General features: G+C 45.7%; 1 protein-coding gene across 1 annotated transcript; it reads left to right on the top strand.

The window, feature by feature from the left end:
* Positions 1 to 34474: 34474 nt before the first annotated feature.
* On the top strand, positions 34475 to 65462 carry SHH (sonic hedgehog signaling molecule). Its single transcript, XM_063303379.1, has 3 exons — positions 34475 to 34948; positions 42283 to 42544; positions 64634 to 65462. The coding sequence occupies exons 1-3, from the start codon at positions 34646 to 34648 to the stop codon at positions 65353 to 65355; spliced, it is 1287 nt and encodes a 428-aa protein (XP_063159449.1). The 5' UTR covers positions 34475 to 34645; the 3' UTR covers positions 65356 to 65462.
* Positions 65463 to 71894: the final 6432 nt, after the last annotated feature.

The following is a 71894-nucleotide window of genomic DNA, read 5'->3' as shown; positions in this document are numbered from 1 at the left end:
AATGAATGGATCTGCCCATTCAGGCAGCATCTTTCACTTGCAACCCTCTTATTTTCCTAGTGCCTGGTCTGTGTTGTTGTTGTTATTGTTTGTTTGTTTGTTTTTCTTTGTGTAAAAAAAAACATGGTGGAGGGGAATGATAGGATAGCTATGCAAAGTCTTCAGACTGGGTATACTAAAAGCCTTCCGTACTTGATCTCAAACTCAGTACAAATGTGTAGCCAGTTCTGGGTGAATTTATTTCATTTTTTAAAAAAAATTCCATACATACAAACCATGCAAAGGGTGAAAAGGAAGGAAAGAAAGAGGAAAACAAATGAAAAAGGAAGGAAGGTTTATCATATACACGCACAAATAACAAGCAACACGACTGTAATAACATAACAAAGAGGTATTAGTGTATGTTTGTGTCCTAACTGCCAGGAAACACGCTGAGACAAGGAACTGGTCTCTAATGTTTTATTGCTTGTACATAACAGGAATCCTAACAAACTGAAGAAGCGTGGGAAAAACCCAGCTATATAAACCCCAAAGGTTAAGGCGGTTCCGATCTGTGTCTCTTTGAATGGCTACCTAATTCCTCAGTGCTACGCATGCGCTTAACAGTCTGGATGGGAGCCCCCTGCTCGCCATCCTTACTCATGACAGTTTGTGCTCATAATCCCGGCAATGTCTGACGCAGGCTTCAGTATAGGGAAACCTGCCTACTTCAGTGACCCAAAGATCTTATGTGGTTTAGCCACCATGACGATTGGTTGGACTCGTATCTGCTAACCATTTTCTATAAACTGTTTTATTTTAATCGTATGGCATAGCAGTTCACTGTTCATGCTGCTTTTCTTGCTGGGAAATCCTTGTGAGGTCCAGCAGCCAGATGTGTAGACTATTTAGCCGTGACAAGCCACATTGCCTGGGGTGCACCATGAGGAGGCTAGTCTACATTGCACCAAGTTGGGCTGAGAGAGAGTGACTGGCCCAAGGTCACCCAGCCGGCTTTCGTGCCTAAGGCGGGACTAGAACTCTCCTACCACGCCTGATTGGCTCTTGGGCTGAGAGAGTGGGACTGGCCCAAGGTCACCCAGCCGGCTTTCGTGCCTAAGGCGGGACTAGAACTCTCCTACCACGCCTGATTGGCTCTTGGGCTGAGAGAGTGGGACTGGCCCAAGGTCACCCAGCCGGCTTTCATGCCTAAAATGGGACTAGGACTCACAGGCTCCTGGTTTCTAGTCCAGAACCTTAACCACTAGACAAACTGGCTCTCATAAATTCCATTCCACAATTGCCACTCAGGGTCAATTCAACTTTGTGTGAATGTTTTATTAGACAGGCACTTTAAGCAACTCACATGTTTGTGAATGTGTGTGTGGGGCATCTTATAGGGGTACGGGGGCATCTTATATCTCCATACAGGCTTGCCCAACTATCCAGAAATGGCTCTGCTGGCTTGGAACGCTGGGAATTCTAGGCCCAATGCATGAAGAGGGCATCAGGTTGGGAAGTATGTTTTTAGACAGGCTACCGTATCTGGGATGCAAAAAGTCTGCCCACTACTAGATGGTATCAAAGGTTTAAGAGTTTTCTGTTTCTTATCACTGCCATCTGAGGAAATCCAGATTTTTGGAGTCCTGATCTTGTAGTCCTTGTTTAAGAACGTATGAATATCCATAAGTCAGTAAAATTTTAAGGACAAACAAATCCGTATGACAGCATTATGCAAGAAAGGGAACTACCAAAGACATTATATTATTATAATATATGCTAATAAAGGCAGGATAAAAATTAAAATAAATAATAAATATGTGAGCATTCAGTTGTAATCCTTCTATATCACCATACTGCAGAAAGAGGGAAGGTCTAGGACCATCTCATGAATTAATCATGGCAGAAGTAATAGATTTCAAGAAGGATTCCAAGCCTTCTCAACTTCATGCAGTCAAATGCTTTGCACAGAAATTGGTAAAATCTCTTCAGATCAAGCTTGACTCTTAAGGGCTACATGGAAGCATCTTTACTGTTTACTAGGCAACAATGTGGAAGTGCTATGTTTACTACCAAATTCCACTGACATCAGTGGGGGTTATGTGACATTTCAGTCCTAATCAGCTCTGGATAGTGGCTGACAGCAAATGGATCTTTGTCTTCCAAGGTGCCTTTGTATATTTGAGTCTACTTCTCCATTCCTGTCTGTAATGGAAGAGACTGACCATATCTTTTTACCTGCATCAAAATCCCATTCCTTTGAAAGTGTGTTGATTACAAATCCATTAAGAGTATCTCTTTTGTCAGAATTCCAAGTGCTTTATATTTTGTGGTTTTGCTCTGAGATAAAAATCAATTTTGCCTTGTTTTTCATCTTGCTAGATGGTACTCTTCTACACACAATACAATTATTTCTTAACTTCTTTGTTTCTGACACTGCAAGGAGCTGTTTAAATGCCACAGGACTATGAGCTTTGCAAGCAGACCTCCCATTTTTGGACAGAAATAAAACAGCAGGCTCTATTTCTGTCCAGTTATCCAGATCAGTAAGAGTTGGGAAACCCAGGGGATCAAATAATGGTACCTTGATACCTGAGCAGGGCCAGCCCTACCATTAAGTAGAGTGAGACAACAGCTCAGGGGGCAGATATGGGCACAAAACAGCCATCTCTTGATTGCTTCTCTGGGGCAACTTAGGCATCCTATGATGATGCAGGGTGTTGTCCCATGGCTAACACTGAATGGAGAATTTACTGCCTGCTCAAACCCTAATAATGAAAGTCCAAGAGCACAATGAAAAAATGGGACTAAAATTAAATATAAAGAAGACCAAACTAAGGACAACACAAAGAACAACCAGCCTTAGAATTGGGAATGAAGATATCGAAGCGGTGGGGAGCTTCTGCCTTTTAGGATCGACCATCAACAGTAAAGGGACAAGCAGTCAAGAAATATGCCACACACTAGCACTTGGTAGAGCAGCCACGAAGACCTTGGAAAAGATATTCAGATGCCGTGATGTGTCTATAGCTGCAAAGATCAGAATCGTGCAAGCCGTGGTCTTCTCCATGCCACTCCATCGCAGCGAAAGTTGGACTATAAAGAAGCAGGATAGGAAGAGTATTAATGCTTTTGAATTGTGGTGCTGGAAAAGACTCCTGAGAATATTTTGGGCTAAGCTCAACCAAAAGCGAAGAGCCACAAGGAGAAGCTCGAGATGATCCATTGGTTGGTAGCCTTTCATGTGTGGTCCTTGCCATTGGCAAGGAGCATTGTGGGAAACTATTTTCTGAAAATTGAGAAACATGAGCCTGTCTTGAGAGAAGGAAGTGTCCTCTCTTGTTAATTACATACTGCAGCAGAAGAAAGTGGAAGGAAAAGCTTGGGAAAAGACAACAGAGAAATCTAGAACCAGCTTCCATCTTCAGAACTTGCCTCTTCCTTGGCCCGCTTCCAATCTTAGCTGGTGCTGCTGCTTTGTAGAAGTACAGAGAAAGCACAGTGGCAGTTATGGGTGCCATAAATAGCTTCCTGCGGATTTAAGGTTCATGATGTAGCTATCTAATACCTTTATTTAAATAAGATACAAACTGCAGTGGGTTGATGCTTGGCCCTCCCCAGAAAACACAGTGTTCTCTTGCACAGCCTTATCAGTGGTGAGTCTCATTTTCATAATTATAAAACTTCAGTTCCCCAGCAAGCTGAGCAAGGACAAAAGAAAATATTCTATCCCATCATCCACAGCTATGCGGGCTTACTATAACAAGACGCACTGGGGCAACTAGTTTTGAGAGCTATACAGGCACTATTGGTCCCTGACTGGAATCAGATTATCATTGTACTTCATTACTTGCCATCAAGTTTTCTTTAAAAAGATCCAGATTATTCATATATTGTCCAAGGGCAGAAGTAGGGATACATTACCATTTAAACTACATGTGAAAGAACCCAGCAGTGAGTTTTATAACAGGATCAGAAATTATCTTTCTACCAAAACAGTAAACTATTGAAAGAAGGAAGCTATGCTGTAACCTTAGAGAGAGAGGATAAATATAAATGGACTTGTAACAGCTGTTAAGAAGACCGGAAGCCACTTCTTTATAACCTTTCCTTTCCTTTCCTTTCCTTTCCTTTCCTTTCCTTTCCTTTCCTTTCCTTTCCTTTCCTTTCCTTTCCTTTCCTTCTTCCTCTTTTCTATTTCTTTTCTTGCACTTTTTCACTTACTTACTAGTTTTCTTTACTTTCTTTACTTTTTTCTTCCAAAATTTGTATTGTTTTAAAAATTTATTTAATAAAAATTACACACACACATATATAATCTCTCTATCTACTACAGTGACGTCCCTTTAATTAAATATGCATCTGAACTCTTTTTAACATAATCTAAGAATTTGCTCTCTAGCTCCCTCTGGTGAATAGCCACAACATTCTGCTAATTACAGCCACAGGATAATTGTAAGTAGCTAGCCACAAAATTCAAAACCAGTGTTTCTCAACCTTGGCAACTTTAAGATGGGTGAACTTCAACTTCCAGAATTCCCCAGCCAGCTAATTCCCCAGCCAGCTAATGATGGCTGGGGAATTCTGGGAGTTGAAGTCCACCCATCTTAAAGTTGCCAAGGTTGAGAAACACTGTTCTAAACCATCCAGAGTGGCCATGATGTGGTATTAGAATTTCAAGAATTTGAGATTTAATACCAGGTAGCTAGTCCTCACTGTAGCACAGAAAGCTTCAAAATATGAAAGCTGGCTGAAATAAAGGTTTCAGAATAAGCTGAATAAAGCATTATTCAGATCATTCTACTATTATCAAGAAGTATAAATACTCTGTGGATGTCCATTTTCTTCACCCCAATCCACCAAATTAGTTACTTTTAATTCAAGGTTTTGTTCAATTATTAAATTCCAACCTGATGATCAGAGGTTTTCTCAGCTATAAAATTGGACTACAAGATGCTCCAATAATAGCCAGTAATATTTTTGTTTATGATTAAAACCTCAAAGCAAAGGTTTTAATTCCTATTTTTCTTATAACAAAGTTGCAAGATCAGTCTCAGAAATGTGTTGAAATGAATCAGATGGAGAACTCAGGTTCAAGTTCATGAAGTTCAGGCAGCCTCTTAGCTTCAGGCAAGTCAGTTATCGCTCAACCTAACAAGATAGAAAGGATAAAAACCGTATTTAAAAAGTGCCGCGCTTAGCAATCTGGAAAAAAATGTGATAATTTTAATTAATTTAAGATTGCCAGGATGGAAGCAACTGGAAAAGTCTGAAAAACCACTGCAAAGCTTCTCACTCAAAAAAAAAAAAAAAAATCAAGAATCTGTTTTCTTTTTTCAGGCAGGGCAGGATCATGGCAGTTTGTGGAAAGAAAGAAAGAAAGAAAGAAAGAAGGAAGGAAGGAAGGAAGGAAGGAAGGAAGGAAGGAAGGAAGGAAGGAATTGAATGGAAAAATAAAAGAAAAAGAAGCTCCATAGTTCAGCTCAAGATATTGTGAAGACTTAAAATTCCATTACTCCAAGTAGGAATGCTGGAAAAACTTTAAGCTGTCTTAAAGGGCCCTTATATATAGCAGTATATATAAGGTGGAGAAAAGTCCATTATCTGACATGAGGACCATTTCAGACAGGCCCATAAGCTTCCTTCCCACAGCCTGGCTGATCAACCAGGCAGGCCCATATCCAGGAGATACAGAAGCCTAAGGGAGCAAGAATTCATTGAAGGGAAGCCAGAAAATAAACATAATAGGTTTTGCGTTATTTAACTGAATCATGTCTTCATGAGCAATTGGTCTGAATACAGCCCGATGCTTTTGCCTTGCATCTAAACAGGGTAGAGTTTGGTTTGGTTTTTCAATGAAATTCAGAGCCCCCCCCCCCAAACATCTGGCTACTGTTCTCTTAGAATTAGACAACCTTGCTAGAGAACGGCTGCCTTCAATAATTCTTCATTTGTCCTTGCTTGATTCAAATCTTCCAGCGTATGAATGTAATTTTGCCAAGCCATTTCTGTTAAGAAATCAGAGATTCCACCAGCATGCTTATCGAGCCCATCAAAAAGGAATCAAAAGACTTCTGAAGGCCTCCATTTGTTCTGCTGCATTCACAGGAGAGCAAGAGAAGGGTGCCCACATATTTCTGGCTTTGTATTTGTACTGTTTTCTTAAGAAGGAAGTAAGGGGAGAGGGAAAGGTTTCGAAATTATACTTTTTCCGATTGGCCAGGAAGGTATTTGGAACATTAATCAGGAGGAGAGCGGGGAACACCTAGAAAGTTATTGTTTAACCCAGATAGTCAACAAGACTTCAGCACAATCATGCCTGGACATATCAGACTCCTTAACTTTTGGGTACAGCCTCACAAAAGAATAGCCTGTCAGTCATAAGCCTTGTAAATGTGGAGGTGAAGCCATTTTCTGGGAACCCAAGCCAGGGTCATTCCTAACAGGTGGAATAATATGGCCAGAAGAGACATGGGGCTTACCACGAGCAAAGGCCATCCGGTTTTCCAGCCATCTCTTTTCTGCTGCATCCCCCAAGATCTCTCTGTTGAAATGAGATGGCAAATCAATCACAAATCAGTCATGCAACTCAACTTCTTGGGATAAACTAAAAAAAGTGTCCCCCAGAAGGAGTAGACCACCCCCAGAGGGACTGCCCACTACAGGTAGTCCTTGCTTAACGACCACAACTGTGACTGTAATTTCAGTTACTAAGCAAAGTGGTCATTAAGCAAATCCGACCTGATTTTATGACCTTTTTTGTGCTGGTCATTAAGTGAATCACCCCAGGCATTAAGAGAACCACATGGTTGTTAAGTGAGTCATGTGGTTCCCCATTGATTTAGCTTGCCAGAAGCCAGCTGGGAAGGTTGAAAATGGTGATCATGTGACCATGGGACGCTGTGACAGTCATAAATGCGAACCAGTTGCCAAGCGCCCAAATTGTGATCATGTGACTGCAGGGACACTGCAATAGTCGTAAGTGTGAAGACCAGTCACAAGTCGTTTTTCCAGCACTGTCATAAGTCTGAACTGTCACTAAATGAATGGTTGTTAAGCGAGGACTACCTGTAGGTCACTCCCTCCATTCCATTTATATGTTTGTTTATTTATTAGCATGTTTACGTCCTGCTTATTGTTTTATACATGGCACATTTCCTGGGTGTTCCTATTTCCTGTGTTCAGGTATGTGAGCATAGCTCATGGAATCCAAGTACCTCCGTTCATGCATCGTTGCGATGGAATCAGGGCAAGGCAAACATTTGCAGAAGTGTAGGGACAGCTTTAGGGAAAAACCTGTATAGAAGACGTACACACACACATGCACACAAGCTGAGTGTGGGTTTGGGCAGTTCGGTGAGCGGGGAAGTTGTGCGGACTCTCCGGAAGGAAGAGGAAGTAGCTGGCTGGTTGGCAGAGTGAAGAGGAACACTTTAATTTGCATCAGGCTGTTGGAGGACTCATTTCTGTAGTGGTCTAATCTTGGGATCGTGATGCAACATCAGTCATGACACACTGGTGGCTAAGGCTGAATAAATTAGTGCAACTTACTGGAAGTAAGAAGCCAGAATACTGAATGCAGAGCAGTTTGTTTTTGAGTCAGCATGCGTAAGAGCAGACTTTGAAAAAGACATTTTGAACAGGTAGGCTTTCATTTCGGCTTCATCTCAGGTTGACCTCACTGGGTGAGCTCAGTCCAAAACTTACTGGAGAAATGTTAGCCTTCTGTTTACAACCTGCATTGCAAGCCTGCTGCTTTTGAGATGAATTTTAAAACTTCAAAAAGTTCTTTCTCCAGAGGGTCTATGGGGTATTTTTCTTTTAATCTGTTCAATCGTGTCTGATCCTCAGAGACTGCCTGGACAAGTCCCTGCAGTTTTCTTGGCAAGGTTTTTCAGGAGTGGTTTGCCATTGCCTCCTTCCTAGGGCTGATGGGGAATGACTGGCCCAAGGTCACCCAGCTGGCTTTCATGTCTCAGGCGGGACTAGAACTCACGTTCTCCTGGTTTCTAGCCCGGTGCCTTAACCTCTACACCGAACTGGGTCTCCTATGGCTATGGGATTTATGGATCAGCTAAAAATTCACTTCCTTCAATAGTGCTGCACTTGGGGGGAGGTTTGCGGGGGGAAGCCATGTTCCAGTCAGCTGCTTTTTCCCCGTGACTTTTTATTTATTTATTTATTTTAAAAAACTAGCTGAACTAACAATAACACACTAATCAGTGTTAAGGGACAGAAAGCCTTCTTGGTCATCTTGTGTTATAGATCAGTGTTTCTCAACCTTGGCAATGTTAAGATGTGTGGACTTCAATTCCCAGAATTCCCCAGCCAGCATGACTGACTGGGGAATTCTGGGAACTGAAGTCCACACATGCTGGCTGGGAGATTTTGGGGGCTGAAGTCTACACATGCTGGCTGGAGAATTCTGGGAGTTGAAGTCCACACATGCTGGCTGGGAGATTTTGAGGGCTGAAGTCTACACATGCTGGCTAGGGGATTCTGGGAACTGAAGTCCACACATGCTGGCTGGGAGATTTTGGGGGCTGAAGTCTACACATGCTGGCTGGGGGATTCTGGGAGCTGAAGTCCACACATGCTGGCTGGGAGATTTTGGGGGCTGAAGTCTACACATGCTGACTGGGGGATTCTGGGAGTTGAAGTCCACACATGCTGGCTGGGGGATTCTGGGAGCTGAAGTCCACACATCTTAACGTTGCCAAGGTTGAAAAACACTAATCTATGGTAACATAACTTGAATTCCCTTACACTCTCACATAAATTTATTGTGGCTAGTGTTCGTACCACCATGGTTCTGCTGGAGGCCCAATTCCCTACCACCAGGATCCATCATGCAATTCCTTCCAAACCTACCCAGCATACCATGAATCCTTCTCCTCCTAATTTCAACTTTCTGCAAAACAATTGTCTCCCTCCCAAGCAGGGGTGTCCGCAGGATATGGTCAAAAACATCAAGACACAGCCATGGTAGGGTGATGCACTTAAAAAATAGACAGATCTTCCATTGCACCCTTGGAGCCACCATCTTGACTGTTTTGACCCCTCCCACTCCCAAATGACAGAATGCCTGGAAAGTCCTTTGACTCAAAAGGTCCTGGCCTCCTCCTGCTGGTGCCACTTCCTTAGTTCCACTTCCATTAGTTTTCTTGTGCATCACGGCATGAACCCTGCCTTACAAACTCCAGCAGCTTAAAGATTTTGAAAAAGGTGGATCTATCTGGGCAAACAGCTGTAAATGAACTTTATCAAAGGCTCAAGCCTTCAGGTAAATAGGAGCCTTTGCCAAGTGGAAATCCCAGCCCTTTGTATATTTAGTAATGAGTGAAGATAAGATTTCATTTTTTGACAGCATGACGGATACAGTCATAAAAGCAGGCCCACTGTTACAGCAGCCCATAGACACAAAGGGAGAACGGGCACGTTACAGCTTTGTGCCTGAAACATGGCTTACCTTTCATTTAAGCACATGAAAGCCATTTCTTTCTGGCATGTGGAGTTTTTAGAGATTACAGGGTCTTTTTTTTTTTTTAAGAAGAAAAGTTATGCACAGAAGACAGGTCCAACATCAGATGTAAAAAAGGGATGCCCATTCAGCAGTCATGAAAGATGTTATTCTTAGAGTCACTGGGAGTCAGATGGCATATAAAATTAATAAATTCCTCCTTCTCCCCCTCCCCCTCCCCCTCTTCCTCCTCTCTTTCTCCTTCTCCTTCTCCTTCTCCCAGCAATCAGGTGCCAATGAACTGCTGGTTCTTGGAAGGTTAAAACGTCATCTGCTGTGATCATTATTTTGTAAAAATGCAATTTAAACCAGAAACACGAGACAAAAATATTAGTCAAAACAACTAAGGCCCGCTCAAGGAGGCTCAAGAAGAGGTTTAATCCAAAAGCGTGCTTTTTGGCAGGAGGCATTTCTGCACAGTCAGGATGCACACAGCCCTTTCCACAGTTCCAGGGTACGGATATACTGCCGGGTATGATCCAAAAAGTCAAGATGGCAGCCACAGTGGTGCAGCTGGAGACCTATCCGTTTTTTATGCGTGTCACAAGGTAGACCAGACGAGGAAGCCAATGCCATGTAGGTCAGGACCATTTTTAGCTACACTTACAGAATCTTGCAAGTCTGAATGTGCTTCCCCCTCCCTCCCTTTATCTCCATGTTGAAATAGGGAGGGGTGTGTCTGACATGTTGACTCACCTTACTGTCTTGGCCTGAGCTCAGGCCCCTCTTATCTGACGGTTGCCTTGGTAGCGGCTCTTCCTTGGTCCTTCAAGGCCATTCCCTCTGCCCTCTACACACATAATGTAGACATCACTACACAGTTCAGAAATGCCCTGTCCATCTTTCTTTCTTAATTCACTTCTTCTCTTCCTGATTGACACCATACAGCAGAATCAGATTGGCTACACGTTGTGTTGATGTCATCCCTATTTATTGGGTGTATGCCAATTAGCTAGGATCACATGTTATTAATCCTGGAAATTTGATGTCAGCCTGATGGTCTAAGTCATCCTCCCCAAATTTACATTCTGCCAAGGATGCAGCTGTTGAGAGAAAGTTGCTGAAATCATTCAATGTCTTTTTCTTCTGTCACTTTCTCTCTCACACGTTTTATTTTGCTCTGTCACTCTGGCATCGTTTGTTGTTTTCTTAAAAAAAAAAAAAAAAAGCTCAAATATTACTCCCCATCCATACCTTCCTAGGGTGGAAAACGATTTATAGTCAGGCCAAAGATATATGCAAAAATTTCCTCAAAATATGCTGGAAGAAATTCAGCAGCCAGGCATCTGAATGCAAACCTGATCAGTCTTCAAAATCCTTCGTTGTTTGGGAGCTCCACACATTTTAAGAGAAAACTTTCTTGCACTACAAGTCCCTTGCCCATTTTGATCTTTACTGATCTTCTGATAGAAATGTGAAGCCCATCTATTGATAAGGGACAGGATGGACAAACAGATTGGACTTTGAGTCTTTGGTCTTATTTTCTGTGATGTACCCTTTTCCTGTTTTTAGCTGCATGGTTTTCTGCTATGAAAATATTCCTCCATTTATTAGTACAGTAACTGTACTTGTTGTATATAAGCTATTTCTCCATTTCCAATTAATTCACCATAGCTTATTATACTGGTATTTATTTTAATTATTCTTTAGGCCATCATCTGCCAATCATCCTAATTCTCTAGAGCAGTGTTTTTCAAATTTGGCAACTTTAAGATGTGTGGACTTCAGCTCCCAGAATTCCCCAGCCAGCTTTTGTGTACTGGGGAATTCTGGGAGCTGAAGTCCACATGTCTTAATGTTGCCAAGTTTGAAAAACACTGCTCTAGAGAAATATAAAGACTTTTTTGAATCAAAGTTGACTTTTGATAACTACATCCACACATCCACAGTTTTCTTGGCAACAGCATGGAACCGGTTTGTGCCAGTCCCAGTCTGTCACTGTCATCTTCTAGGATATCTTTTGATCTTCCAAACCAGCCTACAGCCCTGGTGGTCTCCCATCCAAGTACTAACTGGATGTGACCCAGCATGGTTTTTAGATCAGCCAAGTTCAACTAGGTAATGTACAAACAAATAAAAATCCCCTAATATAAACAATACAAAATATAACCAAGCACCATATGACTTAAAGCGATCAAAGCATTTGTGGAAAATCATAGCACCCTTCTGAGTAAAATAATCGTCAAATGATACCCAAACCTATCTGGATGTAACAGTTTAATCCAAGTAATTGGCCTTTTCACAAAAAATACAACAGACATTTAAAGATATTCAATCCTGTTCAAAGGTCTTTAGATCTTGGTGAATCAGAAGAAGTTGGCCTGCATTCAACAAAACGTTTGGGAGTAGAGGACACCCCAAGCAAAGTAACCTTCTCTCTTTTGTTGTCACCACTAAATTCTCTCTTTAGTCCAATCTTCTTGGGCTTTTTATGACTTTATGAAGAGGAGAATTAGTACATGGTTATACTGAGACATGTTCTCATGTCCAATTTCTCCACAGGGCTTCCCTTAGGTAAAGGTCTCTCTAATGACCTGGAGCTGAGGCTCATCTCCTACTTGAGGCTTAGATGGGAACTTTGTCCTGGCTTCTAACCTGCTGTGGATTTCTGGCTTTATGCAATCCTGACCTGACTATCAGCTTCTTCAGCTAAACCCTACACCAGGGTTTCTCAACCCAGGTTCCGTGGCACCCCAGGCTTCCGCGAGAGGTCCCTAGGGGTTCACTGGGAAATTGTGATCGATTTAAAAAATTATTTCAACTTTGGGCAACTTCACCTTAAAGAAGTAAGTTTCATTCTTTATTTTTAGTTTAAGAACACTGTTAATACATACTGTATATACAGGCCTACCCATGAAACAAATATAATAATTTTGTAACTTCTGGCCTATATTTGAGCCTGTGTGTGCAAGGTTCCCTGAGGCCTGAAAAAAATGTAAGGGTTCCTCCAGGGTCAAAAGGTTCAGAAAGGCTGCCCTAGACAGAGTATTAGTAGTCATTTTTCCTTGCCACACGTGTTTTATATATCTTTATCATCCCTTTCTCTTCACAGTTTTAAAAAGTCCAGTAAAGGTCTCCAGCCTAGAGCTATCATACCTGGGCTGCAAGAATCCAGACAACTGCTAAAAGGCAACAAAGAATTAGGTTTTTCTGCATCTCTCTGCAGCCATCTAAGAGTCATCCAGATTTTGCGTAACTTTCTTCCAGCAGTGAGTTATTTTCAAGACCTCTGAGATCTCTGCATCAAGGAAAGGTACAAGCAGATTGGATGATCTTTGATCTACCTTTGACATGAGAAAGCAGCATCATGGCTTTAATGGTAAATATTGTGTTAGCTTTCCCCAACTTGGTGCCCAACAGTTGAGTGGGGTGCAGCTGACGTAAGTCCTAGCCAGTATGGTTTTTGATCATGCTGGCTGGGAAATGTGAGAATTTTGGTCCAATATGTCTCAGGACACTGTGTTGGAGGAGTCTTTATGACACTAAAGGAAACTGATGCTCTCGTATCGTTGAGGAAAATAGCATGAGAGGAACTTGGGAGACTGACTAGTTAGACTTTATCATTTCCTTTTGCAAATATACTGTGAAGCAGATATTTGTTAAGATAGACTGTATGAATGTGCCAAGTTTAGAGCATCACTCTTCATAATTACAGGAATGAGACGTTAAAGATGACTTGATTACAACAATGAATTAGCTAAATGCACATTGTCAGTATACACACACACAAAAATATCTCATAGCTGAGACTGTTTTTACAGCTGTAAACAAAAGACACATCCTGCAAGCAAGCAACATCACAGAGCTTGGAAAATAAGAGCCAGATTTTTTTCTAGATTTCTCCTCAACTCTATTCCAAAGGTTCGAGCTGGGTTATGATAAACACAAGCAGCTCTCCTGGATCAGAGCGAATGTTGGTTTAATTTAGCATTTGTCTCTCCAGATATAAATGAAGCCATTGAATTTAGAGTTCCCATAGAGTCATTAATTAATTAACTAATTAATTAATTAATTAGCTCATGCCCATTGATAGATCTGTCTTCCATAGATTTGTCTGAACTCTGATTTCTTTTAATTAAACCAACAAAAATCTTGGATAATGGCATGGGCAGAAATTATACTTTGCCAAACACATGAAAGTGATGAGCTAGTGACTTGGGTTTCCTAGACCAAAAATGAAAATTCCAGTAGATAGTAGGGTAAATTAAATGGTGGAACAGAGAATAATGCCAAAATATTGGAGGATAAAGCTGTATATGTCATAGTGCTTATGTAGTGCCCTGTAAGCTACCTCATTTAGTAGATGACACTATCCAGGACTCATCCTGAAATTCAGCTCTCAGCCTAATTGGCCTATCTACATAATAGGCTTTTTCAGCCTAGGTGACTCCAGATTTGTGAACTTCCACTCTCAAAATTCTTAGCAATATCCATATTAGTTGAGGAATTCTGGAAGTTGAAGTCCACATTGTGGAGAATGTCCAATTTGGGAAAAGCACTTGGACAAGAATAGTCCAAGACATCTTAAAGTTGCCAAGATTGAAAAACACTGGAATAGATTGCTACCCATTCAGACTGAACATCCAGACTACACCTTACTCTTTTTAGCAAAGGAATTCTAAGCCTTTGTGCCAAGATAATGTCACTCTAGACAAGAAGCACCAACAATGAGTACTAACACTACTTTTATTGTAAGGTTACAATAACAGAATCTTGCAAGTCTGAAAGTATATCTTTCTCCCCTTGCCTTTACAGTCCAAGAAAGTAGGGAGGGTCCCTTCTGAGATGTTTGCCACGCCCCCATTCCTGCTGTGGGCTCAGCTGCCTCGACCATTGCCTAGCCTGCGACTCTTCCTCTTGTCTCCCAAGGTCATTCCCACAGACCATTACAGATAGTTGCATATTACCTGCTCAGGTAGAGTTCACAGATTTAAGGATACATATAAAGAACCCTGCAGAAAGGATGGCTTGAGAGAGAGAGCATCTTGGCCTCTTGGTTATATAGTGTTTGGAAAGGTTCAGTCAGAGGAAAAAGCTCACAGTTGTATAGGAATCCAAGATAAATTACATTCATCCCCTTAAAAGAGATTATTATTTTGTCCAAAACACACAACACTCCATTTCTGATGTCAGAGAATGCGCTATTAATTTAGCAACTACATTCACCTTCTTAACAAATGAAGGTCAGTTCTAACTGAGTACCCCATTGTTCCAATTTTCAGTATATCAATATATATTGGGGAAGAAAGTTATGATGTGGCTGGCTTAGGCATCCTGGAATGGGGCCAATTTATTGCACACTCTAGGGGGCATTGTTGTGCTATAACAGAAGGGGTGGCTTAGTCACCTGTTGGCTGAGCAAAAGAAGCGTTGCATACTAGATATGCTGTATTAATACTTAATAAAAGTGCCAGAAAAGATCAGGCATGTACACTTTATTATAAGACTTGACATTCTCCCCACCTTCCACAACACAATATATTGCTTTAAATGATACTTTGTCTCATCACTTTCATAAAGAACTGGTGTTTTGATCCTCTTAGGCATATCTATGACATGTTTTTTCATCAAGGTAATGAACTATAATCAAGTTCTTACTGCAGATATACACCTGACAGGAAATAAAAAATGTGAAATGAAAGGAATCAGGAATTCTTGTTTTTGAACTTGAGGTGGGAAGGGATTGGTCTTGCACATATTATTGACTTAGAGAATTCTTCCTGGAAAAACATGGAGATTTCTACTATACTAAAAAAAAAAAAGTGTATTAGTAGCAGGCTTCTCTCTCTTTTTTGTTTCATATAATTTTATTAAGAAATCTAAAAAGAAGATAAAAAACTAACAAGAACTAATATAAAGGAAAGAAAAGAAGGGAAAAAAGAAAACAGAGGAAAAAGCCAAAAATGCAAAAAGAAAGAATGAAAAGAAATAGAAAGAAGAAGCTTCCGAATTTCTTGACACCAATTATAAGCAATTATATACAAAATTACCTCTTACTATATGGTTACAAAGACAAAAAACCCTCTCTTTTTTCTATTATCTCTTTTTTCTAATTGTCAAAAGTAGCAGGCTTCTCAAAGCAGCTGTAAGAATCATTTAAGGAACAAAAACTGAGAAGTATGGCCCATTTTACTAAAACGTCTCCCAACCAGTTGCCATCGTTTTTGCTTGCCTCTGGATACCCATGTCTTCATCCATAGCAGGCATTGGGAGGCACAGATAACAGTGATCCTTGGCTTGTCAAAAGATGAGCCTGCTGGGGTCTACTGAGCACACTGCTTTGCAGAGGACAAGTGTAGGTGAGGGCACTTTTTTTTTTTCTCTGCCCCACCGCACAGTTCACATACAGAATCAGAGAAGTGCTCATATGGCACTGGGCTGAAAAGTGTGATTAATGTTTTCTAAAACAAATATAAGTGGGGCTAAAGCCACTATTGTACTATTAATATCCTTATATTTAAATGGGAGCAAAATAAGGCTTAGGATCACCCAATGCAGATTAGAGCTCTACATGGAAAGGAAAATGGAGGTGTTCAAGCTGGCTTGAGGAGACGCTGAGGAGCAACAGGCATTATCGTTGATGCATGCTGGATAATTGGGAAAGCCAACGAATACTAAAAAGTAGTCAATATATGCTTCATTGATAATAGAAAGGATTGGATTGTGACTACCATGTCAAGCTTGGAATGTCCTTAGGAAAATGGGTATCCCAGAATACCTCTCTGTGTGATCACTAGGGTGAGGATTTCTGTGTCCGAAAAATGTTAGAAATATGCAGGCATTGATGACCTTAAAACCATTTAAATATGACCAATTAAATCAAAAATATGACTTTTAAAGCAAAAATATGACTTTGCAATTTTTCTGCAATTAGCACCCCATTTTTAAAAATCTGTGCTTACACACACACACACACAAATTAAAAGGTTTATTCTTCTTCACTTCCAGTGCAGAAGTGCTAGTACTGAAGGAATCAGATGAACATTTGATTATAAATTCAGAAAAAGGTTCCAGAAAAAATATGACATGTCATAGAAATCCTCACCCTAGTGATCACTAAGCTTCAGCGCCAACTTGATGCCTCATAATCAATCAATCAGTCAATCAGATTAAGTCTGCATATACAATCGAACATTTTTTAAGAGAATGTGTTTTTAAAAGTCTTTTCTTGTGCAATTATAAAATTAAACAAAAATAGAAAGAAAGTCAAAGAAAGAAAAGTATTGTTCCTCCTTCCTTTTCTCCTTGTTGAAGGGCACCTTACAAGAGCATGGGTCAAGGCAGTCGCTCTGCCTTTGTATTTCCTGGAAATACAGGTAAGATCACCCTTCCATCACAACGGGCAGGTCCCATCATTGGCTTTTGCAGATTAAGAGCTGCTTAGCTTTGAAGCAATTAAGATTCCCGTACAGTTTGAGAAGAGGAAAAAGACAATGGCAAAGACTGCCTTTCCTGAGGCTATGAATTGTTTATGATTGCCTGGCTTACATATTCTCCTTTGGGTAGTTCTTGTAATGAAAAGTGGCAAACAAATCTTACAAATAAGTAATTAATGTAGAAATATATTAAAAAATTGGGGCAGGGGGCACATATAGGATGGGAAATCCTGGCTTGATCTCAGAAACTGGCGACAGCTCACAGAATTCTTCCATTATTTATGCATTGCTGGGTATGGGGTTTTGGATACAAACAAGACCCCTTTTGCAGTGTTGGGAGTTGTTTTAAAAATGGGGAAGCATCAACGGCAATTTGTTATATTGTAGGAGGGCAGAGGGGAGAGTGCTGTTCAAAGAGAAAAAAACTCTGTGTGTGTGTGTGTGTATGAGAATCTCTGGGCATATCTAAGGTGGCTTCAGCTATTGTGTAGCATCAGTATGCAAACGAAGCAAATGGAAACGTACCAGCCCAGCAAGGGAGAACAGCACCGGGAGAGAAACTTCAGATTTCCTTTCCGGATCAGGAGTCAGACATGCAGATTAGATGCAAATATGCATTTGCATCCATTTCATTAGATTGTGACCCACAGTTAGATGGAGAGCATCCTGAGGGACCTTTTTTCTGCAGTGCTATGGATGGCAAAGGGATTTCTTCAACTCAGCCCTGCAGTGGGGATTTGCCACCAGCCATGCTTTCTTGGGCAACCAAATATGCACTTCACGTATTCATGTGTAACATAAAGAGTGGCATGCAATTAAGACTCACAGACTAGGATTAAGGCTGGTGGAAATCACAGTTTGACAATGAGAGGTGTATTTGCCCCTCTTCCATGGGTAAAATAATGCGAGAGCTGAGGAATGTAAAATTTCTGTGTGCATATGCAGTTGCTTGGTGAGTTGGTGGCCATATAAAATGAATGAATGAATGAATGAATGTGCATGCATACACTGGAGCTCATAACTATTCCATTAAAAAAAAAAGTGGAATCAGGTATATAAACCATTCAATCTTGCATGAGTGGATTTTTTTTTAATCTATTCAATTGTGTCCGATTCTTGGAGACTGCCTGGACAAGTCCCTGCCATTTTCTTGGCAAGGTCCAAGGTCCAAGGTTCAGAAGTGGTCGTCATTGCCTCCTTCCTAGGGCTGAAAGAAAGTTACTGGCCCAAGGTCACCCAGCTGGCTTTGTGCCTAAGGTGGGACTAGAACTCAGTCTCCCAGTTTCTAGCCTGGTGCCTTAAGCATGACACCAAACTGGCTCTTTATGAGTGGAATAGATCTATGTATAAACGGTTCTAATGTTCCATTAGGAATAAGGACATTTTCCTCTCCCTGTTATCATATAAACCAGGTCTTAGTCCAACTGCAAATAGAGAAAAAAATCCAGTAAAAAAATGTTCAGCTAGACAAATACCTATCTATCATCTATCTTATCTATCTATCTATCTATCTATCTATCTATTTCTATATCTATCATCTACTGTATATCTGTCTCTATCTAATCTCAAATCAAAGCATGCTTTCAGCAATATCCATCCGAATGGTTGGATGGTTGGAATTTGCTCACACATGGAAACATCCTTCTTAAGTTCTTTCCATTCAATATATATGTCTGCGTATGTATGTATGTATGTATGTATGTATGCGTGTGTGTGTGTGTGTGTATATATATATATATCTTCAGCAAAGGATCGTTACCTTGTCGTGGTGCTGGAGCTTGAGCACCTCAGTGATGCCATGAGCTAAACCATGAAGGGCCACCCAAGACGGGAAGGTCATGACAGAGAGGTCAGACTAAATGTGATCCCTGGGGAAGGTAATGGCAACTCACCCCAGTATTCTTGCCATGAAAACTAAATGGATCAGTACAACCAGAGATATGTCGGTATACCGTTGGAAGATGAGACCCCCAGGTCGGAAGATGGTCAAAATGCTACTGGGGAGGAACAGAGGATGAGTTCAACTAGCCCCAGACGTGATGACGCAGCTAGCTCAAAGATGAAAGGACGGCTAGCAGCCGACGGTGCTGGTGGTGAACGGCGAATCTGATGTTCTAAGGATCAACACACCATTGGAACCTGGAATGTAAGATCTATGAGCCAGGGCAAATTGGATGTGGTTATTGGTGAGATGTCAAGATTAAAGATAGACATTCTGGGCGTCAGTGAACTGAAATGGACTGGAATGGGCCACTTCACATCAAATGACCACCAGATCTACTACTGTGGACAAGAGGACCACAGAAGAAATGGAGTAGCCTTCATAATTAATAGTAAAGTGGCTAAAGCAGTGCTTGGATACAATCCAAAAAACGACAGAATGATCTCAATTCGAATTCAGGGCAAGCCATCTAACATCACAGTGATCCAAATATACGCCCCAACCACAAATGCTGAAGAAGCTGAAGTAGAGCAGTTCTATGAGGATCTGCAGCACCTACTGGACAACACACCTAAAAGTGATGTTATTTTCATCACAGGAGACTGGAATGCTAAGGTGGGCAGTCAAATGACACCTGGAATTACAGGTAAGTATGGCCTGGGAAAACAAAACGAAGCAGGACATAGGCTGATAGAATTTTGCCAAGACAACTCACTCTGCATAACAAACACTCTCTTCCAACAACCTAAGAGACGGCTTTATACATGGACTTCCCCAGATGGACAACACCGAAATCAGATTGACTACATCCTTTGCAGCCAAAGGTGGCAGACATCTGTACAGTCGGTAAAAACAAGACCTGGAGCTGACTGTAGTTCAGATCACGAACTTCTTCTTGCACAATTTAGGATCAGACTAAAGAGATTAGGGAAGACCCACAGATCAGCTAGATATGAGCTCACTAATATTCCTAAGGAATATGCAGTGGAGGTGAAGAATAGATTTAAGGGACTGGACTTAGTAGATAGGGTACCGGAAGAACTCTGGACAGAAGTTGGCAGCATTGTTCAGGAGGCGGCAACAAAATACATCCCAAAGAAAGAGAAAACCAAGAAGGCAAAATGGCTGTCTGCTGAGACACTAGAAGTAGCCCAAGAAAGAAGGAAAGCAAAAGGCAACAGTGATAGGGGGAGATATGCCCAATTAAATGCAAAATTCCAGAGGTTAGCCAGAAGAGATAAGGAATTATTTTTAAACAAGCAATGTGCAGAAGTGGAAGAAGACAAGAGAATGGGAAGGACAAGAGACCTCTTCCAGAAAATTAGAACCATCGGAGGTAAATTCCAGGCAAAAATGGGTATGATCAAAAACAAAGATGGCAAGGACCTAACAGAAGAAGAAGAGATCAAGAAAAGGTGGCAAGAATATACAGAAGACCTGTATAGGAAGGATAACAATATCGGGGATAGCTGTGACGGTGTGGTCAGTGAGCTAGAGCCAGACATCCTGAAGAGTGAGGTTGAGTGGGCCTTAAGAAGCATTGCTAATAAGAAGGCAGCAGGAGATGATGGCATCCCAGCTGAACTGTTCAAAATCTTACAAGATGATGCTGTCAAGGTAATGCATGCTATATGCCAGCAAATTTGGAAAACACAAGAATGGCCATCAGATTGGAAAAAATCAACTTATATCCCCATACCAAAAAAGGGAAACACTAAAGAATGTTCAAACTATCGAACAGTGGCACTCATTTCACATGCCAGTAAGGTAATGCTCAAGATCCTGCAAGGTAGACTTCAGCAGTTCATGGAGCGAGAATTGCCAGATGTACAAGCTGGGTTTAGAAAAGGCAGAGGAACTAGAGACCAAATTGCCAATATCCACTGGATAATGGAAAAAGCCAGGGAGTTTCAGAAAAACATCTATTTCTGTTTTATTGACTATTCTAAAGCCTTTGACTGTGTGGACCATAACAAATTGTGGCAAGTTCTTAGTGGTATGGGGATACCAAGTCATCTTGTCTGCCTCCTGAAGAATCTGTATAACGACCAAGTAGCAACAGTAAGAACAGACCATGGAACAACGGACTGGTTTAAGGTTGGGAAAGGAGTACGGCAGGGCTGTATACTCTCACCCTACCTATTCAACTTGTATGCAGAACACACCATGCGACAAGCTGGGCTTGAGGAATCCAAGGCTGGAGTTAAAATCTCTGGAAGAAACATTAACAATCTCAGATATGCAGATGATACCACTTTGATGGCTGAAAGTGAAGAGGAACTGAGGAGCCTTATGATGAAGGTGAAAGAAGAAAGTGCAAAAGCTGGCTTGCAGCTAAACCTCAAAAAAACCAAGATTATGGCAACCAGCTTGATTGATAACTGGCAAATAGAGGGAGAAAATGTAGAAGCAGTGAAAGACTTTGTATTCCTAGGTGCAAAGATTACTGCAGATGCTGACTGCAGTCAGGAAATCAGAAGACGCTTAATCCTTGGGAGAAGAGCAATGACAAATCTCGATAAAATAGTTAAGAGCAGAGACATTACACTGACAACAAAGGCCCGCATAGTTAAAGCAATGGTGTTCCCCATAGTAACATATGGCTGCGAGAGCTGGACCATAAGGAAGGCTGAGAGAAGGAAGATAGATGCTTTTGAACTGTGGTGTTGGAGGAAAATTCTGAGAGTGCCTTGGACTGCAAGAAGATCGAACCAGTCCATCCTCCAGGAAATAAAGCCAGACTGCTCACTTGAGGGAATGATATTAAAGGCCAAACTGAAATACTTTGGCCACATAATGAGAAGACAGGACACCCTGGAGAAGATGCTGATGCTAGGGAGAGTGGAGGGCAAAAGGAAGAGGGGCCGACCAAGGGCAAGGTGGATGGATGATATTCTAGAGGTGACGGACTCGTCCCTGAGGGAGCCGGGGGTGTTGACGACCAACAGGAAGCTCTGGCGTGGGCTGGTCCATGAAGTCACGAAGAGTCGGAAGCGACTAAACGAATAAACAACAACATATATATATACATACATACATACATACAGAGAGAGAGAGAGAGAAAGAAAGAAAGAAAGGCAGGGAGGGAGAATATGCAAGCAGGTTGCTAACCTCGCAAATGACTTCAGCAAAGTATCTTGAAATGCAGGGATGTAAATATGTCAAGAGGTGAAAGAAAACATGGAAAGGACCAGATTCAGAAATGGTCTGCAAAAGTCAAGGAACAAGACAATCCTAAGACAGTGTTCCACATACCTCGCCTGCTACCATGGACCACTTAATATGGTGGTTACCATGGCTGGCTTGTGGACTGCCGCAGGCAGGCTTTGTTCCTCCTCTCTACCCAAACAGTGATTCTTGATCCCATCGGTATGTTTGTGTACTTTAGACAAGCCAACTTCATCCTGTTAGAACTAAGGGATATTGTTTCTGTCTGAACATAAGTCATGCTTTCAGGTTTCTCTTTAGAGTGATTGTGTGCGAAAGACATGGTAATAGGTCATCTCTTCAAAAATCCAAAATGGGGTCCTGAACACATTTTGTTCAGTAAAATGCAGTGGGAACTCATTTTTGCTTTCCTTACTTAAAAGCAAGAAATTGAGATTTTGGTCATCAAGAATAGATTGCTGGCAGTGTTTTACTGTCCAACACATACAAGGATGATGGATTTTGGAACAAGCTTGTCTTGTTCGCTACCAAAATACCTTCACTTAGAACATCCCTGTCGGAAATAGAATTGTCTAATTATACACTATCTTAGATAGGAGCAATGCCTTTGGAAGTCTTTGGAATAAAACTTGTGGGCCTCTTTCAACACACAAAGCCATCCTGGCTCTCTGTTTTCCTCCACTTCTCAGCTACCCGTTCTTGTCCATTTATAACTCGCCTTGTGCATTTAGATCAGTGTTTCCCAAACTTGACAACTTTAAGACGTGTGGACTTCAACATTAGGGAGTTGAAGTCCACTTGTCTTAAAGTTGCCAACTTGAGAAACACTGTTTTAGATAAACGGTACAATACCGCAGATGCATGTCACAGCTGCTCTGCTGTCTTTATTCTGCCCTATCAAATTATTTCTTTGATGCCTACCTTGGTAACTAACCTCAAGTTTTCTCCACCCTATAATGTTGCATTTCCTCTTGGTTACACCTCTTGACCTATTCTGCAGAGGCCCATAATTTCCCCCTCTTTCCAGTGGATCCTGCACTTATTCAGGAGAAGAAAAGATTCTTAGGTTCAGAATACCAAGATGTTTATTGTTTTGAAACTTCTCAGCCCATCCTCGGGCCCCTTGAGCCTTTTGCCCACCTAACCTCCCCGACCTCCCACAACCAGTTATGATTCCCATCAAACACTTGCTTTTTTGAACCTGCTGTAGAGGTGGAGCCATCCCTCATGCTACTTTGAGGTTTGGTTTAGCGATTATCTGTTGAGTAATGATTTATGAGTTTACACTTCAAAAATCAGGAGTTCCCACTTCATGCTAAGCTAAAATCAAGCAAATAATATTATAGGTGAAGTGAACACTCCCAACTTCCAATAGAAGAGACTGACTGTAGCTCAGGGTTGAACTGTAGACTTCTTCACGCGCCCTAAAAAGCAATCTAATGGTTATAGGCATCATGCTTTGGAGCAGGGGTTAAATATAAATTGGCGAAATGTAGTGTTTTCTCTTCTCGGTTCAGAATCTACTGCTGGACAATTTCATCATGGAAATTTGTATCCCCATTTTTTAAAGTAGGAGGGAAATAAACCAATGCAGAGAAATGCTGCTGCTGTTAGAATGCTCTGAAGCCAGCTGCCCCCAAGGTGACACCTCCCAAAGGTTTGCTGGCAAAGTTGTTTATGGGATAGGGGTCAACAAAGTCAAGATGGCAGCCAAGACCTTACAGTCAAGGCCCTGCCTCCTTTTTATGCGCACTGCAACACATGTTGTTGTCTCTGTATATAAGCCCAACTCAGGTACTGCTTTACCCTAACATGCAAATCATTGCACTTAACTTAAAGTGTGATTTAAGACAAATCAAAATTACAGTCCAATTCAGAAATGCAATACTTGAGCCTCACTGAGTTCAATGGAAAAGATAGCCAACAGATTAAGACTTCAGTTTACTAAATGCACATTTGCCAGGGGCAACAACCCACTGAATGCATCTGCCCATTTCTGAGCAAGCTTCCCTCTACTCAAGCTGCATAAATATGACACAGACTAACGGCTGGGAAGATCCAACTAATTGTCGATCTACAGACTTTATTGGAGCAAATGAATTTTGCTCACACAGTTCTCCTGGCCCTTTCACTTAGAGCGGGAGGAAGAAGAGAGGAGGTATTTGTGTGTGATCTTGCACAAGTCTCATTCATTGTCAGTAGGGACATGAAGGAGGAGTGCTCATACATTTCTACCCATGTCAAGATGCTGCTCTCACAGTGAAGAAAATAAACGACTGGCCCACTTTTCCTTGATAAATATCACAGGTCCTTAAAAGGTTCCAAAAATCCAGTTTTAACACCCACTAAAGTGATAATTATTATCTAAAGGAGTGAGTGCAAAAAGTGTGCTTGTTAGAAGCATAATTATACTACCGTTTGAAAACTACATAAGTATAACATCTGGGGTTTTCCCCTCCCTGTGCCAAGGAATGTGTTGCCACTGCATTCATAAAAGCAAATTACACCCAGGCATTGAAACTTGGAAAATGTTAAAGCAAATGCTTAACCAGCCCCACTTTGGAGAAGATGCTCTTGAACTTTGAATAATGCAGAATGATGGGCTGCATGTTCAGTTATATTTAGCATAAGAAAAGATAAAAATAGATTAGAGCTCTTGTCTCTTATATTACTGACTCATGATGTGGAATAATGAAGGCAACACAGAACTGCTGAGGTCTCTCAGGTTTGGGCTTACCTTGCAGTGAGGTGAGATGAAGGAGGTAGGGAATCTTGCAGTAACATTGACAGGCTGGTTGCAGAACTTCACTGGGATAATAGATACTATTATGATTTGGTGCGACCATTGGCACCCAGGAAAGCTGCCAGCTTTAAGACAAAACCTTTTATGGTTCTGTTCACCCAACATACAGAATCACATTGTGCTTAGCCATGGTCTATTGAACAAATCACAATTAGCTGGCATTGCATAATGCCTTAAGCCACAAACCATGGTTGACTAACTACACTGGCTGGGTTCACATAATGCAGTAAAGCATAAACAAGCATGTGGTGTGATCCCAGCCTGTGCAGTATGGCTACTTTAAATCATCTCAAGGCAGAAGGAAAGGCTGAAAAAGGCAACAGTAATTTTTCTGAAGGTACTGCATTGCAAAGACTTTTTCCATTTCTTTCAGAGGACATATGTGTGTTCCTTGGTACACTGTAAATGTAGAAGGTATCTTTGGTCGACCTCAGTTGGGTTCGCAAGTTGAAGAACTTCAGTGAGAACTTTTGCTTTGTTCTTCTTTCACACCCTGAAAGACTTCGGACCATTCTAACCTATCAGGGATCCTATACAGCAGTTGTTGTTTTTTCAAACTTGTCAACTTTAAGATGTGTGGACTTCATCTCCCAGAATTCCCCAGCCAGCATGCTTCATGCCAAATCTTGACGTCCGAGGAAGGAAATGTGGTAGATGATGTTGTCAGCCCTCTGCAGATGTTGATTTGCAGAGCAGCTGATAACACAAGACTTAGCTGTATCATCCGTGGTGCCTGGCTACTTCTATTTTTTGGTGGCAGCCTTACCAGGTAGACCAGACAGGAAACACGACCAGATAAGCTAATTCTACATTATTATAAAGCTACCTTAACGGAATCTTGCAAGTCTGAAAGTGCAATTCTCTCACCTTTACAGCCTGAGAAACTAGGAAAGGCCCCTTCTGAGCTTCTCGCCCCACCCACTATCCAGTTGTGGGCTATGCTGTCTCTTATCTGACCATTCCCTAGGCAGCATCTCTTCACCCCGTCTCCCAAGGCTTTTCCCACATACCATTACAAGTATGATAAAAATCTATTGTCCTAAATGGCACCCAGATTCTTTGATCTGAAAGAGTCACTTATGATATAGTGTTGAACCATAAGGCACAGCCATAAGGCACAGAGATGCTCTGAGGATATACATTGGCAGGAAAGAATGGGTATGACATCTTGAGATCCTTGGAAGAAAGGAAGAGGAGAAATTGAAAAAATACAGACAAAATAGAGAACCTGAAATTCTTTATTAAGCATATGAAAACACCGGCAAACACATTGAGGGCTAGTTAAAACACAGAAGAATTAGCATGCAGAAGATACCACAGTAGCAAAACACGGGGGAAACACAGATAATAGAGAAAAAATAAGCAGCCCACTGACTTCCTGTAGACACATCCCCAGCCTTGCCTTTGGGGGCCCACAGAGCCCCTTCCTTAATTTGCCACCAAATTGCAATCAAACATGGAGATTAACTATCATTGTAAGCACTGCAAAACGTTAGGAGGAGTTGGGATATTTCAAAGTATGTAAGCGTTTCTTAGTTTTATCATTATTTTTCATTTTCCTTGCCATTAGGGAAATTTGATTCAACTGTTTATGATGGAAGATTGAGAGGATTAGTGAAGGATATAAGAATGATGAGTGGTTCTGAAGGTGGGGAAAGAGCATTTTTTGGTGGTCAAGAATGAGCCTTGGAGGAAAAAATAGACATGGAAGAAAAGGAAAGAAGTGGAAGAAACAAGCGTGAACATAGATCGACTATGAAAGAGTGAGAACAAGTCATGTTTTTAAAAAACATTATATTAACACCCCAACAGAATTAATGGAAGTGGATGTAAGAAAGAGGATATGGAAGCTGCCAGAAACAGAGTGAAAAGAATTATGTTACGCAGAACCACAGAAATGTCTAGAGTTTTGCTAATGGGGAGTATGAAAAAGAATGGCTGGTGGAATGATGAATTAATTGAGGCTGTGAATGAGAAAACATGCCCTTCCTGGTGGACCTAATAGAACAGGTAGGTGTGATTGGGGTGAGGTGGTCCCTCAAATAACCCATCCCCGTGCCATATAGGTCTTTATAGGTCATTACCAGCACCCTGAATTGAACCCAGAAGCAAACTGGTAACCAGTGTAGCTCACAGAGCACAGGTATAACATGTGCTGATCGAGGTGCCCACATAACTGCCTACCCTGCCTCATTTTGCACCAGCTGAAGCTTTCGGTCTTGCCATTTTACAGATTTTTTAAAGAAAAAGTGGTGAGACGGAATTCATAAATGCTCTGAAAATGTCTAGAAATGGTAAGGTTACAGGAGTTGACAGTATAACTATAGAAATGTTACAAGATGGCTGTGGTTTCTTTATGGACTGGCTGTGCAACTTGTTTAACAAGCGTGCAAAGACTGCATCAGTGCCTGACAATTGGAGGAATACTGTTACTGTTGCCTCACACAAAGGGAAAGGTCAAGAGTGGATGCAAAAACTATAGGGAGATCAGTCTGGGAAGGGTGCCTGGGAAGGTGTCTGGCAAAGTCAAAGAATATGGGGAAAAACTGGGAAGTGCACTGTGGCTTTATGCTGGGTAGAGGCAGTGCAGACAAGATTATCGTTCTCCAGCTGTTCATTGAAAAATATATAGAAATAAAAAGGTAAACAGTATAGTTGTTGATTTGGAAAAAGCATCTGATAGAGTGGAGAGACTTGAAGTATGGATTGTTTTGTATAAATACATAATTGATTGCTGTATGGTGGAAGTAAAAAATGATGAGAATCGATGGAATCCTTAGCAAAAGGTTCAACACTGGGCAAGGAGTAAGACAAGAATGTGTTTTGTGTAATTCATTAATGTATTTATGGATAAATGTATGAGAAATTCTTGTGGCACTATTAGAGGGGTGTTGGCTGGGGACGTGAATGTGTTTATACATTTATATGCAAAGGCAGCAGTGTTGTTGGCTGAGAACCTGAATGATTTGCAATGAATCATGTTAGATACATTGTATGATATGATAAGGAGCCTGGATCCAAAAATCCATGTACCAAAACTCAAAGTGGTTGTGTCTGATATGAAAAAGGGACTGCAGGATTGCAAGTTATAAATAAAATGGCAAAGAAAAAGCAAAGCAAAGAAATAGAGCAAATAGGTGACTTAGTAGAATGTTTACTGAAAATGAAAAAGTGTGTGGAGACATTTTAAGAAGTCCAAATGCTGATAGAAAGGTTGAGGGTTTGGCCACCTAGAGCTTCCGGAAGTGGGTGGCGAAGGAAGGAAGGAAGGAAGGAAGGAAGGGAGGGAGGGAGGAAGGAAGGAAGGGAGGAAGGAAGGAAGGGAGGAAGGGAGGGAGGAAGGGAGGAAGGGAGGAAGGGAGGAAGGAAGGGAGGAAGGAAGGAAGGGAGGAAGGGAGGAAGGGAGGGAGGAAGGGAGGAAGGGAGGAAGGGAGGAAGGGAGGAAGGAAGGAACATTCATCTGCCTGTTTTGCTATACAAGAAGTAAAAATTGACTATAACAGAAGTACATCAAAGAAAATCAAATGTAATGAAAAGTGGACATTTAGACTGTGGTAAAGCAAGAAGAGATAGGTTCAAGAATGAACTGGTACTGGGTGAATGGGAACTGAATGAATAATCAAAGTGAACAATCTGGTACAAAAGTACATTGAAATGCCTTGGTCATACAGAAAGAATAAATGAAGACTGAATCACAAAACAAATATATGAAAGAAGATTAAATAGATTGGGAGGAAGGAGAAGACTGAGACATGTGTTCTTGTACGCAGTTGATGAGATCCTCAGAAAGAGAGAATTGGGAACTCTGCAGAACAAACTGCAAGGTATGAAGCAGCGTGAGAACAGGACAGAGGTAGTGGAAGCAAGGACGGCCACCATCCATGCTCTTGAGCGCGCCTCCTCCCAAATCTTGTGAAAGGGTTAAGAGTTGAGGGCGGACAACAAGGTTCCCGAATCTAAGGGAGATGCTGCAGGCCAGGAGAAAGGCTGAGAAGAAATGGCAGTTGAAGGAGGAGAAACCAACTTAGAAGGTAGGCTCAGCTCATCTCCTTGGAGAGCTCCGCTCCGGAGCAGGGGAACCTGGACCTGCTACTGTGTTGCTCAACCGTGGATCCCGATCCATGCGGGAGCCTCCAGGGAGCCCAAGAGTCACGAGAGGAGATGAGAACGAGAGGGTTGGAAAGATGCTGCAGGGTCCATCAGTTGGGAAGAGCAGCCCTGACTTGGAGGGAAGGCTCCGGGGTTAAAGACCTGCAGTGGGGAAGCAGCCTAAACCTAAACGGGGCTGGGGTTTCAGCGCAGGAGGAGGCCCCCTTCCACCGCAAGGCGACGACCGAGACAGCTGGCAGGAAAGAGGGAAGGCGGAGGCCTTAATGAGCCGGCCAAGCCGAAAGCCCTTCGTTCGCCGAGGGTGAAAGGCTGCCGCAGGACGCCGCCGACTGCTGCTCCCACCCCACCCCCACCCCACCCCACCCCACCCCATATTCGGACCCAGCTGGCAGCGCGGTGCAGCAGCCCTTCCCCGCGGAAACCAAGGGGGATGGAAGGCGGCGGCGGCGGGGGCCACTACCTCGCCTCTGCTCTACGGGGAGGGGGTGCAAAGCAAGTGGGGCGGGGGGCGAACAAGCTGGTAGGATGGAGAGCCAAGGCCCCTGGCCGGGAGCGTGCAGGAGCCCCGCCGCTTGCGCTCCTTCTCTAGAGCTTCCGAGGCCTCCCGGCCTGCTCCCTCTCTCTGGAAGCGGCGCCTTGTCTTCCAGGACCCGGGAATTCGGGGCATTAGGGAGGGCTACCGGAGTTGGCTTGCCAGACGGCAGGAAAGAGGAAACACAGAAAACTCGTCCGGATTTTTGCAGCCCACGTAGGTAGCCGAAAGTTAGGATAACTCAGTAGGGAGACAAAGGCGCTCTGCAGGGGTCCCGAAGCGCGGCCATCTTTATTCTCCTCTGCCCCAAATAGGCTTGGCCAGGGGCATCCGGCCGCGTGTCCCATCGGCGGAGAGGATACTAGTCAACCTCTGTAAGGCGTCCGGGCCAGAGGGCCTCCCCAAGAGAGCAGGCAGCTCCGCCCGCCTTCGGAAGGACACCGCGCGCTGCAGTCCCAGAGGGAGGCGCTGGGAACAGGCGGTCGCCCGGCGGGGCAAGCGAGAAAGGTGCAAGCGAAAGAGGAGGGGACCCTGGCGGCCCCTCCACTGGCCCTGCTCCCCGAGAGGGAGAACTCCGCGGCCTTTGCACGAGGGCGGGGGGGGGGGGGAGAGACCGCGGTCGGCTGGCGGTCCAAAGCCTCTGGCCTCGCCCGCCAACTCCCGGGAGGGCTTGGGACCCTTGGAGAGCTGCTCGCCAAAAAAGCAACTTGAGCTCCAGGCAGGCGAGGCTTAGCCAGGCGGCACAACCTTGCCTTGCAGGGTTTCTCCTGGAAGGGCAGCCGGGCTGTCCTCGGGGAAGCGCGACTCGGCGCGCTCCGAGGAACCACTTGGCAGCTTTGGAGCGATGGTGAGGCAGATGCGGGGCGGGCGCGGCTGTTGGTAGGGAAGAAAATTGAGAACCGCATTCATTCTGGCCCCACCGCGAAGCCTCCGGGCCTCGGCGCAACAGCTGTCTCGAAGAACACCAAGTTCGTCCTTGCTAGAGACCAGGCAGCTGAGAGGACGGCGCCATCAGTCAACGCGAAGTACAAAGGGAGGAGGTGGTTGAGCTGAAAAGCTGGAGAAGCGAGTCACCTGCCACCTTGCATATTAAGGAACACACATTCGGGCCGCATTGAGGCAGGTGCCCAGCTGGCTGGCTGGTTGCCCGCCCGGCCGCCCCCCCCCCCCCCCCGGCGGAGAAAGTTGAAGGACCCTCCTTTGGGGACCTCGTTGGAGAAGAAAGGCGGTTCTTATCTTCACGGCCCTGAAGAGGACCGAGACGAATTCAGTTCTGATGGGCAGGAAATGAGCTGCAGGGTGCCTACCCAGAAGTAAGCTCCATTAAGCCCAACGAGGCTTTCTTCTCTACCCTGGGCCTGGTCTGTGGAAGTCTTCCGGCCTTTCCCAGGGAAAAGTGGAACGCGGCTTTTTATGACGGCGGTGGACGAGAATATTGGAATAGCTGGCCCCGTGGCTTCCTTGTGTGATCGTCCCTTTTACCTCCTGTGAATAAATTGGTTTCCTTTGCAGCACTGTTCTAGAGAGGGAGTCGAGCGGTGCTTCTCAGTCTCAGCAACTTTACGGTGTGTGGAGGTATATCCACATATCTGAAAGTTGCTGAGATTGAGAAAGTTAAGAGACACCGACTACAGACAGCCCTGGCAAACATGAGCTGTGCTTTCCTTCACCTTTTGCTTTGCGAGGGGACTGCCCCAGCTTACTCTCTTCTGCCTCCCTCATTTTCTTACTCACCTATGGTACTTATTATTATATTTTTATCTCGCTTATATGTGTGTCTGTGTATAACTCAAGGTGGCGAACATACCTGATACTCCTTCCTCCTCCTCTTTCCCCCACAACAACCCGGTGGGGTGGGGTGGGTTGAGAGAGAGGGACTGGCGCAAAGCCACCCAGCCGGCTTTCAGGCCTGAGGCAGGCCTCGAACTCACCGCCTCCTGGTTTCTAGGCCAGGCCCTTAGCCACTACACCAAACTGCTTCTCACATCAATTCCTCTTTGGAGCCTTTCCTTTCCTGCTAAGCTTGGGGTCCCCGGCCTTCACATCTGGCTGGTAATGAAAGGAGGCGGATCGCGCGGGGGTGGGGTAGAGAAGCTTTCTTGCTCCCTCCGCTATTTAGATGCGCGCAACCTCCGCGCGCTCTTTCCCTGCCCTCCTCTCTCTCCACTCCCCCCCCCCAATCCCTCCCGGTGAATCGAAGCCCTTTTATGTCGAAAGGAAAAGAGCGCTTGGGAGGGCAGTGATCAGAAGCTGTTATTGCTTGGGCCAAATCGCACCGACGAGCTGAAAAAGCCGCGTCCAAAAATCCGCTCTCTCTAAAGCACGGGTCGCTCAGATGCCTCTGAACTGTTTACACGCGGAGATCCCAAATAGCATCCGGAGGGTAGGGGGGAGAGTGAATGAATGACAGAAAAAGAGATTTGATTGTCAACTCTTGGTCTCTGTTCGGAGCGGTTTTCTCTCTGAAAAGGTCTTCCAACTTGCTTTCTATCCCCCAGGGAAGCCCAAAGCCAGCGGTAAATCTCCAAACTTGATCCATTTGCTTGCAACGGGCCACTTCTTGCTCCTTGTCTCTGGAAATCCAGAGTTTCGATTAATCTCCCATCACTGAACTAGGTTCACGAGTTCGAGGCGTTCCTCTCTCCCCGCCCTCTAGGGGGGCTAATGGTGGCCCCGGTTCTGTCCAGCTCGAATCTATCTTGATGACTTAGCAGAGTTATGGCGCTTGATTTCTATGGGCGTCCCAAGACAGTAGAATTCACAGCGCTTGGTACTATTTGGAATAAGTCCCTGGAAATTAGGAGTGTCATATCTGGAGTTCAAAAATCCGGACAACTGCTAGATGGCATCAGAGAGATACACCATGCTCATAACTCTTTGCGAACATCTAGGGGTTCTCCGGATTTCCTGCTGGAAATGAATCATTAACTCAAAACTGATGACTCTGGGCATGGGATGGCCAGGGAAAGAGCCCTCCAGGCATAAAATATGCAATTCCCGTTAAGACGAGTTCTTCTCTTTCAAATGGGATGACTCTAGAGTCAAGTGGATCCAAAACTTCTTACTCTCACGGACTTTTTTTAAAGTTTTGAAAAGCATTAACTGAGCGCATGTATTTGGAACTAAGCAGCCTCAAAATCTTGCAGCTTAGATGGAAAGATGTTAAGATCTTTCCTTAGATGGCAAGAGAGATAACTTGGATATTTCACAATGGGAATTTTCTTTGAACCTGCTAGAGATTACCTACGTGCCTATTCTACTTTGCTAGATAACTAGATCATATCAATGTCTTCGTTTATATAAGCCAGTGTTTTTCAAACTTGGCACCTTTAACATGTGTGGACCTCAACTCCCAGAATTCCTCAGCAAGCTGGCTGGGGAATTCTGGGAGTTGAAGTCCACACATGTTAAAGTTGCCAAGGTTGAGAAACACTGATATAGGCCATCAATATATCCCCATTTGCATGGGGCTTATTCTTCCTGAATCCATGAAAGCACCTTGGTCATTTAGTTTTTGAAGCAAAGCAAAACCAACCCCAGTCTCACACACACTCAAAAATTTAATCCTAGGTAGAATTCCGCATCTGCGTTCAAGCCCACTTCATCAGTTTCTGGACACCTTTGTCTGTTCACGAGCTTCTGCAGCTCGGCAAAGAGTCCTCAGTTGCCTGCCAGCCAGCGGGAAATAACAATCAAGCCAACATTAAACATAGTTCTTTCTCTTTCTCCTCCACCATCTCACACACACGGACCCCGCACCAGACACTAGATGTTAAGTGCTGACGTGGGGGACCCTTCAGCAGCTGCGTGAAGACAGAGGGACCAACAGCCCAGCCTTTTCAAAAATAAGTACCACTGGGTTCCGTGTAGCTTCCATCACGATATCTCGCTCTTGGGTTGACAGAATACGTCCTGCGTTCTGTGGGACTAACCCCCAACTCCAGTCTCAGGGAATAGCTCGCCTTAACTCAGCGCGACTCAGATGGTTGGGCCATAAAAGAAGAGACACTTGTTTTCAAAACCTGCAGATCCATCCTCCCCCGTGGCCCGACCCCTCTATTTCATACCCCTGGGTTGCAGACAGGAGTTATTCTGCACGTCGGAAAGTTATTACAAGATCGCCACTTTTGCACAGTCACCGGGGATAGAAACGGCCCCTTCGAAATAGATCTTTCTTCTCCCTTCCTTGTCGCGGAGGCTAGCAGGCCGCGCGTGGACCAGCCTGCTTCAAGAAACGCCTATTCCGTTTTTTTTCCTGCCTCTGCATAGGATTTCCTCAGTTTCTCAAACGCAAATGAAGGCCCCTATTCCTGTACTCCACCCGCCCCCCCGTGACCTACTTTATTTGGCCCCTTAAATCTTCCAGACCATCTTCAACCTCCAGGCGGACCGATAACGTGTGAACGTTCCAGGGGTCTAACCTCGGCTCGCACACATCTCTTACTCTTGCTGACGAATACTAACCTTCTGCCAATTTTTTTTTAAGATGAAGAGGAGGGGAAGGAGGGGAAAAAAGAAAGAGAAACATGTAATTGATGTTATCCCGAGAAAGCGCGGTCTCCACCCTTTACTTCCCAGCCCTTCAGGTACAAGGAGGGAGCGACCGAGAATCTCCCAAGACCTTTTTTTTTTAAAATCTCTCGCCTTGTTGTTGTTGGCGCTTCCCCCCCCCCCTTCTATTTTGCCTTCTTCAGGGTTAACACATCGGAAGGCGAGCTTGTCTCGCCTCGACCAATCAGAACTCAGCGCTGGCAGCTATAATATAGAACTAGAGCCAGGCTTCACTCACAGGCGTTTCAGCTCCCATTAGATCCCAGGGACCCGTCTTTATTATTTCATTTCGTTTCCACCGTCGCCACCCCCACCTCCCGCCCCGCGGTCCCCTCCTGCCTTCTACGCGCCACGATCCAGAACTCCGATGAGTCCCGTTATCGCAAGCGCCCTCCAAGATGCACCTGCCTTGCTAGAAATCGGGGGCTAAGTCACCGAGAGGAGAGGAGAGGAGAGGAGGAGGAGGCGGGCGGGCAGGCAAGCAGGCAGGCAGGCAGGCGGGCAGGCAGCAAAAGACAAGGAAGGAGCCGAGGGAAGAGGGCAGCTCCCGGGCGAGAGAGGCAGCGGCAGGCGCGCTCTCTGCCACTCACCGCACCGCGAGCCCGGCCGAGCGCAGGGGGCGGCGAGGGGGGACGCCGGAGGGGCCGCTTGCTCCGCAGACGGCATGCTGCTCCTGAGGAGAACTGGGCTCCTCCCGCTCTGCCTAGGCGCGCTCTTCCTCTCCGCCGGGCTGGCTTGCGGGCCGGGCCGGGGCTTCGGCAAGAGGAGGCACCCGAAGAAATTGACCCCTTTAGCCTACAAGCAGTTCATCCCCAACGTGGCCGAGAAGACGCTGGGCGCCAGCGGCAGATACGAGGGCAAGATCAGCCGGAACTCGGAGCGCTTTAAAGAGCTGACCCCCAATTATAATCCGGACATTATTTTTAAGGACGAGGAGAACACGGGAGCCGACCGGCTGATGACCCAGGTCAGAGACGCGCCCTTCGCCTCTTGCCGACCTGCTCGCCTTCCGGCCTGGGGAGGGGGCGCGGACTTTAATCCGGCAGCATCTCCTCCCTCCGGGGCTCTCAGCTTCCCCTGAGACGCCGGGACCGTCCTCCCCGGGGCGTCGCCGACCCAGGTCCCCAGAAGCTGTCGGGGGAAGGGGTGCGTCGGGGAGAGGGGACCCCGCGGGGATGGCCTCGGTAGGTCTGTTGAGGCGACCTTCCGCCTCGGAGGGAGGAGGCTTCGCGTGTGAACAGCATGAGAGTCGCAGGCATAGCTACGCTCGGCCGCTCCCTGCCACTGAGTTGGTTAGCAGGCTCCGGCGGCTGCTGGTGTCAGTCTCCCCGCCCCCCCCCCGGTCTCCCCCACGGGGACTCTCCCCTTCCCTCCGGAGGCAAGACGTCGCCCAGACCCGCTTCTCTCTCCTCCTAATCATTTCTTTTAGATCAGGCGTCTTTCCCCGTCGCGCCGCGCGAGCCGGGAGGATGGAGGTCGGCACCTCGCACCTCCACACGGAGATTCTGAAGTCCGAGGAGGAGGGGGAGAATAAAAGGCGGCATCCGCAAGGCCCTCTTTGGCAACTGCGTCTGTGGGCGCATCGATCGCCTTTAAAGATGCTCACGCCCCCCCTCCGCCCAGACCGGCGCTACCACCAGAGGGGGAAGGACGGGGCACTTGATCAGCGCTGCACCGCATCTGTGCGCGGGGCTGCAGACCGCGCGCTGGCGCGTCCCCCTCTCCCGAGCCCACCCTCCGTAAGCGGGGACTAAAAATAGGCGCCTTCAACCAGCACCCATTAACTGCCCACCCTCCGTCCCCCGAGCGGCTTTGCGGGCGAATAATGACCGAGCGCTGATTCGTCCGCGGGGAGCTCCGCGAATCAGCCTCCGCTCCACCTCCCGAGTTCGGGCGGGCCTTCAAACTCTCCGCCACGCCGCCGGCCTCGGGCGCCTGCCGTCGGTTGCGTCCCCTTCCAAAAATAGGTCAGCTGCCTTGCCTTCCTCCCCCGGCCCCGCCCGCTGTTCCGAGGGTTAGGCCCCACCTTCGGCTGCACGGGGCGCTCTCCAGTCCGCGGGAGTCGCCCCTGGAAGGGTGGAGGGGCGGCGGCGGCGGCGCCCGCCTCGCCGCTTCGCTCGCGTCTCGCCCTGCCGTTCGGCGAGGAGTCCGCTGGGGGCGACGGGAAGCGCGCCCGCGAGCTCCCTCCGGCCACCTGAAATCTCCCGGGACGGGGGGGGGGGGTTGGAGGAGCGCGCCGTGAGTCTCCAGCGGCTGCCGAGGCCCCGGCGGCGCTGCCTGCAGGGCGGCAAAGGGCCCCGACAGCCGGAGGCGCTTGTCAGGAGGCGCGGCGGCGGCAGCGGCCCAGCGGATCCTTTAAGCAACCGGGAGGCGTCGCCCGCGCCCTCCTCGCTTTCCCCTGGTTGCGCGTGCCCCGCTCCCCCCTTTCCCTCCTCTGCGAAGCCGCGCGAGCCGGGCTAGCCGTGCGGCTGCCAGTCAAGCGCACCGCGCGTTTTCAGCTCCACTTACTCCTCTCCGATCGATCGCCGCGGCTCGGGTTTCAGCCTGGGGCCTGGCTAAAGGCGGCCGGAGGGGCCGCGAGCTCCTGGCGGGGCTCGCAGCGGCGCGCAAGCCCCGGGAAAAGCGCCGCCGCGCGCGGCCAGGGGTCCTGCGCCTGCGCGCCCGCCCGCCCCCGTCGGCGCAGCTCGCTTCGGCCCGCCGGTTTCCTTGGCGCTCCTCCAACTGCCGGAGAAAGGCAGCGGAAAGGAAACCCTGGGCCCCGCTCCCGGGGAATCCGTCTGGAAGCTCCTCCAGATGTGCTGGCTGCCCGCGCCCGCGCTAGCGAGCTGGGGAGGATGGGAGTGTAACCCGAGCGGGGAGGAGAAGGCAGGTCTGAAGGGAGGCAGTTTTGGAACGAGTCGCCTGGGCTCGGGGGGGGGGGGGGAGGGCCGGGGAGCGGAGCCCCCTCTGCCCGCCGCCTGCTGTTCTTCCCGGCGCGCTTCCCCACGTGCCTCGGAACTCCCCTGCTTGGCGGAACGGGGCACCTGCGCGGCGAGACTCTCCCCGCCCCCTCGGCCGGCCTCCTCGGCAGCGTTCGCTGGCAGCCTTTGAACTTCTGACCTCCCGCCAACTTCCCTCAGACGCAACAAGCGCCGCGCCCCGGCCCCGCCACTCCGGGCGCGCTCCCGGGAGCGTCGCGCTCCTGCCCGGGTTCCTCGGCCGCCGCGGGTGCGTCCTGGGCGGTGGCGGAAGGGTAGCCTCGGCTGCGAGAAACGCTCGGGAGCAAAGGGCGGTCGCGGGGGGACGCCTGCGGGGCCCGGTTGTCCCTGGGGCGTGAAGGCCGGAAAGGAAGCGAGTGCGCGGCTGAGGAAGGGGGAGATTCGCCGGCGGGGAACGCAGCGCTGCGGCGGAAATGCACCTGGGCAGCCGCCGCCGCCGCCGCCGCGACCCGTGTCTCGCGCAGGCAGCGGCCGGGCAGCGTCGGCGGCGAGGCGGGCTCCCTCCTGGGCGGGGCCGGCGGGGGAGGGGAAGCCTTCTCCGCGAGGAAGCGCTCACCTTTCCGAGCAGCAGCCTCAGCCGCCGGTTAATATTAACTGGCCGAGGGGAGGAGGCAGCGGCAAAGCCCGGCGGAGCGGGAGGGGGGTTCCTCCTGGCAGGTGACAGCGGCCTTCCGTCTGCCCCCGGCTGGGTCCATGGGCGAGATAAGGGTGCCAGGCCGGGGCTGGAATTCGTCTGGAAGCCCGCGCCCTGTCTCGGCCCGCCGGGGACAGAAGGGAGGCAGGCAGGCAGGCGGCACCGCCCGGAACGTTCCTTAGCGCGTTTCGAGGTGGGCGGGGAATCCTGCCGAGTCCAGGGGACCGCGGCTGCATCCGACGGGATTTATTCCTGCCCTCGAGGGCAGCCTTGCTTCTCGGGCAAAGGGGGAGAGAAAGGGAAAGGCGCCGCTGAAGAACGCGGAAGGGCGCCCTGGAGAAGGCAGGAGGTGGCCTGCGTTATCCCGGCCTTGCGTAGGACGTCAAGCAGGGCTTGGCCGCTAAGCCCCCGTAACTCGGCCCTTTTCTGCCCGAGCCAGCCGGCAGAGGATCGGGCCGGTAAGATGCCTTGGTGGGGTGATGCGGGCGGAAGGAGCGCGTGGCGTTGCCCCCTTTGCGGGCACGGGTTTTGATCCCGAGGAGCCGGGCTGCGGAGATCTTTGCTTCCTCCCTCCTCGCCGGCGAAGTTCCTCCGTGAGCCCGAGAATCCCGAAGCTGCTTTGCTCCCCTTCCTCTCCCTCCGGCCAGCCGCGCGCCTTGGGCAGCCGGCGTCGGATTCTTGGCGGCCCCAGACGTTTCGGATCTTTGGGCGCCCACGGAAGAGGCGCGGATGTCGGAAACCAGTTTCTGCTCTCTACTTCCACCGGTCCGCAGAGATCCGGTATCTGTGCTATTGGTGCCGCAGAGGGGTATACGGAAACCCCCTCGCGTTTCCGCTGGACTGCGCGCCTAGTCGGTGCGCTTTTTACGCATTCGCCTTCCCAGCAACAGCATTCTTACATAAAAACGAGGATGATGCTTATGGTTTAAACTCCCCCCCCCCGCCCCAAGATGCCACTCTTAAAACAGCTGTAGGTGGCAGCGGTTTCTAAAACTACTTATCTTTGCCAGCCTTCATTCAATAAGCTGGGGACTACAAGTTCCAGAATGCCCAGACATTTGGGAGTTGTAGAACCCATACTTCTAGAGAAGAGCAAGGTGGGGTGAGGCTGACCTATGCACGGACCAGGCAATTTCTCCTCTCTTACAATGCAGTCTCACATGCGTCTATCCCAAAGTAAACCCCATTGAGTTGCATGGGACTAAAATTCATACCGAAGAAAATACATAAAAGGCAGTAAAGTGCTACAAAATTCACCCTGAGCTGCTCTCTCAGATCTTAAAAAGCAGGATTGCAACAAGGAGAATACCAATATTTTCCCTCTCCTCCTATTTCTTTGATTTTTTTTTTTAAATGATTCTGAAAAAGTTCCTTGGTGGCTTCTGCTTCTCATTGGGAAGGTGAAATGCCAAAAGGCATTCCTGGGAGGAAGTCCAAGAAATGTCCAGTGTGAAGTCAGTAGCCTCCGGAAATATTTGTTCCATCCGAGCTGCAATCTTAGAGGCATGTACACGCCTCCTTGGAAGCAAAATTCCCAGGATTCTAGAACTTCTCTGTAAACCTCTGCAGATGATCAGCCTGCAGGAATTTTAACTAGATGGGAAGATTGTTTCTTTTTTCTCCCAGAAATCATTTTTTGTATAATGTTAACGGAACATTGACCTGCATTTTGTTTGCCTTTGTGTGTACTTCCAAAAGATGTTGCCCCAGCTTTTAAAGTGGGATGAGACCAGTTCATGGAGCTTGAGATAAATGAGCATCAGTTAGGAATGGACTATTTATTTTCAGTAGCAGAGGCCACTTGCTTAGGAATCTGTCTTGCTTGAAGGTTTGAAGGCATCAGGCTGGCTTTTGTGGAGAAAATGCTAGATTACTACTAGTTGGATCCACCAGGGTCCTCCTTTGTGTCTGATAAATCAGCTTCCTTCCCCTTCCAATCCACAGTCTGTGGGAGCCTGTGGCCAAGTTGCTAATGACTTTAGTTTCTAGGGGCATGGAATCCCAAAAGGATTGCAGGAGCCCAAACAAGTACTAACAGGGCCAGGCCAGAAGCAGCCCCCTGGATCTACTCACTAATAAATAAATAAATAAAATATACATTGGGGGAACTCAGTCCTGGGTGGATGAGATCCACAAGGACATAATAGCAGTATCGGGATGCTGCAGAATCAGAGGTAATTGTAAGGCCAGTGAAATTTTAAGTAGTAAAACTTCCTGAATTGTATTTTCTCAGATTGTAAATGGGATGGCAGCGATGTGTGTGTGTTTCCTTGCTCAGGTGTGAGAACCTACATGCAGGGAGAAGGCTTAAGAATTTAACCTAGTCTTATTTTTCTGCCTATACAAAAAGCATGTGTTTGTATAGTAAAGGTAAAGGTTTCCCTTGACATTAAGTCCAGTCGTGTCAAGTCTTCTTCCATCCATTTATTGTAAAATGACTTCTGGATAGAAGTCATCCCAGAATAGAAAATATGAAGCCAAAACTGAAAACCTAAATTCTAGGGAGCAAGCCCCATTAGTCACACAGGTGGATTGGCTTCTCAGGCTTGGAAAGTTTCATCTTACGAAGTAGTAACTTTTCATTGAAAGTTGAGTTTGCTGTCCTTGTTCATTACATTAAATGAAGTAGTTTATTTTATTTATTTATTTATTTATTTATTTATTTATTTAGTTTGTATGCTGCCTGACTCCCAAAGATTCAAGTTTATTGAATTAACCCATTTTGGGGGTTCAAACAACACATTCAACCATAAACTAATCCGGTTGCCTGATTTAGCACGATGGTTTACCCCACCCACCCCCAAAAACAAGTTAAAACTAACCAAGTTAAGCATGCTTGTTAATGCAACTACTGCATCTTTAACCTGGTTAAAGGTGCTTGGCAAGCCCAGTCAATGCCAACAGTCAGTTTATCTCGGAAGAAAACTGACCCAGAGGGGATGGACTTCCATTCAGTAGCCTTTTCCTGCAAGGAAAGATTCCAACCAGCCTTTGAATAAGCCCACCGAAATCAATGAGACAAGTAAACAGTAGGTAACTTAGGTCCCCTGGATATCAATGGCTCTACTCTAATTCTATCAGGATCTAACCAACCCTCTGTCTCCTAAAAATGCTTTGTTTGTTTGTTTATTTAAAATTTATTGGCCACCCAACTCCAGTGGACTCTGGGCGGTGTACAAAACTATTTAAATACTTTCCAGTCCATTTAGAGGTTCTGTTGATGCCAAAGGACAAAGAATGGCCTTGCATTGTCTTCTGGCCTCTTCTCAGCTAAACTGGGCAGAGGATTTGCAACCTGGGGGAGTCGAAGTTCTGTCAAGGCAACTTCAGAGGGCGCATTGGGGCAGATGCGTGTGGGCTGCTGCATCCAGTTCTTGACTGGGATGACTCTGGAGGAGCCCGCTGAGAGGTCAGTCTTGGAGCTGTCCCTCCCTTTGCTCTTTTCCTTCTGCCCTGAATGGCAGAAGTTTCTCTAGGTCCAGCCTTGGGCCTGGGGATGAAAGTCCACTCCAAGACAACAGGCATGGTGTAGGATAAGGGCTGAGCAATTCGATGGAACCAGATCTTTCAGATCTGGCTTCCCTGGTGTGGACATACAAGCACAGCCTGTACAAGGCCCTCTGCCATCCCAGCCAGCAGAGCAGTGGGGTCTGGGTTGGGGGGTTTTATGGAACAGACCTCAGGAGGTGCCCATGGGGAGATGGTTGCTTCAGCCAATGGGACTCCATCTCTCCATCCATGAATCAGGGGGCAAAAGCATCGCTGTGATCGGAGGTTGTGTGGGTGGAAAGGACAGGACTGGTTTGGGGTTCCTGCTGGTTGTGGCCTTCCTCTCTGGGCGACTCAGACTGAAAAGTGGGGAGAATGGAGGGGAGCGAGTGCGGCTCAGAGCCAAGTGCCCTCAGCAACAGCGGCGCTGATGTTACCTGTTGGAAAGGTGGCAGCAACGGTCTGCAGCCTTCAGCCCTGGCTCTTGAGTATTTGGTTTGGGGTGTTCCCACCTTACAGCTGAGTTTTAGCAGAAATGAATCCCTTCCAACTTCCTATCCGTTTACCACAGGATCTCCCAGAGTCTGTCTTCCTCATCCCTGGAAAGCTGCGCTCTCCCTCTTGCCCACTTCCCATCCAGCCCACTTTCTTGCGCCTGTCCTTAGCAATAGGAAGCCCTGCTCAGATCTTCCCATGACTAAGCAAATGATCTGAGGCATGGCTGGCTGGGGAATTCTGGGAGTTGAAGTCCACCCATCTTAAAGTTGCCAAGGTTGAGAAAAAGTGTTCTAAAGGAACAGCCATTCTTGACTCCCCCTTCTGTGGCAGCCATAGGATGCTCAGACCTTGAGCAAAAGCTCAGCTGCAGAACTCCGAGATGACCTGTCTTCTGGTTGCCATCTGGATTTTTGCTGCCCAGAGCTGGCAGCCCTCCACAAGTGTCTTCTGCCCCCCGCCCCCGCCGGGTCCACTCGAATACCACAGCTGGGGGCCGGGGAGGGAGCCCGGGTCTTCTAGCTGCGCGATCCTGTTTCCCCCGCCGGGCATCGCTTGGCCCCAGGGGACCCGCGGTCGCTCGGAAGCCTCCCGAATCTGGCTCCCGCTGTGGGACTTCGCTTCCCCTTCCGCCCCTCCACCGCGCCGCCCGCTGCTCTGACTCTCCCCGCCACGCTCGCCTCTCCTCTGCTTGCTTCCCGGCAGCGCTGCAAGGACAAGCTGAACGCGCTGGCCATCTCCGTCATGAACCAGTGGCCGGGCGTCAAGCTGCGCGTCACCGAGGGCTGGGACGAGGACGGTCACCACTCCGAGGAGTCGCTGCACTACGAGGGCCGCGCCGTGGACATCACCACCTCGGACCGGGACCGCAGCAAGTACGGCATGCTGGCACGCCTGGCCGTCGAGGCCGGCTTCGACTGGGTCTACTACGAGTCCAAGGCGCACATCCACTGCTCCGTCAAGGCCGGTAAGCAGCGCGCGAGGAGGAGGGGGCGATTCTGCCAGGCGCGGCGGGCCTGCTAGGCTGGGCCGGGGTGCAGGGATCCTCGGGGTATGGCCAAAAACCTCAAGACGGCCGCCGCGACGGACATAAGAAAGGGTGGATTTTCGATGGCCCCGCCGTGGCCGCCATCTTGACTTTTTTGACCTCACCCTGCAGACACCCCTATCAGGGTGAGACCCATCTCGGCGCCTCCTCAGCTCCATCCCTCCATTCTCGGAGGAGAAACTGAGGTGACTCTTAGAAGCATTTCACTCTGCAGAAGGGGCAAGTAGTAAAGTGGTAGTAACACCTGCCCTGAAAAGGAGTGGCATTCCTGTTTACGCTAAAGGGATCTCAAGGGAGCTGCCAGAGATCTGTGGCTGCTAGTTAGAAGCAGCAGGAGTATTTTGGCTGAGTTTCTCATTTATTCGGCATGCATAAGGTGTCAATAGTGAGGTAAGAAGTGTGGCTGTTGTATCTCACCAATGGAAGTATGCCCACCCACAGGGGTGAATATGCTGGACTAGCAAGACTGAGATTCAAGTCCATCCTCCTCCACAGATGCTCCCTGGGTGACCTTGGCCAAACTCTCTCTCTTGGCCCGGTCTACCTCACAGGATTGTTGTAGGGAAAAATAGGAGAAGGATGGAATACTATATACGCCACTTTGAGTTCTTGTTTGGAAGATGGGACGTAAATCAAATAAATGAGCGCTTTTCAAATTTGGCAACTTGAAGATGGGTGGACTTCAACTCCCAGAATCCCCCAGCCAGCATTTGGCAAGTTGACAAATTTGAAAAGCACTGAAATAAATGATTGGCTTTTTCCTTAGTTACTCCTTTACATACTATTAATCATAAGCTATTATCCAGAAATCTCCAGTGAGACAGAATGGACCTGAAAGTGGGAGGGAGGTGGGAAATGTCGGTGACCTCGACCAGGTTATAGGGTGCCTGCTGACCTTAGAAGACAAAAGGCCTTTGTTCCATACGAAGAGCGCTAGGAAGGGTGTCGGCGGCCGGAGTGGCCTTGAGGAAGGCGAGAGATTAAAGCGAAGGGACCGGCCGCTTCTAACCTTTTCGCCCAGTCCGGGCATCCTCCAGCGAAGGAGCCCTACGGCGTTGTGGTCCCTCTCCTTCCTTTAAGCGCAAGGCTCAGGCGAAGAAGCCACGCCCACTGGGGCAGGGCTAAAGCCGTTCTCTTCTCGAGCCAACGGGAACGTGAGAAACGGTTCCGCGCCCATTGTTGCGTCTCCAGCGAAGGCCGGCCAGCGTCTACTCTGCTCCGAAGCTGGAGGTGTTTCAATTACTTATTCCTGCTGGCGAATCCTAGCTTGTTGTAGGCCCGTGCTCAAGCTTGTGTTGCGGCTGCCCCGGCCGCGTCTTCACAACTGGGTGGGAAGGAGGGAGGCTCCTGGCTGGAACCTTTATGCTCCGGATGGGTCCTGTGCGCAGAGCTTAAGCGGGATTCCCAGGCGCCGGTACAGTAGGGCTTCCCGGCGAAGAGCTAAAGCCCACTCGGCAGAGGAGCTGGCCCCTCAACACCACAGAACCGCCGAGCGCCGGAGCATCCCCTCCCACGCCATTTCCACGCCACGTAACCTCTCCAGTGGGGGAGCTGAGAGTCCTCATGCCGAAGCTGGCCTTCCTGGGCACTTAACTAATTAGCCACAGCCCAGCTTGTCAGAGCCAAACCATCCCAAGGTACAGTCCCAGGCAGACGGGGCGTGTTGCTCCGCCGGACTCCACTCCCGAGTCCCAATTCGAGAACCATCCTGGGAGCTCGCGTCCAGTTCCTTTCAGAAATTCCTTCGCGTTCGCCTGGAACAGGCAGAGGTAGGGGCCAGGGGCTGCCGGCCAGGGGCTGCCTCCCCGCCCTTCCTCCCCGGACCCCGCTCAATCTACCCTCCGGAGCGAGAGGCCAGATCCCCGTAGGAGCTCGCCCGTTCGGAATCCTTCCACAGCCCCCTCAGGGCGCAGAAATCGGAGGAAGAAGCGTGCAGAGGGTCCCCCTTTTGCAGCCTGAACGCCAAGCCACGGGGGACGGTTTAAACCAGGATGAGCTCGGCCCCAGCCCGGGAGAGGGCGGAAGGTGGCGTGGTGTGATTTTGGGGTCTATAATGCCCTACGGTGGTGGGGAAAGACGTGTGGAAGCGATTCGAGTTCGTTCATTCGGAGTAAGGGCATGCCCGCTCGCGGACAAAACACCGCTCGCTGAAGCCACGCTAGCAAACGGGTGTGGATTCCGGTCGCCGCTTTAGAGACCGTTCCCGGTTGGGGTTTGATCGCGCGGGCGCTCGATCGTCTGCGAATTTCAGCGGTTTCAAAAAAAAAAGTCAAATATGATGCGCCGCACGTAAAAAACAGGCTGAGTTTGAATCGCATCGTGGTGGCTGCTAAATTGGCCTTTTTAACCACACCCCGCGGATCCCCTGGATCCAGGGCATGCAGGTGACCCCGAGGGAACTTTGCTCGTATGCCTCGTCGCGGATTGGGATCTTCACCGGACTTTAGGAAGCTACCACAATCCGCTCCCCCTCGGGCGCCAGCTTGGGGAAGGGCGAAGGGAAGCAGACGCGCCTCTCGCCTCTCCGCAGGCCCTGCGGCCTCCGAACCGCTTAAGCCGGCGTTGATATTTCAATGGAGCAAAGACGAGACCTGCAGAAGCTCGTTATTCCCCTTGCTCTTGCCGGGAAGGCGGAAAGCCCGCAGTTTCTCTCCGCGCTCCGCTTCTTTTTTAAAATTCAGCCTCAGCTGTCAGTATTCACTCGTGCCAAGAGCGCCCCTTGCTGGCCCGGCTGAGAAATGCAGCCTCGGGGCGCGTCTCCCTCGCCCGCCTGCTGCGTGAATTGTCGCTTTCACGCAAAACAGTTAGCAGTAAATGTTTTTTTTCTTTTGGCGGAGACGCGCTGCTTGTTTTGCTACCTCTCCTCTTTTGTCGACTGGCGCTTAAAGAAAACACTATAAAAGTGCCAAGAAACACGCAGTCGAGAAGAAAAATAATTAACTTTCTCCAAATATATCGACTGACGTGAGAAGGTAGGAAGGATTTCAGGAAGCGAGCCTGATCGGGGAAGAAGCCCATTCGAGACAGTGGCTAAGATTTCATTGCGACCACCAGATCTCCAAGCTGGGTGCCTAAAAAGCAACCTTTTCCCCTCAGTCTATAAGGGCCCTTTATAATAATCTTTCATGGAAGACAAGGTCAGAAACCCGATTTTTTAACATTTTAGATGACAAGGTACCAGTTAAAATCCCTGATGCAGATTTTAAAATAATGAGAGATCATCTCGGGCATGGGAGGACTGTGGATACCATAAAGTCTATATTTTCAGTTGAAAAAAATGTAATGTCCCAGATGGTTTGGCTTGCAATAGAGTAGGAGAAGGTGCTTCTCCCTATCCAAAGTCCAATATAACTCTTGGTGACAATAGTAATTATTTCTATTACTAATGAGACCGAACGGTGGACCAGAAGACCATTGGTCCTTTTTGTAAAATAGTTTATACAAAGTAAAAAAGTAAAGCTGTCTTGCTTGACTCCTGACAGGGACACATCCATATGGTTTTTTCTTGGACACGTTACCCTTACCTAACTTCTGCTACATTGTTTTGACTTCCCTGTCTTGCCAACAGCCCTGGAATTCCCAAGGGGCCTCCCATCCAAATACTAACCAGACTGAACTTTGCTTAGCTTCCTAAATTAGTCAAGATCAACAAGATGCCCACTGCTAATCTATCCCTGTTTCTTAACAGAAGAAGGACACAGAGTTGCTGGGAGTCAGGCAGCATATGGATATTGCTGTTATATAAAAAACCCATATAAAAGAGGGCAAAGTTGGGGATAGAGGATGTTGAGACTGTGAGAACTGGAGAAATTGGAGCTGTTTGTCCTCTCCCCTTTTCTTGTGAATCATGTTGCCCTCTGTTCCCTCATTTTCAACAAGAATAGAAGGTGATTTGGGTAATTTTTAACTGGGATGTAGATACAAACGAACCATGTACATTAATATATAGGAGACGTAGAGTCCAATAGTCTTGCACCATAAAGGCAGATCCTGGACACCTGGCAGGATCCAACATGAAGGGTTTATCTCAAGTGACGCCTTCTTTTTCCTGCCTCTTGGAGACCGGCATGCTGGATGTGTGCTGTTCAGCTTGTCCTGTCCTCTCCTATCAAAGCCAGGTTTCTGTCACCCCATGGGGACAAGGTCACCTTATCAAGATTCAACTTGTTGCCCTGCTGATTTCTGGATCCAGATTCAGTCATGTTGCACTAGCTGTGGTGTAATGGGATTTTTATTTTTATTTGTTTTGTGCCTTTGAGTCAGTGTTGACTCCTGGAGACTGCCCAGACAAGTCCCTGCAGTTTTCTTGGCAAGGTTTTTCAGAAGTGGTTTGCCCTTGCCTCTTTCCCAGGGCTGAGAGAGAGAGGGACTGGCCCAAGGTCATCCAGCTGGTTTTGTGCTTAAGGCAGGACTGGAACTCACGGTCTTGTGGTTTCTAGCCTGGTGCCTTAACCCCTATACCAAACTGGCTCTCCTGACTTAGTTTGATCCAAACCACAAAGTGAGGTGTGGAGGCACCATCTCATCTTTGATCCAGGGAGCCGATGTTGATCCTCGGACACATGTGAGCTCCTCAGGCAGAAGATGACCCATATTCATGTGGATGCATGTATAAGGTGTTTTTTTTTGCAAACAGAGATCCAGAACATAGGCTAGGAGGCTTACTCTTCTGGAGGGTAGTCCTGGACAGGGCTGGTCCTCACCTACTTTGTAGTGTTCTATCTATAATGCTTCAAATGTTCCACCCCCTTCCCCAAAATCAGTGTATAAACTTCTAGTGGGGAACCAGGGTAGTAGCACTTAAAACAACCATCGCTGCAGACGCACAAGCGAGGGCCAAGCGGAGCCTTTCCTAGCTCCTAGTTCATTTGTTCCAGCAGTTCCTGGTTTAGAAGAACTTTCGGCAACGTGTGGCCCTCCAGCAGCATGGGATTACAAATCCCATGCTGGCTGAAGATGTTAGGAAGTGTAGGCCAAAACCTCTGGAGATGCAGAAGGCAGAGAGAATATCCTTGAGGAAGAGGAGGAAGAGCTAATACCATGACAACAGAAAGGAGGCATGGAGGAAGCACATTGAGACCTGCAAGATTCTGTGACTAAAGCTTTATAATAAAAGGAGCACTGACCTACGTGATATTAGATTCCTAGAGTGGTCCACCTTGAAGGGCTGATAGGAGGACATCAGGTTAGTGACTGTGACTTTAACTATCATAGTATCCTTCCCATGTGCACGCACTCACCTTCAGGTATGTATCTGCTAAGTGGCCAACGCAAACCAAACTGACTCCATTCCCACCCCCCTCCTCACTCCAGATTCATCAAGTGCAATTTGGATTGCAAAGGAAGCGAATCATTCTCTGGGGCCAAATCTGGGCATTAACAGGCAGTGCACGCTGGGCGTTTGGGAAGGAAGGGAGCAAGTCACTCGAGGTCGTGTGACTGTACAAGATAGATTTCCTGAGAGGGTGCCTTGAAAGTGCCTCTTCCAGCTGGTTTCGAAGGGCCAGGCTCTGGGTTCATGACTGAGAATCCAGTGAGAAGATTAGAAAGCAAAGAGTTCCAGGCGGGGACGTTTCTTTCAGAGACTATTTCTGTTTGCAAAAAGTATCATCCTGGAGATTGGAATGCAGAGGAGGCGACTCCCCCATACGGGCCCAGAGTTGTAAAAGGGACGAGGATAATGGGGTGGGGGTGGGGGGGGTGCCAGGAGGGCTATTGAGAGTCAACCCCTCTATTTCAAATTCAAATACCCATCTCGAGTGTTTTGGAAAAGTGTCCTGGTCTGTGCAAATAGGCCTGGGAGGATTTGGTGGGCGGGTTGTTTTCGTGTGTGGAGTGTATGTCTGTGTGAATGGGTCTAGAAAGTCCCCCTGCACCTGAACAAATAGGGGCGGGTGGGGGTAGGGTGGAGAATTGGAAGTGTCTCCTCTCTTTTAAGAGCGCCTCCCTTTATGGCCCAGATCGGAATGACAGTGCCGATTCTTTATTGGATTTTAATTAGAGAAGGGCCTGCTCAAAGGAGCAAGATTTTCACACCTCCGCCAGTGTGCTGGCATGTTTACTGAGCCGCCACACAGCTAGACCTATTCATCAGCCCCTCCAAGTATGCAAACAAAGCCCAGCCTGGGGCTGTTGCTGGGGCTTGGGGTGGGAGAGAGGTTGCATAAAGGTGTTGCTTGCTTCATCCGAAAGGGCATCGTCGTCGTTCACTGGCGGCCATGCTCTTTTCTTTTCCTCCAAGATTTCTGGTCAGTTTGTTCCTCACCCACCCCATCCTGCTCCGGAAGCAAAGTGATCGAGTGTTGGTCAATCAATCCAATTTGTTCTCTTTTTGCTCTTCCTGAGACAGAGATTAGAAGACGTTCTTAGGGCTGATTTCAAGCTGTGATGGCTCGGCCTAAGCCACAAAGTCAAGGAGGTGGGTGTGGGAGGAATCAAATCTCTAGGGCAGTGTTTCTCCACTCTGGCAACTTCAAGCTGTGTGGACTCCAACTACCAGAATTCCCCAGCCAGCCGTTAAGTCCACACAGCTTAAAGTTGCCAGGGTGGAGAAACACTGCCCTAGGACCTCCTGTCTACCCTGCTTTTAGGAAGAAATGGGATCTGAAAATAGTCCACCAAGAAATTAAGAGGGAATCGTGGAAGGGAGGGAGAGATGAAAAAGAGAAAGCAAAGTTGTAACCCAACCACCTTTGTTGTCCAGAAAATACAGGTAGTCCTCACTTAATGACCACAATTGGGACCGGAATTTTGATTGCTAAATGAAGCAGTCATTAAGTGAATCTGACCCAATTTTACAACCTGTTTTGTGGTGGTCATTAAGCAAATCACTGTGGCGTTAAGCGAACCATGGTTGTTAAGTGAACCACATGGTTCCCCATTGACTTTGTTAGCCAGAAGCCAGCTGGGAAGGTCAAAAATGATGATCACGTAACCACGGGATGCTGCAATGGTCATAAATGCGAACCACTTGCCAAGTACCCAAATCGTGTTCACATGACCAGGGGACACTGAGGGTCGCAAGTGTAAGGACCGGTTGTAAGTTGTTTTTTTCAGCACCATCATAAGTCTGAACTGTCACTAAACAAATGGTTGTTAAGCAAGGACTACCTGTAGAGAGGGAGACCTTCTGGCTCAATTACAATTAAGCAAAGAACTTGACTGCTTTTTGGCTATAGCAATTTATTTTTTAAAGATTTCTTGCTGGGAGGGCACAGGGCCTATGCAAGCATAGCCAAAAAATTCAGTTCTGGCCCCATAATATCACTCTTGAAAGAAACGCCAAGGGAAAATTATGATCATAATTCTGTTGCTGCTATTTGCCAGGCATCTGAAGAGTCCTTGGCTGTGTTTGCAGAATGCCCTGAACCCACCAACTAGCCAGCTGTTTATGTAATTAGCACATTAAATGAGACTAGCTATAGGCTTAGTTTATGGTTCAATGTAAACAGGAGTGTCATGATGCACATAAAAAATAGCACTCCTGACTATATCACTTAAAATCTTGTTGAGCAAACCATGGTACATCTGTCCATGGGTAGGCGTGTCTTGCAGACACAACGACTTACATTCCTAGTCCTATCATTCTGTGTCCTCCATCTTTTTTTTTTAATTAACTGGCAGCACACAGAATCCTATGCATGTGAATTCAGAGCTTCCAGTAGATTCAGGCAACTTACTTGCAGATTGGAATACATGTCTACAAATTAAAAGCTAAATATTAATAACAACAATAACAATAGTATATTAAATTTACTGGACATGCCACCCAACTCCCAGTGACTCTGGCAGTTTACAAATTCTTAAAAACATTTAAAAACAAGGAACCAGCAACAACAAACAAAAAAGAATAAAGATGGCAGAAAGGAAAAAAACAGATGGGAAAAAGAGGGCTCTGAGCACCCTCGCCAAAGGCCTACATTAACATATATTTTCCCTGTGAAAGTCATTTATAGATGGTTTTCCAACTCTCTGGAGCTCTCAAAGTATTTTTTTTTCCAAAACGCATTACAATTCCGTCACGACAAAAGAGAAGATGATCTCCTGCAGCAACATCCATTCTTTAAAGCAAGCCAAAACAACATTAAAATCCATCAGAAGTCACCAAAGGCTTAACAAAACTGCCCAAAGTCCCTCTTTTAAGGGAGATAGGCAGTGACAAAATTTGATAAATAAATAAATAGTTGTTGCTGGGTTGACACGAAAGTGGGATTGGATAGTTTGAGTTTCAGTGTGTTGTGGAAACCCCAGTCATTGTCTGAGCATAGTGTATGAATGAGAGGCCATCGTGTTAAGCCGTAATATAACATGGTTTATGTTTTTTGGTACATCATATTAAGTGAACAAAGCAAATTTGTTAATCTGAGTTGAGTTGTGTTTTTTCTGCAAGTCTAAAACTTAGTGGGGATGGAACCAATCTGATCCTCTTGGGAGCAGTTTCTAACTTAGGATGCTACTGCGGAAAAGGCTCTCTACAGTTTATGTTCAGCCTGTCTCTTGGCGGTGAGATATACAGGTAGTCCTCAACATGACCATAATAGGGACTGGAAAATTCATTGTTAAGTGGTGTGGTCGGGAAGTGAGGCATCATGTGACTGCACCTGATGTTACGACATTTTTGTGGTGGTCATTAAGCGAATCGTGGTTTCCCCATCGAGTTTGCTAGTCAGAAGCTGGTTGGGAAGGTCGCAAATGGCGACCATGTGACCCAGGGATGCTGCAACAGTCGTAAGTGTGAGCCAGCTGCCAAGTTCCTGAATTTTGATCATGTGACTGTGGGGACAATGCAACAGTCATAAGCGCAAGGACCAGTTGTAAGTCACTTTTTTCATGCCCTTGTAACTTCGAATGGTCACTGAATGAATGGTTGTAAATCAAGGACTACCTGTACCAGATTTGGGCCAGATGACCACCAGATGGCAGCAAATAAATATAGAAACCTTCTTTGCTGCCATCTAGTGGCTGGTGAAGGTTTTGCAGGTCAGGTCAGGTAGCTAGTACTCTAAAGGAGGTATGAATTTCTGTGAAGAAATTTACCTTGCCCAATAGGGTGCAGCTGGTGGCACAGAAGGACTCTTGAGCAAAGATATTGGTGGCCACAAGCAGTTGTTGGATTGCCAGGACCAGTGCTGAATCTAAAAACACTCCCAAGCTCAGAATCTCCTCCAACTTTCTCTGGAACAGGCTGTCCTTCCATCCTAGACTGGCATGCTTTCCGACAAATAGAGTCCACCTTATCTGAATTAAGCCTTACCCAATCCCTCTTTGCACCCCAATCATAGTACGCAACCATTAGGATCAGTGACGGCCATAAAAACAACTATATCATTTAAACCCAACTAAGCCATAAAGCCATTACAGCACCATTTAGCTGTCAGTAAAACCATGTAAATAACAGGAGTAAAATCAATAGGATCATAAAACATCTTTCGAAAACACATCTACCTCTTTATGCCTGCTGAAAAACATACCAAGTAGGAGTCACCTACATCCTGGGCAGAAGACAAATGGACATGCTGGATACCAATGAACAAGTCCTATTTCTTCCACTTGTCTTTTTGATCGACCTCACTATTGGGTTAGGAAAGAGTTTCCCAGAGAAGGCAGAATAATCTTGTTTTAAATTACCCTTGAGTCTAACTGAGCCTCTGTGTCTATTCATAAGTAAGCCCTGCTGAGTTCAGTGAGGCTTACTCTAAAGGAAATATAGACAGGATTATAGATATAGTTAGCAAGATGGGCAAGAAAGGCTGAAATACTTTACAGATTTAAAATCCTCACAGAACACAGTAAGAATTTACATGTAAGCAAACATATGCAGGATTAGATTTTTTTAGATAACAATCGAAGCGAGTATTTGTAGCTCAGGGTTGAACTGTGGAGTCCCTGGTGCTCTCTGAGCCGTGTTGTTTTCTTGCAGACGTTTCATTGCCAGACTAGGCAACATCTTCAGGGCGAAGAGGGAGTGGGCCTTGCTCTCAGTTTATAGACCATGCCTTGCCCTGCTTGTGTTGGTGGGGGTGTTGTTCTCTCCTTGGGAGTTATCTGATTGGGCTGTTGTTTGCTGCTTGGTTGATTGCCTGAGTTAGTAGTTCCTTGATTAGGGTGTATTGTGCTGTTTGATGGTTCATCTGGTGTTAATCCTAGTGTATATTATAGATAAATGTTAACAGTTCTGTGCTACTCTAGGGCCAGTGCGTTCATGCATTGGGTGGGTGGGGCTGTCGAAATCAGCAAGATGGCAGACAGGACATCATCAGGCATGCCTTATCCCTTTCAAAGGTGCAAAAAGGGCAGGGCTTGTATTGCAATGCCCTGTCCGCCATTGTGCTGTTTTTGACACACGCACCCACAGCCTGCAGATGTTGCTATCAGGGCAATTATACTACACATTATAAAGCAGGATTAGCTGACCTCTGGGGCTATGCAAGATATTGAATTCCATCTCCCAGGATCTGTCACCCCTGGTCATTCTTCCTTGAAGTGTCACACATTGTGGTTGAACAATATCTAAAGTGCTGCAGGTTGCTGGTCCTGTCTCAAAAGACCCTAAGCAAACTCAAGCAAACTGCTCACCACGAAGTCAAAGTGTTTTAGGATGCACACAGATTATGAGAACAACAGGCTTTCGCTACAGTTAACTCACCCAGAAACTGGTATTTTAAGTCACCTCTTCTTGGAACTGATACATAGCCTTATTTTCTTCCATGAATTAGTCTAATCCTCATTTAAAACCATCTGTGTTTCTGGCCATCACTGCATTGTGAGACCATGAACCCACAGGCTGACTCTGCCTTGTATGAAGAATTACTTTGTTTTGTTCATCTGAATCTGTTTTGTCCATCTGAATTCAGCTTCATTGGATGTCCCTTTGGGGTTCTAACATTAGAGGTGCCGGGGTGGGGGTATCTTCTCTTTATACAAATTATATTCCTTTGGATCCCTGGAATGGACCTGTCTGACAATGCCTGTGTTTCTGGAGTACAAGTCTGCTGCATTCATGCAGGACACATGTCCCATATACACCAGTATACATTTTGTGAAATGGACCTTAGGTGCGATCATTTTAAGGATCAGAAGCAGTGGCCTCTGTCCTTTTTTTGGCCACTCCTCTGGACCCATTTCCAAAGAGAGAGCAGCATTGATTCTTACACACTCACCCTGCAACTTAAAGCATCATTTTTTTCCATCTTATTTATAACGCCACAAATCAGCTTGACCATCTGAGAAGCTGAACTGAAAGCAGATGAATTGCTACCCAAGAGAAATCCTTGCAGTGTCTCACTGAAGAGGGATTTTTGTGCACATGTCATGGCCTGTTTGTATCCTTCCCAGCAGGCCCACAACTAGGGTCTGTGTCACCCGGGGCAAACATGAATTCTGTGCCTGTTTTGGCACCGCCCCAGTGCTCATTTTGGCAACCCCCAGCGTGGTGCCCGGGCACATGCCCCCTTCCCCCTCCCCCCAGTTGCAGCCCTGTTCCCAGGAACATCTGCAGGAATCTCTGGGACGAGGCTGGTCTTTGATCTGATACAGCTGTACTTGTCTTATATTCTGATGACTTAAAAATACAAGTCTGAATAAACAGAATAATGAAAAAAAGGACAATTTTAGGCTATATATTGCCCTGGGATGATATAGAGGGGAAGACAGTACTGTACTGCCTCTGTCTCTCTCTGTATTATATATATCCTCACATGACAGTTATGAAGAGAGCCACGTTGTCTTTGTAGATATATTGAGTAAAGAGATCGGCACAGGCACCATGAGCTCTTTTAAAGAGTAAAGCAGTCAAGGCTTTCTATATTGAGATAAAGATTTAGGGTCACATGTCACACTAAGCCACAATGTGGTTTGCTTGCTTTTTGCTTAGCATGTTGTGTGAGGCCAGCTAATTATGGTTTGCCAGTCACGATTTATGGCTTAGCACAGTTGTGAGTGAGTCAACAAACTAGGGTTAAACAAACCACACCTTGGTGCAAAATGTGAACCCATTCAGCAAATCACAGTCCATCGGGTCTGAGAGCAGAAATGATATTCCCCCAGCAGAGTTTTGGATTAGCTGCAGCTTGACTGGCAACGATCATTGCCCTCTTTCTAATATTTTAAATTTCCTGACTAGGATCCTTGTGAGGTTTTGGTGAGGACCAGAGTGCAGGTGGGTTGGGCTGACAAGCCACCTTTGCATGGGCAAAACATCAAAGTCAGGGATGACATAAGAGCAAACAATTGTGAACCACTAAGCCAAGAAGAGCACATTGTGAGAGGAGGTTTTGCTTATTCATCAGGCTTTTGATCTTGGGGCAGATTGCAAACTAAAAATCACAGGAGAGTTTCCAAACCCATGTAGGCTGCAGGCTCACAAGGCAAACGGGTTTCCAATGAAAGCCATCAGGTGTGGTTCTAAGGGGAGCGCTGTCTTGACTGAGAGGTAATGAGAAGGGAAGGACCAGAAGCTGAAATCATGGCCAGATTCAGACTGATGCTAAAGAGCCTGAGTGGCCACTCAGATTAACAAGCTGGTCTAGCAACCAGAGTTTTTGTTAAGAGCGAGCCTGTGCCAATCGCTTGTGGAGTCAACTGACAAGCAGAGTGGGTGTGTGAGTCAGCTGATCCCTTTGAAGCTGGAAATGCAACCTTTTCCCTAGAAGGCCTTTCAGCCACCCCAGGCTTGTTGGGGCAGGAAGGAAGCTTTTGGCTCCAAACTTGCTCCAATACCTTATTCCAGAGCAGATCTTTGATCCCTCTAGTTTCCTATCATCTGACTGGCAGCAGTTGTCCAAACGCCTTTCAACTGCAGCTGGCAAGGACTGAACCTAGGTGCAAAACCCTGAGAGCTGGTCACCCCGTTCTCGTGCCTTCCCTCATGCGTCCTTGCTTGCTCAATGTAAGACGGGCAGAATTTGAGACCTGAGGCCCACCGCCCTGCCAAAAGGTGTGGGCTCCAGAGCTCTCCAACAATTGTTTCTGCACAGTTACCTTTAATGTGGGGCCAAGGAAATGGTTAAATACAGGAGGGTGTTATATTAACAGCATTTAACTGACTGAGTTTAAATGTAAAATTAAATCACATTTCATGTTTCTCCCAGCATGGTGCACTTTGTTCTGGAGACACAGACTTGCTGAAGGTCAATATGAGAGTCAAAGGTCAAGAGTGGCCCTTGGCCAGAAAACGAGTACACATTCCTGCTCTCCAGTAGAAACACTGCCAAGCAAACAAACAAAAAAAGTGTGTGCCCTATGGAATATAAGGAATCAATGTGTCTTTCTGTTGTGCCTAAGTTGGAGAGATGAGATAGCCCATCAGCTGTATGAGGTACACCAAAATAGTGCATCAATGAAGGGTGCGCTATTTAGGAGGACCCGTTTCTTAGATCCTTGAGTAATGGATCCAAATTACAGGAAGGCAGATTCCAAATGAATATTTCAAAAACCCATCTATCGTAGTAAGAGCAGTCATCACCCAGGGGGATGGTGAGCTCCATTTTGCTGGAGATGTTCAAGCGAAGGCTGGAAAGACAAGCATTGGGATCCTGTAATACGGATTTCTGCACCGAACATCAGTGCCCTACACAGTTCCATCCAACTCTGGGATTTAACCATTCTCACAGCAGCATCCATGCCCAAGGTTTATATTTGATTTACAGGACATAGGAGACCATATGAACATATGATCAAACTGCCTTGGGGTACCAGCATTTATCAATCCGGTCTGCTGGACCTCAACTTCTCTATCTCCTAGCCTGGAATATGGAGATGAAGTTTCTGTAGCAGATTGAGATGGCTGTTACACAATCACCATCATCTTCATCATCATCATTATCATCACTGTTGACATCAGGTCAACAACAACAACAATATTCAAATGGTTATATTAATAAATAACAACGTGATATTATTAATGATGTTACAGTAATCAGGCCAGCTCTTCTAGACCTTGGTAAGGTTCTGTGCACATAAAAATTAAGTGCCTCCTACAAGTTTGTTATTATCTGTCACAGTAGCATTCCACAGCTAGCTGTTCTGCCTTTGGTGAGCACAAGAAGTCCTCAAAGGGTTTTGAAGTAAATACGTATTCAGGCAAGAAAGAAAACATCAAATTTTAATGTGCATTTGAAAAGTGCTCCTTGTTTGAGCTTGAAAAGCATTTCTTGTCTGAGCTCTGATGTTTAATTTCCTGGGGTGAGTTAGGGTTCCACCCATTATGTTCCACTCTTTGGAAAAGGTATTAAAGAGTTTTGTACACTAAATATGTCCAAGAAAGTTGGCATATTAATTACACTGATATTTAAGGAGGTATCTGGGGAAAGGAAATGAGTCCCACCAACCGTTCTGAGAGGGGAAAAAATGGCTTTGCTTCTTCATTATCCGTTTTTGTCTTTTCTGGTGGGAAAAAACCTCCAGATTTTCACACAGAAGACCTTAGTTCCATGCATCATGTAAGAAGATTTAGTTACATAGTTGGAAGCATCTATTTAATTACATTTATATTCCATCTTGCTTGTGGCAACTTACAGGATCCTCCTGCACTACCCATTTTATCTTGACAACAATCCTGTGAGGTAGGTCCAGTTGACAGTCCTTGAACATGCAAGAAAGGCTCCAGTGAAAAGCTGCATGGTGGTACCATAGAAGGATGGGATTTGTACATTTCTTGGTGCAAGGAAATGAAGTATATTTATGTGTATTTGGCCCAATGCACAACATACTTTAAGATGTCTGGACTTCAACTCCCAGAATTCCTCAGGCTGGGGAATTCTGGGAGTTGAAGTCCAGACATCTTAAAGTTGCCAAGGTTGAGAAACACTGCTCTAGAGAAACATAACCACACTATGGAAATCCCCTCCCAAGGAAAAAAAACCCCATCTGCTCTTTTCTCTTGCAACTTCTGGAAGATCAGCCGAGCAGTTAAAATGGTGGTAAACATGGCAGCCCTTTTATAAATAGTACTTCTAGCTCACAAATTTTATTTTTATTTAATCCCCTCTGAATTGTTTGGTGTGGATGTGGATTCAGATATTGGATCAGGCCTGATTGGTATGCAAGTTGCCTGCCTCATCCACAATGCAGATTGTAAGATAGACAGATAGATAGATTTATTGTGAATATTTCAACAGCATGATGGAAAATATAGGGGGAAGACCAAGAGTTTGAAGTTAAGAGGCTGTCACTTTAACTATGTTTGAGAAGAAATGTTTGGGACACTTTTTAGAAGTTTATAACCTCCTTTCAGTTCATATGTTGGAAAACTAGGCCAATAATAAATTAAAAATGTACTGAGTAATGGGAAGCCATGGGCAGGACTACAGTTTTTGTCTGAAGTGAAGCATATTTGAGGATGCACATTCTCCTTTCACCCTAGCAACAGTGTTTCCATAGTAACCAGGTTTCCATGGCCACAGAGATGCACAGCTCTGTAGTTAAATGCTGCCTTTGCCTCATATGAGCAAAAGTTGCCCAGAGTTCTTTGCCTTGACCTCAAACAATGGACTTGACTCCTTAGGCAGAAGTTGGGCTTTGGGTTGACTTGTTCTGGGGCAAGTGTGCCTCCCTGGAGCACTGCTGAACCGTTGTTTTATCACCTCTCCATGCAGGTTCACTTGTGATGCAGTGAAATCATTGTTGGTAGATAGGAACCAGTGCATTTGCCTTAAATTGGCTGATTGGGTAAAGCTTCTGAAAGAAGTTGGATAGAACTAGAAGCCTGCTGAATTCGCAAGGGGTGGTTGAAGGGTGCTCCATGAGCTATCTTTTGGCCACAAAGAATGGCAGATCGGTATGGGTCTTCCTTTTTGCAAAAGACTTGCCTGAACATGCATAGCCCCAGAGTTCAGTGGCTGTTTGCAAGGCTGGTCCAAGTTGTTGCTGATGGCAGATCATTCGAACAGGACCATCAACCAGAGAGATCCAAGGGAGACTGTAACCCAACTTACAGTAGTTGTGTTCATGAGACACTGCTGACCCAGTTTGGTATTGTAGTGGATTCCACACCAGGCAGGTGATTAGACGTGATTTCCAAGTTCCCTAAATATGCTGGCACTGGTATCGGGCATTCGTTGGGTCTGGTTCTTGCAGTTATCCTTTAACATAAAAATGGGCAGATACCTTTGTTTTGTTTACAACAGTAAGTTAAGACTATTTGAAAAAAACTTATTTGTTTAGTTTCTGGCCTTGTATAATCAGGAAATTGCATTACCAATCTTAAGCAACTATCCATTAGATTTTTGCAGCATTATTCTGGGTGACACCAGAGCTGTTTCATTCTGAGTCAGTGAACAAGAATTTGCTTTTAGCACTGAAACAGTTTGCTCTCCAAACATGGGTGCTCTAAGCACCATCATGCTGATAGACCAAATTCAGCTTATTTTGCTTTCTCTCTGGCACAGGCTTCAACGTTATCCGTCTCCTGTTTGTGACAATGTTTGTGTGAATGCTAAGCTGATAACGGGTAAAGGTGTTATATTAGGAAATTTTCGTTATTTGGATTGCAGAATTTTGCCTACTTACCATCTGACTGAAATGAGTAGACCAGTGTTTCTCAACCTTGGCAACTTCAAGCTGTGTGCACTTCAACTCCCAGAATTCCCCAGTCAGCATGGCTGGGAGTTGCAGTCCACACAGCTTAAAGTTGCCAAGGTTGAGAAACACTGGAGTAGCAGAGACAGGATTGTACTGCTAAAGAGAATATTAATTACAAGTAGCTATAATTGTGTGCATTTAAAAAGAACTGTCCTTATATCATAGAAATTTAAACCACTCTTCCCAAACCTGACCCCTTCCAGATGTGCAACTATAACTCCCAGAATTCCTTTTGAGAGTGATTACTACAGCCTGGGAATTCGGGGATCCAACATATTTGATCCTCACCAGGTGTTCAATATTCTACGTCACCCCCACATTTTTAATTAATTAATCTCCCCCTCCCTTCTTTTTAATGAAAGTTGATGCTTTAAAAATCTGGAAACTGTTTAGGTTGGGTTTTTTTTTTTCTGTTTTTGCTAGTTTGATCGGTCCATCATGGCCTGTCACTTTTAATTCACTGATAAGGGACTCCTAAACCCCCAAGGGCAGTGGGCTGATCCCAGCCTGTCTCTGCCCCCATTGCACCTTAAGCTGGCAGCCCGGCCAAGGGGGTATCAAATGCTCCAACTTGGAAAAGTTGTGGCATGTTGTAATTACTAATGAGCAGCATCTGGGCAGCTGAGGAGACATTAGCACGTTCCCCATCCCTCTTTGATTCCGTTTTAATTCTACTGTGATGCGTGCTAACTTCATAAGTAAGGAAGCAGGTGTACAAATATGCAAGGGGGGGAGGCAGATTAAATTTCAAAGCCTCCTAGCCTGCCCTCAGAAGCAGCAGGCATGTTTTGCTACTCATCTGGCATTTTTATCATGCACATATGCTTTAGCCCAGCACCGTTGCCAGGAGTTAGGGATTTTCCCAGCATTTAATCTTTAAAAAGTAGCTTCAGAGCTCAACGTTGCACCCTTGAATCTGGAAGCTGGCCTCCTGACTTTAGGTGCACGGTGGGGCAGTAGACGGCAGCTATTTCATCCTGTGTCGGCATATTGGGACTCGGTGCTCTGTCTTTTCATATATCACTGATGAAAGCTGGTAAGGAAATGGAGAGTAGATCAAGGCAAAAAGCAGCAGGTGCAGCAGCTACGAATTGCTAGCGTGGTCACAGCCAGGTCTCCTGCAGTTGAACAGCAGCTGAACGTTGGTCTGCAGTTGTGTGCTAAAAGGCACTGGCTTTTCCCTGCCTGGCCCCTTCTAGATCGGCTGGACTGGGAATTCTGGGAGCCGAAGTCCAGTTCCTCTTTGAAGGGTACCTACAGTCAGCATCTTGGGCTGCAAGATATTCTAGGCTCATTCAGAGCACTCCCTTCTAGTTTTAATTATTTCTCTGGCATTTAAAAACAAGCTTCTGAGCTGATTCTTACTCAGATTAAACCCTGGGTTTTCCCTTTCCACGGAAGAATGTATGATAATGATAATGATAATTACAAGAGGAGAAATCTAGGAGCAAACCTGGAAGTGAGCCAGCAGCAGATTGTAATTTCCATGAGCAACTCCCCTTTCACACAGGATTAACCAGGAGAGAGGTGCACAGTAGCAGAAGTCTTGGTTAAGCTAACCGTCAATTTATATCCAAGCTTCTTGAAATGGGGACATCTCTGTGGTGATCACAGGAATGTAATACAGGTAGTCCTTGACTTATGACCATTTGTTTAGCAACTGTTCAAAGTTATGACCGTGCTGGGAAAAATGAGTTCTGACAGGTCCATGCACTTACGACTGTTGCAGCATCCCCATGGTCACGTGATCAAAATTCAGGCACTTGGCAACTGGCATGTATTTACAATGGTTGAAGCATCCCGGGTATCGTGGTTGCCATTTGCGATCTTCCCAGCCAGCTGCCAACAAGCAAAGTCAATGGGGGAAGCCGGATTCACTTAATGACCATGTGATTCACTTAACAACAGTGGCAAAATGGTCATAAAATCGGGCATGACTCACTTAACAGCCGCCGCACTTAGTGATGGGAGTTCCGGTCCCAACTATGGTCGTAAGTCAAGGACTACCTGTACTGTAATAGCATAAGAGCAGTCCTGATGGATTGCTCCTCACAGTGACCAGCCAGATGCCTCTGAGGTCCTCACAGGCAGAGATAGCGACCTCTCCCACCATTGTCGCTCTACAATTGATATTTTGTGGCTTAGTGACCACAACCCAGAAGTGACACTGGGTCTTCATGATGATGGGATTATTCTCCATGTATTTATACCCTTTCTGTTTTAAAGTCATCCACAGCAGCCATTCTCATAACTTGTGGTAGTGAATTCTACAGGTTAATTACCTGCAGTTGGAAGAAGTACTTCCCTCTGTCTGTTTTAAACCCCCTTGTAATCAGCTTCCTTGGGTGGCCCTGGTCTCAGCATCTGGAGTGAGGAAGACCTTTAAGAACTTCTCCTAGTCCACTGTCTCCACGCCATGCATGACTGTATGCACTTCAGTCATGTCCTCCTAAACCAAAGAGTCCCCAATATTTTAGCCTTTTCTCACAGGGAAGGTGTTTGAGCCTCCCAATCATTTTGGTTACCCTGTTGTGTCCTTTTTTTTTTAGCCCTATTATATATATTTTTCAACTGTGGCTCTCAGAACCACATACATACTCCAGAGGTAGAAATAACACTGCATACTGAGTTGCTATCTTGAGCTATCCACTGTGACCCAATATCTTTTTCTTGGTTAATTTCAGACTATTTCAGTGCCATCTCCTGACTTGGCCCGTTCACTTCTTACCCTAAGTTTTCGAACAACTTATACCTAGTCCTAACACTTACCCTTGAGTGACTCCACATCTTATTTCCCTCCGTTAGAAAAAAAAGTCCATTTATTCCTACTCATAGCTTTCTGTTTTTTATCCCCATTAGCGATCCGTAGAAGGCCAAATCCTGTTATCCCATAGTTGAGAAGCTTTCTCAGGAACTTTTGATGAGCAGATTTTCCAAAGGCTTTTTGGAAATCCAAGCATACTGTTAACACGGTCACTTCCATCCATGGGCCTGCCAACTCTCTCAAAAATCTCCAGGAGTTACCTTGGTGGACCCCATGCTGATTTCCTTCCAGCCAAGCTTGTTCCTCTGTGTGCTTAGTCATTTTTGCTTGGATTACTTGTTCTACCAATTTGTCTGGAACCTGCCTATAATTTCCTGGATCTCCTCTGGGTCCCTTTTTAGATCATACTGGCTACCTTCCAATCCTCTGGCACTGAGCCTGATTTGAGTGACAAATTACAGCAATTTCTCTTCTTTTTGAAGAAGTCTTGGATGGATGCCATCAGGACTCAGTGATCTGTTACAGCTGTGCTTCTCAACCTTGGCAACTTTAAGATGTTTGGGCTTCAATTCCCAGAATTCCCCAGTCAGCATGAGAAACACTGTGTTACAGCATCATCTCTCAAGATGTCCTAGAATATCTTCCGTTGTTACCTCAGTTTGCTTTAGTTATTCCAGTTTTCTCCCTGAGAAGTCAGTAAAAAAAATCAGGTACCTGTCCTATAGTATATCTTCCGTAGTAAAGACAGAGGCAAAGGATTTATCCACTTCCTCTTTCTCCGTATCCCTTTGTCAACTAATGGCCCAACAGCTTTCCTGGCTGGTTTTCTGTCTCGAGAATATTTTTAAAAATTTTTTATTGTTCTCTTCATGTTTTTAGCTATACATTCCTCAGATTCTTTTTTTTTTTTAATTCCTTACACGTTTTTTAAAATAAAAAATTGTGCTCCGTTTTGTTCTCCTCATTGGGACAGATTTCTGCTTCTGGAACACAAGCACCCACCACAAAAATATGGCCAGTTTTTGTATGGCTGTCTGGTAATCAGCAGTCAGTCAATCCATCAATAGCAGTTCTACCCTCGATCAAAAATCAGTTTTGTATAAGGCTGTTTCCAGGATAGAAAATAATGGATAAACAGTCAATCTTTTACTAATTTACTAATTTGCCATTGCACATGTCTGTCTGTCTGTCTGTCGATCATCTTTCTCTCTAATGCTTTGTTTTTATCTCCTACCTCCCTTGCTCTGAATTGAAAGCTGGGAATTAGAGGACTCTTCCCAGAAGAAGGTTGGAGAATTCCAGTTGTTCCTAAATTCTCTGGCACCATTGCTAGAGAAAGTATTGGTATCTTGCTGGAGAAATGTGTATCAGGGCCTGTGACGCTAAACTAAGCAAAGCAGGGCATGGAGAGAGACCCAAACTTAGACGGGAGACGAAGGCCTTCTCCCAAGCTGAATTTTCATATGAATTAATGTTAGGCTGAAGAAAAGGGCTATGATAGTTGTGGATGTTTTCAGCAGACCTGTCCTGGCCCTGACCAGCTCAGCAACTTTCAAGAACAGAATTTTCATGGGAGTAATGCTGACCTATTTCTGCTAAGGATGGTTCTTCTGGTGTGATCCAGTGTGTAGGGCAGCCTTTCTCAGCCTTTTGACCCTGGAGGAACCCTTGAGATATTTTCCAGGCCTCAGGGAACCCCTGCACACTCAGGCTCAAATAGAGGCCAGAAGTTATAAAATTATTATATTTGTTTCATCGGTAGGCCTGTCTATATGCATTAATAGTGTTCTTAAACCAAAAATAAAGAATGAAACTTACCTCTTTAATGTGAAGTTGCCCAAATTTGAAATAATTTTTAAAATAAACCATGATCTCCCAGGGAACCCCTAACGACCTTTCGTGGAACCCTAGGGTGCCACGGAACCCTGGCTGAGAAACCCCTGGGGTAGGGTACAGTTTCACGTGTGGATAGTCATGCTTTCACATTCACACACAAGTGCGTTCATAGAACATTTGTCTGTTTAAGAAGTTTTTTTTAAAAAACACCTGGTAATGATTCGGCTTGGAACCAGAAGCGTGTGACCCTTGATACATTCATCTTTATCAGCCTTCTGATGAGAAAATGAGTTCCCTTCCTATTCAGTAGAAGAAAGTGAACCAGTTTCATTCTGAGAATTGAAACTTTCCCCAATGCAAAAGACAACACCCCCACCCCGCAAAAAAGCTGGGAACACTCCTGAGTGGAGAAAGAACTGCCAAACGATGGTTGAAACGGGCTTCAGGCAAAAGGCTTCCATGCATCAAAAATGGAGAGGAATAGCTTATGCCAGATTCATTTTTCATCACTGTCTGCACAATATATGATGTCACCTGATTGTACAATTGCAAGATGGATGGCTATATAAATCAGTTCAATAGGTAGACAGACAGACCGACAGAATGGAAGGCAACCACAGAGAAGGCAACCAGAAGAGGATGTAATGTCAGATAATATGATATAGAGGCTCATGTGAGGAAAAAGTCAGTAAGATATGGGGCCTGGTGTCCTCACCATAATTTCACATTCTTTGTTTCTGCTATTAGAAGACTGATTACTGCCTAACTAGGTTTTTCCTTATCCCCTTCTTGGCTCTCCTCTAATGTTATTTCCTGTCTCCTTCACTCAGAAAACTCAGTGGCTGCCAAATCGGGGGGCTGCTTCCCTGGATCCGCCTGGGTGAATTTGGAAGGAGGAGGCACAAAGCTGGTGAAAGACCTTCGTCCTGGTGACCGAGTGCTGGCAGCAGATGGGCACGGACAGCTGTTCTACAGCGAATTCCTAGCCTTCCTGGACCGAGAGGACCCGCCTGTTCACAAACTCTTCTATGTGATTGAGACCCGAAGACCCCAGGCCCGCCTCTTGCTCACCGCTGCCCACCTGCTGTTTGTGGCCCCGCCGCAGAACCATTCCCATGCCCAAGCCCAAGCCCAGCCTGTCTTTGCCAGCCGCGTGCAGCCTGGACAACAGGTCTACGTGCTGGGCCATGGGGGCCAGACGCTGTTACAAGCGGCAGTGCACAGCGTGTCCCTGCAGGAGGACGCCTCGGGGGCTTATGCCCCACTCACCGCTCAGGGCACTATTCTCATCAACCAGGTGCTGGCTTCCTGCTACGCTGTCATTGAGGAACACAGCTGGGCCCACTGGGCGTTTGCGCCTTTCCGCATTGCTCATGCGCTCCTGGCAATGCTGAATCCTGAGGGTCTCTCCTCTCCTCTCCTCTTTCCAGCTGCTGCATCTGAAGAGGGTTCCTCTTTGGCTGGCGTCCACTGGTACTCCCGCTTCCTCTACCACATTGGCCGCTGGATTTTGGATTCTGAGACGATGCACCCATTGGGCATGGCCAGCTGAGAGTGACAGCTGGTGAGCTCTACTTATACCCATCTGAAGATTAAAATAATACCAATGGGGCAGGGGGAACTAAGATGAAGAAGAAAGAAGGAAGGAAGGAAGGAAGGAAGGAAGGAAAGGAAGGAAGGAAGGAAGGAAAGAGACAGACAGACAGACAGACAGACAGACATTTAAACAATAATAGTAGGACAGTCCAAAGTAGACTTCAAGGAACAGGAAGAACCCAGGAAGTTTTTGTTTTAGTTTATAAATATAAATATAAATATATATATATTATATTTTTATTTGATTTATATTTTTTTGTCTGTTTCGTTGTCCTCATCTCCTGGATATTTATTTGTTTGGTATTTTGAAATAGATGTTTTAAGGAATATGAACCCAACTTCAAGAGCCTTAAATAGTTTCTTTGATAATTTATTATCATGTGAATTGTACACTCACAGGGAAAAGCAAATTATTTTGCGTGGCCTAGCAAAACTGCACAGAGTTCTATTTTTCTATGTATCATGTATGTCCAGACTTTTGGAAAGTGAAATGCCTCTCCTTCCCACTATCCATGGATTTGCTCAGGGGTGTCTGCAATGGGTAGTCAAAGCAAGTCAAGATGGCGGTCATGAGGGTGTGACCAAAGCTCCGCCTATTTTTAACGTGCATCACACTTGCACATGCGATGCACAAAAAGCCTAGATGGAGCTTTGATCACACCCTCATGGCTTCCATCTTGACTTTTTTGACCATACCCTGCAGACACCCCTGGATTTGATCTTTCCCAACAGCCAGTCTCTGAACAAAAGACACAACAAAGGGGGAGGGGGGAATCCATAAATTATATTTTTATACACAGAATTGTAAATTCATTTTTTTTTTGAGAGAGAGAGAGAGAGAGAGAGAGATCAATACTTAACAGTCACATTTCATTTTTTTTAAATAATGTAAGATATGAGAATATATTATTTTAATTTAAATAATATCAAATGTAATGTCATCTTCTATATTGTTTCTATTGCCTCTGAAATATTTTGTTTTGTATAAAAATAATAGCATGCTTTCATCCACATGCTTCAAACTCAAGACTGTTACTCACCTTTATTCAGTGGGGAGGTGGGAAGAAACCCTTATTTTTATCTTCAAAATCAAGAAGAAATTTATGAGAAAATATTTTTTAAAAAAGCGCACAGGTTGGCTATTAAGGTGAGAATGGAGAATAGTTTGTACAGGGAGGGAAAGGATGTTTTGCATTAATAAACTGACAAATAACTGCTGTCAATTTACTAAAATGTATTTTTGAATATTTTGTAATAGTTTTAATAGTTTTATAGAAATAAAATGTGCCATGCACAGTCTGGTTAGTATATAATAACAAAGCTTTTCTTCATGACATTTTTTTTTCTTTTTAAAAGGTGTTCAGATAGAAAATGTGAATATCTAATCTCAGATTTTGTTAAGTTTTGCTATATGGCCAAAGCTGTAAGGATGTTACATATTTAGAAAAATTAAAGCAAGATTTTTTAAAGAAAGCAGTAGGACAGTCATATTAGCTCATTACCTTTGTAATTTAATAAATGAAGCCTGAGGTTCTTGGGTTGTTAAACTGCTCTGATTTCCCTCTCAGGTAAGTCAGTGTCCATAAGGGTGGGTCAAAAAAGTCAAGATGGCGGCCACGACTGTGTAATCAAAGCCCCACCCATTTTTCCATGCATTGTGAGTATTATGCACATTAAAAAAGAGTACAGCTTCAATGGACATAGATGGATCTAAAGAATCTAAATACTTTGAAATTGTCTGAGAAGCAAGCAAATTTGCTTAATTCTCTTAATGATTGTTTGAATTGCTTTCCACTGATGCAATCAATGGTGAAGCTGGGAGGGATAATTTCCTCTACAGGTACAGGTAGTCCTCACTTAAAACCACAATTGGGTCCGGAATTTCAGTTGCTAAGCGAAGCGGTCATTAAGTAAATCCGACCCTTTTTTGCGGTAGTCATTAAGCAAAGCACCATGAGTGTTAAGCAAAACCTGTGGTCATTAAGTGAATCATGCAGTTCCCCATTGGTTTTGCTTGCCAGAAGCCAGCCGGGAAGGTCAAAAAAGGCAATCATGTGACCACAGGATGCTGTGACAGTCATAAATGTGGTTTCCAAGAGCCCAAATTGTGACCACATGACTGTGGGGACACTACAATGATCGTAAGTGTAAGGACTGTTTGCAAGTTGGTTTTTTCAGCACCGTCATAACTCTGAACCATCACTAAACAAATGGTTGTTAAGCGAGGACTACCTGTATTATGAAATAAGTGATAGTAGCAAGCTCAGGAACAGTTGAGGACTTTCCTATATATTCTACCTCAGTATTTCTCAACCTTGGCAACTTCAAGCTGTGTGGACTTCAACTCCCAGAATTCCCCAGCCAGCAGAATCAAACTTTCGATTCAGACAATTTCAAAGGATTTAGATCCTTTACTTCCTCAATTTTATTATTCAGGACCTTTATAAATAAATCCCCATGCTCCGAAACAATTCCTTCTGAAAACCAATGTGTAAATCTAAAAAGATCACAAGACATCCATTTGTTTAACATAATTTTGAAAAAACAAGCAGTGATTTATCTATGGTAATTTCACTCTATCATCTAACACTCATTACAGGGCCTTTTCTGTTTGACCGTGTGATATACAGTAAATACGATATGTTGGTTGGTTGGCAAAACATTGTAACAGTAGACATTTATTTGGAGTAGTGCTGATAATGAATTACAGGTGAGCCGACCAATGACTTTCTACAACTTGATGACATTATAGGTAGAATTTTCTCTTTGACTCTGAACATTGCTGTAGAACAGTGTCCCACAAGCATCCCTGATTGACCGTTCTGGAAACTGAAACCCAACAAAGAGAAGTTATCAAGTTTAAACTGTTAGCCCTTGGGATTATTTTACTCTTGCTGTGACAGAAGAAGACCTTGCACGTTAAATGCACATTAAAAAAGAGTGGAGCTTCAATGCCTCTGGATGTTACAGAAGAAGACCTTGAGGGGTTTTCTATTTCAGGTGTCCAGAGCCTGAGTCCTTGCAGATGGATGTCTCCTAGCGAGTGGTACCAGTCAAAAAGGCTTTGTGTGGCAATTACAGATTTCTCCCCCTCCCTCCATAGCGATGCTATCGTGTGGAAAATAAAAAAAAGTCAGAAAATATAAGAGGGTTATATATGGAATGCAATTTTCCCTGGATCCCTTGTACACATTTCAAGACCAATGCTGGGGTACACAACGGCCCTATTTAAATACCAGATGAGCTTGAGTACGAGAGGGGGTAAGTAAGAATGGCATTTGTGGCTGTACTTCAGACATCAAAAACCTTGGCCTGGCCTTAAGACCCAGAGCAGCTTTGCTCAAGACCTAAACTGACTTTCCCACCTAAGCAACTAGTTGGTTCTTCCTCACCAGACAAGATGATAAATGTGTCTTGAGTGGCTGGAATTTTCCTAAGCCACAATATTGCTAAGTCTACCTATGCTTGGGATTTCAATGGGATTGCCAAATTGCTCTCCATTCCTTTACCCCCCATGATTGGGGTCACCTTCCTTCTCTGCCAGTAATCACCTTCAGGGTCATGCATTTTCATTGCAGTTAACTTTTTTTTTTAATTCAATGCCTTCTAGCAATTTCCCCCAAGTTTACCTATTACAGAGCCTCTTTTATTTGCCCTGCATAGACTAGCATGCATGGCTTACACTGTATTTTGCAGAGATTCTGAACTACTGGCAGAAATCTATTAAATTGGGGCTAGAGAGCTATACAGGTAGCCCTTGACTTACGACCACAATTGGGAAGAGAATTTCCATTGTAAGTCATTGTGGTTGTAAGTCGATTCACCATGTGATCAGACCTGATTTTACAACCATTTTTACAACAGTCGTTAAGCAAATCCAGCTTCCCCAATGGGTGCTTTTTGCCAGGAAATGGCAAAAAAGTTGCAAAATGCAATCACGTGGCCATGGGACACTGCAACAGGTTGAAGATGCAGGCTAGTTGCCAAGCGCCCGAAATGCAATCATGTGACTGTGGGGCTGTGTGTGACATTTTGCGATACTTGGAAGTGCTTTACAGGCCATAAAGCACCCATTCTGAGGCCATCAAAACTTTGGACCATTGTTAAACGAATGGTCGTAAGTCAAGGACTACCTATAGTTGACCAGAGGCTATTGAACCACAACTCTCAGCAACCCAGGCCAGAATGGCCAATTGTGAGAGATGCTGGGAGCCACAGTGCTGCAGGATCTCAAGGATCACACGTTTTCCACCCCACCTCTTGTCACCAAGGTCATATCATTTGATATGAGATTATTGATTTCCTTCCTCCCATCCAACATCCTTACACCTAGCTAAATTAGTTGCTGGAAACTGCCATAACAAATGTTATGTTATGGGATATACCTACAATGTTCTACACCAGTTTGTTGATTTAATAAATGCATAGCTACTTAACTAGTTGACATAATACGTTAAAACCATGGTTTATAGCCATAATGGATATAATTCATTCACATACTTCACACAATATGAGAAGCTAAAGCAAACAAACCAAGCACATCATAGTCTCAAGGTGCTACATGGCTTTGTTAAAACAATGCAACTGGGGCTAAAATTCATACCAAGGACAGATGGGTTCATGGACACTCCACAATTCATCCTGAAGAGGAAGCCTAGCTAAGAATTATGAACAGAAGGCTAAGCACACTCTGTAGCTCTCTGCTCCTCTTCTTCCAGTATGTTTCAAGAATTTCAGGGCCGACAATCCACCTTCAAGAGGGGGAACTGCCTGGGGACTATTCTACGTTCAAAGTGATGGTCTTTGAGCCTAATAAAGCTCTTCCTTGTTCCCCTAGTGCTGAGTCAATATCATTAAGGCTGTAAAATCTCTGTGACTGGAATGTTGTTAATACATCTGCAGTTATAAACTCTGAGTTTAAACTATGTACATTTAGGGGCGTGTGTGCTGCGACCTATAGGAACCCTTGAGTGATTGATAACACCTTCCATAAGGTCCATACAGGCATCATAAAGTTCTCTCATTATCAGTCGTGCTAGTGGTAACATCTTCCCAGGTGCCATTTTCCAAACTTCTAAGGGCTAAGCAGGATATGTCAAATGGCATCTTGTTGATAAAAGTGGGTGTGGGTTATCCTGTGGAGTAGCCTCACCCAAGGTTGGCGAGGAATTTGAAGCCCCAGTCGGTATGGAGAGGATCCAGATGGGAAAAGGTGCTGTGGTGGCTGGACAAACCGGAGACGGTTCAACACTGAAAGATACCAGATTGTACTTTTGTCAACTTGAAGCAGCTCTTGCTTAAACTCCATGGATCTCTCTCAAGGCCACCTATTTGCAAATTCACTGGTGGAAGTCATTGGCATTCATGAGTTACTTGCAGTGAATGTCACCAGCCTCTGGGATCGCAACTCCACATTTCAGAGATGGATGGCATGTGCAGCTCCCATCTCCCACAGCCTCCCCTTTGTCCAGGGCATTTGGGGTGTCTGAATGATGGCCAGACTCATAAGTAGGGGCAGGCTGGCAAAGTGGGGTGCTGAACAGAAGCTCTTGGCTTGAGGAAACCTCTGGATGGGGACTAGCTTCACTGTCAGGCAGGGTGAAGCAGAAACCTCAGAGAAAGATGCAATAAAATCAGGAAATAGTGGGAAGGGTTCTCTCTGACACTTAAACTACTTTGCTGTTATCATGGATGGTGGGCGATAAAAAGTGTAAGAAACTAAGTGGAGTTCTGTTTGAATGCTATGAAGATCCATGAATTTTACAAGCAGGGCATAGGCTTCTTCTATTGTTAATGCCTGGCAAATAGCATTTACTTTTTGAGACATTATGTGGCCATCAAGATTAGTAACCACTGACTAGCTCGCCTCCATGAATTTGACCAGCCCTCTTTTGATGTGCATCACAGGTGCACTGAGGCCATCTCCTGTCCAACAGCAGAGAATTCCACAGTTTGTGTGGTGTAAATAAGCACTTATATGGTCCTGAATCTTATCTTCCTCTTTCTCATGTATATGGCTGCCCATCTCAAGTACATGACTCTGGGCTGCTAACAATTTGCATTTGCAATGCATCTTTGCATCTAGCATCAATGGCTGAACCTAATTTCAACCATACCTGTCTTTGTGTATGTGTTTGAGAGAGAATTACCTCTATCCCCTTTTCACAACATGGATGATGTTATGCATTTGTTTCATGGTCTCCCCTTACCATATAAAAGCCCCCAGCACTATTGTTTTCCTCTGTGGATGCTGTTCTAGCTTCCTAATCATTTGGATCCCCCTTTTGTGCAGCATTTCCAGCTGCAAGTGCTGCTCCATTGTCCAGAAGTCAATGGGTAGTCAGATAGTTTTTATCCACTGCGTAGGAGGGCTGACACCCCACCTTTGCTTCAGCCAGCATATGCTCTTCTACTGTTCTCTATAAGGTTCTAGCTGCTTTTGTTTGAATTTCATAACTGAAACTGCCTTGCAGTAAAGGCAGCTGATGTGCAGTT

Source organism: Candoia aspera, chromosome 4 (assembly GCF_035149785.1).
Source record: "Candoia aspera isolate rCanAsp1 chromosome 4, rCanAsp1.hap2, whole genome shotgun sequence".
NCBI lineage: Eukaryota > Metazoa > Chordata > Lepidosauria > Squamata > Boidae > Candoia > Candoia aspera.
This window is presented reverse-complemented; position numbering and strand designations above follow the sequence as displayed.

Excerpts from the sequence above, each read along its gene's own strand:
- SHH (XM_063303379.1), top strand. The coding sequence starts at position 34,646 with ATGCTGCTCCTGAGGAGAACTGGGCTCCTCCCGCTCTGCCTAGGCGCG. Across the intron at positions 34,949-42,282 it reads CCGACCGGCTGATGACCCAG|CGCTGCAAGGACAAGCTGAA; the intron begins GTCAGAGACGCG and ends GCTTCCCGGCAG. Across the intron at positions 42,545-64,633 it reads CCACTGCTCCGTCAAGGCCG|AAAACTCAGTGGCTGCCAAA; the intron begins GTAAGCAGCGCG and ends TCCTTCACTCAG.